General features: G+C 32.8%; 1 protein-coding gene and 3 pseudogenes across 1 annotated transcript; all 4 read left to right on the top strand.

Annotated features, from left to right (window-relative positions):
- The first annotated feature begins 17413 nt into the window (after positions 1 to 17413).
- On the top strand, positions 17414 to 28261 carry LOC149160807 (malate dehydrogenase-like; annotated as a pseudogene).
- A 7107-nt stretch (positions 28262 to 35368) lies between these two features.
- Positions 35369 to 44112, top strand: LOC149160806 (malate dehydrogenase 2, cytoplasmic-like; annotated as a pseudogene).
- A 4977-nt stretch (positions 44113 to 49089) lies between these two features.
- LOC149160805 (uncharacterized) lies at positions 49090 to 49803 on the top strand. Its single transcript, XM_089434711.1, has one exon. It carries the CDS (start codon positions 49090 to 49092, stop codon positions 49801 to 49803), a length of 714 nt encoding a protein of 237 aa, XP_089290837.1.
- Positions 49804 to 59617: 9814 nt separating this feature from the next.
- On the top strand, positions 59618 to 61072 carry LOC149160804 (short-chain dehydrogenase reductase 2a pseudogene; annotated as a pseudogene).
- The last annotated feature ends 11017 nt before the right edge of the window (positions 61073 to 72089 follow it).

Raw genomic sequence — 72089 nt, 5'->3', positions numbered from 1 at the left:
AAAGGAGAGAACTAAATGAGAGAAATCTATGGCGTCAAATATGAAGCATATGACTGATAAATGATGTGGGCCAGGTCAAATTTTTCCAGTAACTACTCACTAACATAAATTCCATCACTGCGAGTGTTCCTAGCTCACATATCCTACCAAAAAGTCAATGGATGTCAATGCTCGGACAGATAACCGTTGAGCATTGCCCTCATGCAAAATTGCCAATCATCTTCACAGCAGCGGTTGCCCGTGACTCTCGACGAAAAAACGTGTGAAATCTGAACGCCCTCTAACTGGTACGTATTTATTTATTTACGTTTTATTTCGCCATTGCCTAACAAAAATGTACGAGCTTATCGGAACCCGCTCATCACTAACATTACGTGTATTACGGCAATGGTCTCTGTTACTTTTGGCGCTGACTAATCGTGTCACAGGTTTTCTTGGTGGTTGGAATGTCGGCATGAATTTGATTTCTGCCGACGTGAGATATGATACACGACGTTGTTTTTCATGGAACTTTTCTGCATACAAATTGTTTTGGACTACACGCATCTTACGTAAGTTGTCCTCATTACTTTTGAAGTTGTATTCGTGTAGCCCATCTTTTGGTAGTTGGAATTTGGTATGAGTTTTGATTTATTTGGAATTTGAATTCGTTTAACTTTAAATTTATGGTTTGATTTTGGATAAATTTGCAGGTGGAATTTGACTTTGTTTTACATAAATTTATATTTAAAAAATTATTTTATTTTTGTTTAGATTTTATATAAATTTAATTGAGAAAAGTAATACAAACATAAGTTTTATTTTGATTTAATTTTCTAGTAAGATATTTTTTTGGTAAATTAATATTTTGTTATTACAAAAAAATAATTAAATTGTTGTAACAATGGTTCATGTAAGGACTTTGACACATTATGGATTTCACAAGTTTAAGGAAGAAATTATTATGGATTTGACAAACCCAAAATAGTCGCTCAATTTGGGGACAGTCTTGAAAGAGACTTTACTTTCCTCTCTTTTTCACAATCTTGGTTCAACCTATAGGAGGCAAACCGACCCAAGTAATTTGCAGAATATTGTTGAGAGTTGATGGAGATTCCCTGTTGGTGTCAAAAGATGTCAATTAATGAGCATGCTTCCAAATATGCAAAGAGACATTTATTTACCAACTACTTGTTTGCATAGGGTAATGGAATTCCTGTTAAATTTTGATAAGTCTGATGAGTAGCAACAGGAGGATATGCTTCCAAATATGCAAAGAGACATTTATTTACCAAATACTTGTTTGCAGAGGGTAACGGAATTCCTGTTAAATTTTGATAAGTCTGATGAGTAGCAACATGAGGATCTGATCCTCCAAAATTATATCATCATCGACATCCTCATCCTCTTGATCAGAAATAGAAGAAGTCTAGCTGTTCATAGGGGGGTGCGTAACAAGGTTTCCAAATTTTAGATTTAGAAGTTCTAATGTGTCGGTTCTTATTGGAATTTGACAAAGGGCATGAATTTTATAAATGACTAATTTGAAGAAAAACGTGGAACCAAAACGTAATATTCTCTTAATCTAGAGAATGGGTCCAATGATAATCACCAATTTTTAAATTTATTTGATACAACCCTTTTCTAATGTCAATTTCCACACATATTCTTCCATAGGTGTACAAGCCATACTTCTCTTGAGATAGATTTGTGGTAAGATAATGACCCAAGGGATTCCCTATGCCATGAAAAAATGAATAGTGTCATAAATGCGCCGGCAAATGAAGAAGTTGAACCCAAATTGGAAGCTTGGTAATGAATGTTGTAGAGGGATAAAATCTAGAAACCAAGGGGTTATGAACAAACCAATTTTACCCCATAACCAAGGCCCACCAGTTAGGGCCTTCTGGTAATCTTCGGGTTCAGTGGACAATACTATAAAAAAAACTATTAGAGTGGAAGATGACCTCACACTTCTTAGTCCAAAAAAAATGAATCCACTTATAAAGATCCACTCACATGGCCATAAGCCATTGAAGCAAGAAATTAGGCCTAATTCAGTGTGTAGACCTGAAGGTAGTCCTCTAAATTTGGGTGTGAAATTTCAATAGAGCGAACATCCTTAAGTTTCCTTCCATTGTAGAGGAGCCTCAATGAACCCACCAGAATTCCTATCAACTCTATAATATTCGCGGCAAGCATGAATACAACATCAACTTCATTAACCATTGTGCAAAGAGATTCTCTAGATAAAAATATGATAAATATTGAGAATTTTTAGAGAGAACTATCCCCAATTCCTTCTTCGTCTGATTAATGAATTTTGACAATTACATTGTATACTTTCTCGCCTCTATCATTCCCAAATATATGTCGTTCATTCTTTTCAATAAACATTTTGCAGCCATTCATCCCTCATGCCACATAGAAATCATAAATGACGTTGTACCCATTAAAGTTCATGCCATATTTGTGGGCGAAAAGAAGAACCCCTTTCCCTTGGGCTTTCGTTCACCAGCTCCATTCTTGAAATCGGGATCCCTAGACTATCTGTTGTTGTTGGATGGATGTCTCCAGAGAGGAGGAGGCAAGAAGACGAGCCTTTCACGCTCGCTCTGTGGTCTGTTGTTGCAACGCACGTATGAAAATATGAGTCCGTAGTTCTCGAATTGAAATACGAATTATTGAGCACTGGAAATATCACGTGCCTTCTCCATTTGAAATGCAATATTTTCTACTTACATATTAAATAATTTAATAGAAAAAGTTATTGAAAAAATTGTCATTTTTCCTTTTGTCGAGACTAATTTATAAGAGATTTTAAATAATAATTTAAGAATTCTTTAACAATGCACATATTCACTACCTAAAAATTAGATTTCATTTTCTTATAAATTTTCATTCAAGTTTTAGATATATTTGTTAATACAATAAATAAAAACTTATAGATTACACTTTTATAAATAAAAAAAATGCAACAGAGTCTCTCCCTCGTACATTTTAATATAAATGTATGCTGAAGGGAGTAGTACTAAATGCATTATCATAAATAGAATAGTAGGATTAAGAATTGTAAGAAGAAATTAAGATGAAATAATGTCAAGTAGTAATAAATTTTGAATCCAATTAAATCTCTATTTATAATTAGATATTTCTAAGTAATAGATTTCTATAAATTTTAGTGAGAGGTAAAAATAAAGTATTGTCACTAATTTTAATTTTTTATTTTATTTAAATTTAAATTTACTTTTACGATTATATAATTTGATTTAAAGTGTTAATATTAAAATGAGAAAATGACAAATAATATATATTATATTATATTTTGAAAAATAGATCTATCTTAAACACGGATTTAAGATACACTAAAAATGATCAAATGTTTTTAGGTTTAGACTTCTTTTAGAGTGAAAAATTTGGAAATGACATTGCATCTCTTTTATCCTTATATATCTCAATAAATATTTAGTGGTTCTCTCTTTATATATATGTAATTATTCATTACTTAAATTGTATTTTTTAATGCTATATAGAGTACATAACTTAAACTTGCAAGTCCAAAAAATCTTTGTTGGAAAACAAATTGACAAAAAAAATATACTTAAAAAAATCAAAATGTAAAATAGTGAGACTATTTCAAACATCTTAACTATAAAACTTATTTTTTTCAATTACTTTATATGATATATACATAATTTTTTTAAACAATATAATGTATAAATAGTTGACATTAAAATATTTTATATAGCATATGCATCGATACATTTTATCTTTTGACTATATTGTTCACATTAGAACGGTTTTTTTTGTTATTGATATATTTCTAAATATATATCAATATTACTTAAATATTAAAATATTTTTTTAATGATTCACATTGATTTTTTTATTATTATTAATATTTTTAAATGTCACATTAATTTTATATTAAGAATTGAAAATATTACACATTTTCCTCTTATTATTCTCATTTTTTAATTTATATTTTTAACTTTCAATTACTTTTTTTCTTTACATAGTGAATATTTTACTATATACAATATTAAAATATTTTCTTTTGGCATTTTTTTTCTAAATATAGATGTATATGAAGTTGATATCAACATAAATTAGTTAACATAAATTTTCAAAGAGGCTAAATTGAAATATTTTTGAAAAGTATAAAGGCATCTTGCTCACACCTTTTTTTACTTCTAATTACTGAAACTCCTTTTAAAATGGATATAATTATATTGCGTCATATGAATATAGAAATATTTTATTTATAACTGAGAGTCACTTAAATATTTTTACCATATTGAATTATAATATCAATATTATCCATGTTTTATAATACTTTTGATTAAAATTAATTAAACATACATAAACAATCTTTGTTTTTTTATTATAACCAACACTATATATATATATATAGTATATGTAGCAACTCCATCTTAAACAAGAACACATTCCCACATAGCTCTGAATTAAAAAATGACACTCTCAACCTAATAAAACTTCTAATTTATTATAATTAAATTTAAAAATATAAAATTTTAATATATGAATATATATGGGGACAATTAAAAATTTAAAATTTTAATATATGAATATATATGGGGACAATTAAATAGTAATATTTGAACATTAAATTAACTGATTAATATTATTTTAGTCTGATAACGATTAATAAAACAAATAAATTTTAAAACTGTGTATCATTATTTTATGATTGTTTTATATCAATTTTTTGGTTTATCATTTTAATTTTCGATGAAGTTTGAGTTATTTGAAAAGTTTAATTGTAAAATCAATTATTAATTTTGTTGATAGGTTTATTGATTATAAGTTTTATATAATAACTTATAATATATGGAATTTACAAATTTAAATCCGGTTATATAAAATTTCAAAATATTTAAATTGAATAAATTTATATTAAATTTATAAATTTTTTATCAAATTAATAAATATTATGAAAAATAGATGTTTATATATTTTTATTTTAAATTTATTTTATTCAAGGAAATTTTTAAAATTGTAATTCTAAATTATGATATTATTAATTCCACAAACTTAGCCACTTACACACATTTTTTCACAATACACCATCCTTGAAAGTTGAAACACTATATTTATAGCAAATTCATATCACCTAGAAGACAAAATTCATATGAAAAGGTTGAAACACTAGTTGTAACACCCTTAACCATAAAACACATCGTTATAAGTAATATAACTAAAATACAAAATTTTAATAAAAATCCTAAACATTGTTACTATACCGCAATACAATAGCACTTGGAATTTACATATCCAAATTTTGTTGTAGTTTGTATTAGCATTTCTTAACTGCTGCGAACATATGGTTATTAAATGTTTATTAAATCTGACCAGATGGTATGTACACCTTTGATTAATGTGAGTGATTCTCTATATCTCACATCATAGCTTGTGTTGACTTTCCTTGGTCCATCCCAGCGGTCCTTGGCCGGATGGTTGGCAGCTACCAAAACTCATCCTAATCACCTGTCATCTATGGTCTGGTGCAAAATGCAGGATTGGCGATGGATTCAAGGTTGTGTCATGCTTCGAGGGTAAACCCTTTCAACCCGGCGTTCGGGTGGTTTCCTTGTTCATTTGCTGGGCATGGCTCTAGGGTTGCGCTTTGGTTCCTTCTGCGACTTTCCTCTGCAGCTCATCGAAATCTACCTACTGTGTAAGGAAGAAGGTTCACCATACATACCTACCTACGGACAAACTTGTATTGAAGTTGTATGCTATTGCTTGAATTAGGTAAGACCCAGTTAACAATTTGAAATTCGAGTTTGAATTTGGTTCACGGTTTCTACATTCAATCCTGTTTTCACTAGGTATTTAATCCTATTATGGTGTCCCGCTAATGATGTTTCAATTCCTGCAGGTGCTGCCTCCAATATGGTGTCTGGAGTCTCTATTGCTCATACGCTATTGATTCACCTTCACGACCCTAGGTAAGTACTGAGGGTTTTGCATGCATTAATGGTGCAGGTCTTATTTACATAGCTTTTAGTGGTTAGATGACTATAAAAGGGTATTAATCCTAAGATTTTTCTATAGGGTTCACCCAAATGGAAAGTGGGTGCGACATCCAGACCTACTCACAGTCATGTTCCAACCAGCATGGGGCCTCCGGGTATGCGGGTTTTGGTTTCCTTGATTGTTGCTGGCTCCTCTTACCTCGAATGAGGGTTTTGCTCTGAATGGGTTTTCCCATTTTGGTTTTTGATTAAATTATGAACTGTGCTATACACAACCTCTATGGTCTGAATGGTGACGGCTCCCTGTTCCTGGGATTACATGGCACATAGATGTAATTTTATCCCTAGGTTCTATTTTGTAAACATTTTAAGTGAACCATTGTTGTTAAAAGTTTTGTAAAGTTTTTATATTAATATAATGAAGAATCATGTTATGCTTGTATTCAAATTCCTTTTATCATTGAGTTTTCTCTCTGAAATTAGTTTGTGGATTGATGAGTCTTTAGTTTATGTTGTCCTCAGAATGTCGTTCTAGGGCGTCCTCTTAGGTTTCCCTCAGAACAAATCTGAAGGACCGAGACCACTAGAACAATGTTATTCTTTTTACAAGGAAACCCTGTTTCCCTGGATCTCCTGTTTCTGTATAAAGCACTATGTTTTTTTTTTTAAATCACTTATCACGTTGGAACAAATTATGGTAATGAATTTTTGCTTACTATTATGATTCCTCAAGAGAGGTCCATCAATTAAATTCCGAAAGTATAACTACTGTAAATACACACTTACCTCTTGCATGGGTATTTGTTAACCTAACTCGTTCTTAAGGTTTTATTACACTAGGTTATCTGTCATGGTTACAATTGTAGTCACATAAACAAGTTTGGTCAGTTCCTGGCCATATCACACAAATCTGAATGTAATTTCGTGTATTCTTTCTTCCATAACATAAGTAGGAATACCCACCTCGATTCGTTTAGTTTTGCTCTTTTTAGTGATGCTTGGCTAACTCTGGGCATTCTGTTATATGTTCAAGTTTGTTTCTCTTTTCTTAGAATCATTCTATGCTCGGGTTTGGTTGCACAGTCTTACCCAGATTGCTAAATTTGGCATATAGATTTAATGCATTCAGGTTTAAGATATAGATCCTGTGCATTCATTCTATTTGTACTATAACATGCATGTTTTCAATAGTTTGTTATTTGCACAATTTTTTAATTAACTTGCATCTAATTTAACTTTCATTTAAGTTAATTTACCCCTAAATCTTAGCACTACTTTTTCAATCTGATACAAGATTAAACAAAACAGTATAAATCCAACTCCAAAATACCTATATCCTAAGCTTTTACACATTATTTAAACAAGATGTACTTATCCAAATTGTACTTATCTTCCATGGCAAGACCACTCTGTAATCAATGAACCTTTTTCCACCCTTCCTATGAGAATCTGACAATCATGTCCAGGTTTCTCCCCCCCAAGCTCCTCTTTCACCCAATCAATCAGTTATTCACATGTAGCAATTTTTGGTGCTTGGCCTCAAGACTCTAGGTCCAACCAACAATCACTCTTACTTCCTCCAGGGAAGTCTTTTTGTTTTCAAAACTTATTCCCACTTAATCCTCTTTCAGCTCATGGAATTTCCTTTTTCTTTTTTCAGAAAGAAAAGCCCCTCCCCTCCTTTTCTCTTCCTTTTTGTAAAGGAAGAGTAGAGGGAGGGTAACTGTTTCTTTAACTAATAACTAATAACTAATAACTGCTGGGTGAAAAAGAGTTACTAAGGTTCATCAATGATTCTTTTAGAATTCCCATAGGATACCATATCTACCATAATTATTTATTTATTTAATAAAACTATTATTATTACTGAATCTATTTAATATACATTTCCAAAAGTAGAAACAAGAATTCATTTCCTTACTGTACAGTAAAAACATACAAGGAAAAGTAGCTTGAAGTTCTGGGATGTCACATCTTTCCCCTCTTAGCAAAACACTGTCCTTGGTGCTGATCTTTCTAGCTAATTCCCAAATAGTTTTGGATATGCCTCTTGCATAAAATTTTTATCTTCCTAAGTGGCTTCCTCCAGGCTGAAGTGATTCCACTGCACTTTAACCTGGATGATAGCTCATTTCTGCAATGCGACTTCTCTCTGATCGAGTATTTGCAAGGGTTCGACCATAAATTCTCCTTCTGGTTCAACTTGCCGCAAATATCATTGTTATATAATTGATGTGTACATAGTCACCACACTCTAAAGTAAGAAATTTTTTAGTTATGCACACCTATATATATATATATATATATATATATATATATATATATATATATATATATATATATATATAGAGCTCACGTATGTACATTCATGTATTTATATATAGTATCTTTTACCTGAAGCTCTTGCCAATTTATGATATGTCTGGGGTCATATACATACTTCTTTAAAAGGGAAACATGGAACACATTATGGACCCTAATGTGGTTGGGCAGGGCTAGTTGGTAGGCCACCGGCCCGATTCTATCCAAAATTTGGAATGGGCCACAGAACCAGGGGGCCAACTTAGCGCACTTCCCCCACTTCAACATACTCCGCTTTGGTTTAATCCACATACACATGATCTCCCACCTGAAATTCTCGGTAAGTTCTCTTTTTGTCAGCATAGATTTTCTGCCGGTCTTGGGCAGGCTTCAAATTTTGCTAAACCCTCTTCACAGTTTTATCCATATCCTCTGGCATATCTGGTCCTAATATCACTTTATCCTCTGGACTATTCCAGTTTGCAGGTATGGTGCATTTCCTTCCATAAAGTACTTGAAAGTGATTCATGATAACCGTTATTGTACACAAATTCTACTAGATGTAGATATTCTTCCCATTTACCTGGTTGTTGCATCACATACATGCGCAACATATCCTCTACCACTTGATTCACCCACTCGGTTTATCCATCAGTCTGGGGGTGGTATGTAGTGTTAAAGTGGACTTGTGTACCTAACCCAGTGAACAATGCTTTCCAAAAGGTAGAAGTGAACTTAACATCCCTATCAGATATTATGACTTTCGGCATACCATGTAGCATGAAAATTTTCCTCATGAATATATCAACTATCTAGGTTGTTTGATATGTGGATTTGACAAGTGTGAAATGAGTTGTCTTTCCCAGCTTATCAACTACTATCATAATTGAGTCATTCTGCCTTTTAGACTATGGAAATCCCATTATAAACTCTAAATTTATAGTATCCCATTTCCATTCTGGAATAGGTAGCGGCTGCAATAATCCAATAGGGTGTTGGTGTTCTGTCTTAACTTGTTGACACTCTAGACATTTAGCTAGGTACTCAGCAATATCTTTCCTCATTCCAAGCCAGTAGTAGGCTTTCCTGACAGCCGTCAAAAGTTTTTGATAGCCCGGGTGAGCAACATAGGGGCTTCTATGAAATTCATCTAACATACTTTGTTTCAGAGACAGTTGGTTAGGTATGTAAATACCATTTCTGAATAACAATAAATTTTCAGAGTTAATACTATACTCCCCTTGATTTGCCAAACCTTGCACATATTTTACTTGCTACCATAGATAACTATATTCAGGTTCCTTTTGAGCTGCCTCCTTTAATTGATCCACAAAATTAAGTTCAGTTTGACTAAAAGAGATTTCGTAGAGGTGGTGCAGCTTTCTACTTAATGCATCTGCCACCCTATTCTCTCTTCCCTTCAAGTGTTTAATTTCAAAGTCAAATTCACTTAAAAATGCAATCCATCGAGCTTGGCGTGCATTTAAGGTAGGCTGTTTAGAGAAACTGGTTAAGCTGCTGTGGTTTATTTTAAGTAGAAATCTTTTCCCCAATAAATAGTGTTGCCATACTTTTAAGGCATGCACTACTGCAGTTAGCTCCAAATCGTAAGCATAATATTTTTGTTCATGCTCCTTGAGTTTACAAGATTCGTAAGCGATGACCATGTCATTCTGCATTAAAATTCCACCCACACCCTCTTTGCATGCGTCTATGCAAACTATAAAATCCTCTTCAAAATCTGCAATTTTTAACACCGAAGCTATTGTGAGCAATTGTTTCAACCTATCAAAAATTTCTTGACAGTATTTTGACCATTTGAAGTTTGTCCCTTTCTTTTGTAAGGAAGTAATTGGATACGCAACCAGCAAGTCCCATAAATGAGCGTACATCTGTCACATTGGCTAGAATAAGCCAATTCGTAATGGTTTCTATTTTCTCTGGATCGACTGCTATACCCTCAAAAGATATGATGTGTCCTAGGTACTAAATCTAATCTTTATAGAAATCACACTTGTTGAATTTAACATAAAGATGATTTTCCCTTAAGGTTTGCAATACTATGCGAAGGTGCTCTCTATGCTCATCGATGCTTCTGGAGTAAATGAGAATGTTGTCCATGAATATAAGAATGAATTTATCCATATAAGAATTTAAAACCCCATTCATCATGCTCATGAAGGTTGTTGGGGCATTGGTAAGACCAAATGGCAAGACTACAAACTCATAGTGGCCACAGCGAGTTCTAAAAGCAATCTTGAAGACATCTTCATCTTTAATCTGAATTTGTTGATATCCATATCTTAAATCAATCTTTGAAAACACTATTGCTCCCTTAACTTGATTGAAGAGGTCATCGATCCAGGGTAAGGGGTACTTATTTTTCGAGGGTCAACTTGTTCAATTGTCTGAAATCTATACACAACTGAAGGGTACCATCCTTCTTTCTTACAAACAGAACTGAAGCTCCCTAAGGAGATACACTAGGTCAGATATATGCTTTATCCAACAGCTCTTGTAGCTAGATTTTTAATTGTTGTAGATCTAACCCAAGAATATTATAGATCTGATATAAAAGTATAAGATAATGCAAAGAAACCCAGAAATAATATGAAATGCTTCTTTATTATGAAACCCTTATGGTAGGGCAACAGCATACATTCACTCCTTAAGGAAGGAGAACACTCCACAAGCCATATGCCTGTTCATACAATAATACTTCTCTTCATCTTCATGTGGAGTCTCTAGCCTTTATATAGGCCTCATACATACAATACCATGCATCATTACCATGGTTTCCTCATACCATCAACTAATACCATGGGCCCATTACATTATTATTAACTACTTGTGGTCCCTTACATGACATGGGTTAACCACCTTATTAATTACTATGGCCCATCCCATTATTACATTATTACCTTGGGTACCACCCTTGGTACCCCATATTATCCCCCCTAGGTATATAACATTCCACCCCCCTAAGCATGTTTCGTCCCCAAAACATGGGAAGAACACAAATAATAAGATCTACTCAAAAGAGTAGTCCACTGATACCATGCACGTGCATCTAGCCATCCAAGAGAAAGGTGAACCCTCGATCTCGCTGGTGCCTCGCTCGCTTGAGATGGAAGTTGACCGTGGCAGCTCTTCTGTGTTGATGTGCCGTGGGTGGATCTTCTCTCCTCATGATCCGTCATGTGACTACTTGGTTTCCATCTTGATGGTTGTCTTGCGGGGTGATGTGGGTGATGATATGTTGAACTTTTAATCCATGATGGCTTTTGCTTGACTTCACCCTGCTGTGGTGCCTGTTGTGGTGTCTTCTTTTTCAATATGACTTCAACCACTGAGCCCTCCTCTGATGTATCATCACCTGTAACATTTTCTTCTGCAGCCTCTGTTTGTGTTTGATTGTCGATCATCAAAGGCTCATCATCTGATATGTCAGTCCCTTGAACATCTTCTGCTTCAGCCTCCTTGGACTCTACCTGCTTATTAATGGAAATATCCTGTAATGTAATTTTCTTCTTTTTATACCAGAGCTTCAGGAATTTCTTTTGCACATTAATATTGGTAGTACCCACTAATTCCATCCAAGGGTATCCCAAAACAACATCCATATTATCCATCTCTGAAGCATAAAAATCACCATGCAACACATATTTATCCATAGAAATCTTCAAATCCTTGTACACTTGAACATCCTCATTATCAACCTGTGTATGTTCAATTTGTTTTGCTGGGACTTGCAATTTTTTTACCAAATTAACACTGATAAAATTATGTTTACAACTAGGATTGATAGAAACAATGATTTTCTCTTTCTGAATCAATCCATGAACCTGCAATAAAGATATACCAGTAGGAAATAACCCTTTACGTGGCTCATTCTCCTTTTTTCTAGCACGAGACCATTTGTCTAAAAGGACTTTTTCAAATTCTGCATCTGAGAATTCGGTCAACTGTTTGTTATCAAGTGAGAAATTCCATTTTTGAGCCTCGCCTCTCATATTAGACAGCATTCGAAACTTCCAAAATATCCCATATGTGGACTTGTATCTTTGTATGCATTCTTCAATAGTAGGACCATCATCTTTTCCTGTAAAATGTAGAGTCGCCATGAAGAAAAAATTCACTTACTTGGAGAAAATTTGCAATTGTCACAGTTTCGTCAATATTGCTCAGAATCTCTATTATAACCTGTTTTTGGAAATGGAGCAACCATTCTGCATCTGCCCATGTGATAGAAATCCTGATTCAGACACTGGAATTACAGATCTGCGCTGCTACTTTCCCGCCGTCACCCAAAATTTCTGCAAAAAGAGCTGATTTTAAATCAGTGATATCTCCCTCATCCGGACTCCGATTCGACTGATTTTTTTTTTGAAATTGGGTATTTTTTCCCAAAGAATCCAGATCTGCAATTATATTTTGCAGATCTTGTACCAAGACGTCTAGATCTGCGCCGCAAAATCGCTGCCCTGAAAATTGTCTGCAACCCCACTGATTTTTAAATCAGTGATATCTCCTCCATCCGGACTCCGATTCGACCGATTTTTTTTTTGAAATCGGGTGTTTTTTACCAAAGAATACAGATCTACAATTAGATTTTGCAGATCTTGTGCCAAAACGTCCAGATCTGATCTGCAAACTCGCCGCCCCAGAAACCCTGCAAAAATGAAAAAAAAATTCTCCACTTTTGTGCCCAAGAAAGAGCTCTGATACCAATTGTTGTAGATCTAACCCAAGAATATTATAGATCTGATATAAAAGTATAAGATAATGCAAAGAAACCCAGAAATAATATGAAATGCTTCTTTATTATGAAACCCTTATGGTAGGGCAACACCATACATTCACTCCTTAAGGAAGGAGAACACTCCACAAGCCATATGCTTGTTCATACAATAATACTTCTCTTCATCTTCATGTGGAGTCTCTAGCCTTTATATAGGCCTCATACATACAATACCATGCATCATTACCATGGTTTCCTCATACCATCAACTAATACCATGGGCCCATTACATTATTATTAACTACTTGTGGTCCCTTACATGACATGGGTTAACCACCTTATTAATTACTATGGCCCATCCCATTATTACATTATTACCTTGGGTACCACCCTTGGTACCCCATATTATCCCCCCTAGGTATATAACAAAACCCCATTCATCATGCTCATGAAGGTTGTTGGGGCATTGGTAAGACCAAATGGCAAGACTACAAACTCATAGTGGCCATAGCGAGTTCTAAAAGCAATCTTGAAGACATCTTCATCTTTAATCTGAATTTGTTGATATCCATATCTTAAATCAATCTTTGAAAACACTGTTGCTCCCTTAACTTGATTGAAGAGGTCATCGATCCAGGGTAAGGGGTACTTATTTTCCAGGGTCAACTTGTTCAATTGTCTGAAATCTATACACAACTGAAGGGTACCATCCTTCTTTCTTACAAACAGAACTGAAGCTCCCTAAGGAGATACACTAGGTCAGATATATCCTTTATCCAACAGCTCTTGTAGCTGGATTTTTAATTCAGTTAGCTCAGGAATACTCATTCTGTATGGTGCCTTGGATACTGGGGCTGCTCCAGGGACCAATTCTATGGTAAAGTCAAGACTTCTCTTGGGTGGTAATCCAGGAATATCTTCTTGAAATACATCCTTAAATTCTTGTACTATAGGAATTTCCTCTAGAGCTGATACCTTGTCTTTGTGGTTTGTAAGTCCCACTTGAACTGCATAGATTTGACTGCCCTTACACATACATCTAGCGAGTTGATGGGCTATAACAGATTGTAGAAATTCCCACTGTATATCACCTGGTAATGCAATGTACTAAAGCAAAACACTTTATCTACTTCTACAAACAATTTAGCTAAAGCTTAATTGAACATGAGCAACATCAAGCATGAACAAATATAACTAAGAATGAGAAGTAATCAACCATAACACATAAGATATATCACTGGGGAAATCACCAGCCTAAAACCCCAACTCTGTGTTATCATAAAAGTGGAAATCTTGTTCAAGTTACAAAAAGAATTAGCTGTCAAGCTATCCTGCTCTCTTTGTAATCAAACAATACAATTCACAGAGTCAATAGACATAGAATATATCTTCCTCAAGCCTTCCAAGCCTCCTATTTCCTTGCACGGTTTTGATTGGGGTCCAATGATATCACATGTGTGAATTGGCCTCATCACACTCACTGTAACCTCACGTCTAGCTGTGCAATCCTTAAGGAATAGTATTCCTTCTGCATGTAAGGAATATTTACCAAGGAATATCCTAGCAACTGATAGTACACTGTCCCTCCATCTGATCTCAACGGGGTCTCTGACTGAACTGACATGCAGGAGTTATCCATGAGTGAATACTCAGTTATCTGAAATACAGTAGTTACATGCATGCAAGCATTAACTAACTGAACTCTCATTAATTTAACAAATTATTAAGTTAATCTAACTGGACTTGACTCAGTTAAACTAAGTCAACTGATTACAACTCAATATTACAACTCATCCTTGTCTCTTTAAATTAAGGTTAAATTCCTCAATTAATGGAGAAATTGTTGCATGTCCTCACATAGACTTCAAGTTTGATTTTCCTTACCTAATTAACTCAAGATGAATTAATTAATTTATTTCCAAACTCCTATTGATATCAAATTCAAATTTTACTTCCTATGTTTAGTCTAAGCACTGACTAAAATAGGAAGGAATCCCAAAATGCTATTTTTAGAAAATATATTTTTAGCACTTTCACTTTTCACCCATTGTTGCTAAGATCACCAATGGCTGAACTGCTATTTATAGCCAGGCTATTTATAGCATTTCTTATTGCTCATTTTTCAACACAGATCACACCTTCACTTTCTCTTAACCCCTTAGACCTCTACCCTAGCATCGTTTTTAGATAGAAAATTAATGGTCTTATCTTTACAGTTTACTGGCCGATTTTCACTCCAGCCAGTCCATGCCTATCAAGACATTCTAGGAGCCTAACGGTAATATATTTAAATCTGTGCTAATTTTTTTTTTTTGCTAATTTTATTTCACAACCTTCTACTTTTGCATAGACTTTTCTCTTTGCATCTGTAGCCAATTGAACCAACCAAGGGTTCTTAAATTTTGAACTTTTTAGATGACATTCATCTACTATTCTAGGACTAACATAGCTCAAACTAGCACCTAGATCTATTAAAATGGAAATAGGATGATCAGATATTTTACCTTCAAGCTCCACCATTGAAGGTTGATAATTTACCTAACAATCTTCTAGCATTGCATTGATTTGAGGTATGTTTCGTGCTACATCACCTGCAATAGAAGCTTCATGAATATTTGCAACGGGTTATGCTCTCCCTCTACGAGGAAAATTCTTGTAGTAATGGGGTTCCCTGCAACCCCAACATTATAATGAAGGTCGAGGCACCTGACTGGTTTCCAATTTACTTGATGCCTCACTTTGTCTTACATCGCTCAGAGGTATGTACTTTTGTTAATTTCGATTAACAACTCCATTTGGTGCTTTACGTCCTGAGAATCTGGTTCCTGGGTTTCTCATATTCTTGTTATTTGTAAAGTTTTTATGTCCCTTCTTACTTGGCCAACTCTTCTGCACTTCACCTTTCTGTCTCATTTGCTGATAGCAGATCCGAGCTTTTCAGACTACTTCATCCATTGTTTTCGGATTGTCAAATTCTAGTCTTTCCTTCATGAAAGCAGGCAGGCTGCTAACAAAACGTTGGACTTTAGCCTTTTCTTCTCGGATATAAGGGACGTATCTTAGTAGTGATGTGAATTTTGTTATAAATTCATCCATCGTTTGCTGCCCTAGTTTTAAATCATGAAACTCTTTTGCTTTGTCATCATAGAATTGCTCCGTCAGATATCTATCCTTAAAATTCTTTTGGAATTGCTCCCAGGTAACCTCTTGTTCATTGATCTCTTTGACTATTTTAATCTCCTCCCACCACAGGGTGGCCTTGCCTTGCAACTGATAAATTGCTAGCCTTGCTCTCAAATTTTCATCATATTCATATATTTGAAAATATTTGTTCATGTTAATAAGCCATGCCTCCGTTGCTTCCTCCATTTCACTGTTATAGTTTGGTGGCTTGATCTTCTTGAATTCTCCCTAAAGTTTTGTTTTCTGTCTTTTTAATCCCTTTTTGCTAGAACCATTATCTGATTCCTCCTCGTTACCAGTTTGTCCCCCTTTTGATTCCTGATGTTGTTCTTGTTGTCTGCATGTTTCTGTTCCATTTTCTTCTCCTTGACTAGGTCTAGATTTCTCTGGTTCTGTCTATCTCATAAATTTTTCATAATTTTCTCTTGTTCCAAATGGAGTCTCTCATTGTCTGCTCACAAGTTCTGCATTTTTGTTCTTAATTGTTGAATTGTTTCGAGTAAGGCAACATTGGTGCCAACATTTGTTTCTCCCAATTGAACCCATACTTCTAGGTTACGTCTGATGCTCCTATGTGCATCAGAATCATTTTGTTATTTTCCAAATCATTCAAACTGTCCTCGGTGTAGTAACCTGAGGCTCTGATACCAATTGTAACACCCTTAACCATAAAACACATTGTTATAAGTAATATAACTAAAATACAAAATTTTAATAAAAATCCTAAACTATTGTTACCCTACCGCAATACAATAACACTTGGAATTTACATATCCAAACTTCGTTGTAGTTTGTATTAGCATTTCTTAATTGCTGCGAACATATGGTTATTAAATGTTTTTTAAATCTGACCCAATGGTATGTACACCTTTGATTAATGCGAGCGATTCTCCGTATCTCACATCATAGCTTGTGTTGAATTTCCCTGGCCCATTTTGGCGGCCCTTGGCTGGATGGCTGCCAACTGCCAGAACTCATCCTAATCACCTGCCATTTGTGGTCCAATGCACAACACGGGATTGGCGATGGATTTGAGGCTGTGACACACTCTGAGGGTAAGCCCTTTCAGCCTGGTGTTCGAGTGGTTTCCTTATTCATTTGTTGGGCATGGCTCTGGGGTTGCGCTCTGGTTCCTTCTGTGACTTTCCTCTACAACTCATCAAAATCTACCTGTTGTGTAAGGAATAAGGTTCACCATACATACCTACCTATGGATAAGCTTGTATTGAAGTTGTATGCTGTCTCTCGAATCAGGTAAGACCCAGTTAACAGTTTGAAATACGAGTTTGAATTTGGTTCACGGTTTCTACATTCAGTCTTGTTTTCACTGGGTATTTAATCCTATTATGGTGTCCCGCTAATGATGTTTTGATTCCTGTAGGTGCTTCTCTAATATGGTTTCTGGAGTCCGTGTTGCTGATACACTCTTGCTTCACCTTCGTGGTCCTGGGTAAGTACTGAGGGTTTTGCATGCATTAATGGTGCAGGTCTTATTTACACAACTTTTGGTGGTTAGATGACTGTAAAAGGGTATTAACCCTGAGATTTTGGTGTAGGGTTCGCCCAAATGGAAAATGGGTGCGGCATCCAGACCTACTCACAGTCATGTGCCAACCAGCACGGGGCCTCCGGGTATGCGGGTTTTGTTTTCCTTGATTGTTGTTGTCTCTTCTTACCTCAAATGAGGGTTTTTCTCTGAATGGGTTTTCCCATTTTGGTTTCTGATTAAATTATGAACTGTGCTATACATGGCCTCTATGGTCTGAATGGTGACGACTCCCTGTTCCTGGGATTACATGGCACATAAATGTAATTTTATCGTTGGGTTCTATTTTGTAAACATTTTAAGCGAACCATTGTTGTTAACAGTTTTGTAAAGTTTTTCTATTAATACAATGAAGAATTATGTTATGCTTCTATTCAGGTTCCTTTTATCTCTGAGTTTGCTCTCTGAAATTAGTTTGTGGATTGGTGAATCTTTAGTTTATGTTGTCCTCAGAATGTCGTTCCAGGGCGTCCTCTTAGGTTTCACGTAGAACAAATCTGAAGGACCGAGACTGCTAGCACAATGTTATTCTTTTTATAAGGAAACCCTATTTCCCTGGATCTCCCATTTCTGTATAAATCACTGTGTTTTCTTTTAAATTGCTTATCACATTGGAACAAATTATGGTAATGAATTTCCACTTACTATTATGATTCCTCGCGAGAGGTCCATCAATTAAATTACAAAAGTATAACTACTATAAATACACACTTACCTCTTGCATGGGTATTTTTTAACGTAACTTGTTCTTAAGGTTCTGTTATGCTAGGTTATCTGCCATGGTTACAATTGTAGTGACATAAACAAGTTTGGTTAGTTCTTGGCCATATCACACAAATCTAAATGTAATTTCGTGTATTCTTTCTTCCATAACATAAGTAGAAATACCCACCTCGATTCGTTTAGTTTTGCTCTTTTTGGTGATGCTTGGCTAACTCTAGGTATTCTATTATATGTTCAAGTTTGTCTCTCTTTTCTTAGAATATCCTCGGGTTTGGTTGCACAGTCTTGCCCAGATTGCTAAATTTGGCATACATATTTAATGCATTTAGGTTTAAGATATAGATCCTGTGCATTCGTTCTATTTGTACTATAACATGCATGTTTTCAATAGTTTGTTATCTGCACATTTTTTTAATTAACTTGCATCTAATTTAACATTCATTTAAGTTAATTTACCCCTAAATCTTAGCACTACTTTTTCAATCTGATACAGGATTAAACAAAACAGTATAAATCCAACTCCAAAATACCTATATCCTAAGCTTTTACACATTATTTAAACAAGATGTACTTATCCAGATTGTACTTATCTGCCATGGCGAGACCAATCTGTAATCAATGAAACTTTTTCCACCCTTCCTATGAGAACCTGGCAATCACGTCTAGGGTTCTCCCCCCAAGCTCCTCTTTCACCTAATCAATCAATTATTTACATGTAGAAATTTTTGTTGCTTGGCCTCAAGACTCCAGGTCTAGCCAACAATCACTCTTACTTCATCTAGGGAAGTCTTCTTGTTTTCAAAACTTATTCCCACTTAATCCTCCTTCAACTCAAGGAATTTTCTTTTTCTTTTTTCAAAAAGAAAATCCTCACCCCCCTCCTCCTTTTCTCTTCCTTTTTGTAAAGGAAGAGTAGAGGGAGGGTAACTATTTCTTTAACTAATAACTGATAACTGCTGGGTGAAAAAGAGTTACTAAGGTTCATCAGTGATTCTTTTAGAATTCCCATAGAATACCATATCTGCCATAATTATTTATTTATTTAATAAAACTATTATTATTACTGAATCTATTTAATGTCCATTTCCAAAAGTAAAAACAAGAGTTCATTTCCTTACTGTAAAGTAAAAACATACAAGTAAAAGTAGCTTGAAGTTTTGGGATGTCACACTAGCACATTCATATCACCTTGAAACCAGCATATCATATGAAAATGATTTTGAAATTTGTTGGATCATATCGAAATTAACGCGACATGTCCCTGAGTCATTTATTAGTCTCCGTCATCTGGCATGAGACTATAATAATCATAATTGATTGTGAAGCAATAGTTCATGTAGCAATTAGGGAAAATATGCTATAATTTTGAGCTATGTAATGTGTTGAGCATATTGCAACCTATTTCATCATTTTATTTGACTTCTCCCTGAGGCAGAGGAACTATAACTATAGATTATATGAGATATGTTTCGTTGTTATTTGGGAACTGTAAAATCTATGGGTTATGTTTCGTTTTTTCTTATTTGACATCTTCTCGAGTCATATGGACTATAACTATAAATTATGTGGGATACGTTTCATTGTTATTTGGGATGTGTAAAATTTGTAAGATATGTTTCATTGTTATTTGGGAACTGTAAAATAATTCTAGCACATAGAAGCACATAGAAGAAGGTCATATCACAACACATAGAAACACACAGAAGAAGGCAATAATGTTGTTGTGGTGTCCACTGGAGAATCATAGCACATAGAAATGCACATAAGGTAGCACATAGAAACACACAGAAGGAGGCCATGGTACAAGAGCTGAGTTTTGAAAAATGGCTTCAGGTAGCATGCTTCAGATCCGTTCGTAAGTGCATCCATGTGAACAATTGATAACTCTCTAACCAGATCTGCTTCTTGAATTGAATCAACTGAAGATTGGACTGGATATGACTCGAACAAGCTACCATACAGGAAGTGATGGCCTAGACTTGAGAATGACTACCTATGTTTCTTTATCTCTAATTTCATCCGCATTTGTATTTGGCAGAATAGTCTTGAACGATTATGGAGAGCGACATGTTAATTAGTAGTCCAAGGATTTCCTCAAATTCAATATCCATCTCAATTTGTGTTTGGAAATGAGCGAGGTGCTATATTTGATGCTTAAACGACTACTGGTGGTGCTTATACATTTTCTGAAGCCCTTCCACCCTTGATCATTGCATTAGAGTCTACCAATGACATCAAGCTCCACTGGGAAAGGAGGTATCCAGGTAGGGTAGGCTATTGAAACTACAATAATGATTTGGACACATAACCACTAGTAGAGCATTATAGACAGGAAAAGATAGGTTTCAGAGCCAAGTGAATTGAAACGTTGAGCAGTGGAGCAAACATCATTTTCTAGATCTAGATACAGCTCTAGGACTAGTAGTTTATTAAAAAGGAGCATAGCCAGGTAAGTAGTTAATGCAACATTGGGAGTAAGCAGCAACTTTCACATATTTCCCTAAAGTCATGCGCAGGTATAATTAACCAGGAAAAAGAACCACCTGTAAGGGCATATAAAGTGGTTGATCTTGAACCAGAGGCATATGAAGCAACAATGGCATATATTCTCATGTTTACGCATGGATGTTCTTTTTCACTTCTAGTAGGATTAATAGAAAATTAATTTTGTCAATTTTTATTGCATGCCTGGTTATTTTTGGTCTCCAAAAGAAAGAACCTCATTCACCTAATAACCTACAAGCTACCCTATTTAGGGTTCAGCTTTGCAAGAAATCCTCGAGGAGACTCAAGCTGAAATTGATTGGATTGAATCTTAACCTACCTCTTCTCCTTAAATATTGAAAGGTTTATTCATCCTAGTAATAAAATGAACTCCTTGGGCTTTGCGGCGAAAACACAATAGGTAAAGTGGGGTTTAAATTCGTTGGAGTCTAAGGCTACTTATTGAGTCTGTGCAGTGTAATCTTGGGTCCAGTCAAGATGGGTAAGAGTCTTAAGAAGGCTTGCTCTTAACAATATAAGGAGCAGGGTCCTCTAATTGGATACATAACTATATTAGTTGTTGTATTAAGTGATGCTGCTTCAGTAAATAATCCTAGATTAGTTGTGTAGAGTGATAAGTAACTTGATAACTAGGCATAAGTAGTTGCAACCATTTCAATAGGAAACACCTCATCAAATCAGTCTAAAGAGATTCCGAGGGTATGTTAAAAATCAACCATAGCACCCAGCAACAAATTGAGGCAAAAAACTCGATGTTCTGTATGCAAAAGCATAAATAGGGATCCTTTTGAACCAAATGAACCTGAGAGTGGTCAAGTGGTTGGGCTTCTATCATCTTGCTTCACTCAGGGATATGATACCTTCTTAATTTTTCTAGTCTGACTCATTTGTGGAAATACATTATACCCTGTAAACATACACTGTATTGATACATTTGGTGACTAATTTCAAGGAAATCCTGTCCATGCATGATCTACCTTTCTTAGCTCCTAAAACTACTCCTTTTCTTGCTTGGTTTAGAGCTAGATCCTGAGAGTCAGATGAAGAGTCTCATCACACCTAGATTCCAGAGGGGGCACTTGGTTGTATGCAAGCCCCACTTGGCAGTTGGGGAAGTTCAATTTATTTATTTATTTTTATTTTAATGCAACCTTATTTAGTACATAATGTATTTAGTTTTTTTATTTTTAATATACTAAATAAATTAAACACAAACAATGTTAAAACTTAATAAGTACTCTGAAGATTATTGCACAACCTGTTCTTTGTCTCCCTTCAATCTAGGTTCCTGTCTGTAATATTTGCAAATGAATCTTTGCTAGAGGGTATGACAACATCAGCAAGAGAATTGGATTAACTACCCATTCTCTCTGCTTGTTACAAACAGGGTATGTGTATGGACAACATTCTTATTAACCTTGATGACCATTATAGAGGCATGTTCAATTATCAACAGATTTACTAGAATAGATGGAGAACTATTTGGGATGCTCATTTCTATATTGTTCATGTAATAGTATATTAGGGTATGATTTTGTGAAAATGTTCACTTTCCATAAAAATGGCATTGATAAACTCATTTTTTCTTTTATAAGAATTCTCCTTTCCTTTTCCTAAATGTGAGAAATCCATAACCACATCTCAAATACATGTCATGAATAACTACATGTTTTCAAATCTTAGTGGTTACTAAATGTGATAAATCCATAACCACATCTGAAATAAATGTCGTGAATAACTGCATTTTTTCAAATCCTAATGAGGACAAGATGTCGGTAGATTGTTACAAAACTTCATAATAAGTAGGAAAACAATATTAGAAACATATATCAATACTATAGCCCCAAGTGCTTTTAACTATTAAGCTCTTATGGAGTTTAATGCATTGATTCTTTTAATGCATTAATTCTTGTAAGATTATCAGCCAAGAATTATTATTTGATGTATGACTATTGTTGGTTACCTTATTTACAAACACTCTTACTCAGATGGTAGTTCTTGTTTGTTGAGATAGTTCCACTTTAGGTTTGACGAACATGCCTTTTCTGTTGGTATATTCTTTAGAACCACACTTAAACAATCACCATATCTCATATGGAGGCGATTTAATGTGTTCTCTGCATAACAATGACTGCTAAGATCTCACCTACTACTCTTGGAATGAAATCAGTGTTTATGGTGCCTCTAATAGTGAGGTGTGCGTGGTATGTTTAAGAAGAAGCAGAGTAACTCAAGCTTCCATGGGTCATGGGGGCCTAGGTTCTCTTTGGTTGCATGTGTCTACTTCTATATTGGTGCCTTTTCCTTTGCGGTACAGATGTATATGACAAAACAAATATTTTTGCATTCTTAGCAATCATTGGCAACTTCTTCTGCAAACTTTCCAGACCAAACTCTCTTTGTGGAATGATGTCTCTAGCATTAGAGTTCTTTGCATGACAATTATGATGGTTGTCCGAGTAGTACTAATAAGCTTATAAAATCATTAGATTCTATTTGAAATTGAAATATATATAGTATGATTTTTTATTCCTTTTAAAACACATTCTTCTATTCATATTTTAGACCCATTTTGGTATTTACAACAGTGGGCAAATTCTAATTTTTAGTATATTAAAACAGTTTCTTTTAATGATAGATCTATTCTGAAACATGGTTTTACAGAGTGCAAGTAGATGATATTTTAATTCGATCCCATGACTTTCATGATCCTCATTTCCATTTTTCACTGATCCAGTATATGAAATTACCTAGTGCCAATGTCATCTTCTTTCCTCGTATGTTTTCTAGGCATGGCTCTAACAACAGGGCCTATTATGTAGGACAAATCGGTTATGCATTGGTGCCTATGGTTGCTAGAGGCATAATGCTCAGCCCAGACCAGCCTGTTATATTGCACATGCTTGATATTCCTCTAACAGTAGAGGCTCTGAATGGGGTGAAAATGGACTTGATAGATGTTTCTTTCCCTCTTTTGAAAGGTTTTAATTATTTTTGAGATATTCTACATAAACTTGAAAAATCTTTCGTTATTTGAATAAATAGTGAGAGTACGAATGAGAGTGGCTTTCCCCCCTTTATTGTTGTATAAAACCATCTAGCATGCATGATGGAATGAACCTTAATAAAAATTAACATGTGTTGAAAACAGGTATTGTTTCCACCATGGATCATGTTGAAGCATGTAGTGGTGTGAACATAACTGTCATGGTTGGTGGATTCCCTAGGAAGGAGGGTATGCAAAAGAAGGGCGTTATGTCTAAAAATCATGGAAAATTTTAGGGGCGAATTTTCACCCTTGGGTGAAATTAAGGGGTTTTATATTTTTATTGGGCGAATATTTTGTATCACAGTACATTATTACAAATCGCCTCAAATTTATTTTAAATAAAAAAATTAGGTATGGAGGTTAGCCCACCTTATTTTAAGGGAGAGAGTAACAAAAAGTAAATTTAGCCCTTGAAATTAGGAGTTACAACCTTCCATTCACCCTAATTTTCAAGAATAGGTATTTATGTTAGTTCTTTCATTTTACCGTATTTCATGGTTTTGGGGATAATTTCGAGAAAATGACCTTATTTTTTGGAACAAATGGTCACAAAAGAATAATTCATTTTATTGAAAAATTCAAGTCTCTTATTTTCATGTTTATTTAAAGATTGAATAATGTTCTTGCCATATTCCAAGTTTGCATTTGTTTAGTCATAATCATATAAAGAATAATGGAAACCATTTTTTTATATTTACTCAATAAGTCACCTTATATTTACGTGTAAATAAATAAAAATATAAATAAAGTGGAGTATGGTAAATATTTAAAACCTCTTTTTATACTTACTCCAAAGGTATGGTAAATAAATATAAATATAAATAAACTAGAGATATGGTAAATAAATAAAACCTCTTTTTATATTTAGTCCATAACCCTCTTTCTATTTAAGAAGGCTCAAAAAAGAGGTTTTATTTAAGTGAATCTTATAGGCCAAATACCATATTTATAAAAGAGGTATGGTAAATTAATAAAAATATAAATAAACGAGAGAGGTACGGTAAATAAATAAAACATTTTTTTTATATTTACTCCAGAAGTCGCATTATATTTAAGAACACTCAAAAAATGTGTTATATTTAGGTGAAGCCTATGGGCCAAATACCATGGGCCAAATTATTATTAATACCATGCAAAAAACATTATTAACCCATTATTAACCCTAATATTATTATTAATAATAAAAAAATGGCACATGGTATTGAACCATGGTATTCACGCGGAATGTAGGCTATTTAAAGGGGGGAATTAAACCCGCATAGATCCGTCTTTATTCTGGATATACTAAGCCCGAGGAGGGATCAAATACCGTGATATGCAAACTAGCATAGAGTGAAAAAATATTTGATCCTCAGGCTTGGTAGATATAGGGTAAAAATGGATCTTGTAATTTAGTGTCACTTAAACATTTAAATTTGGTTAAAATAAAAAAAAAAAAAAAAATCAATTATTCATTTTATTAATTTTTATAAATTACTAATCATATTTTTTAAGCTCCAGGTTTATGATAACCCATGGTATTGACCCATGGTAATATCATGGTATTCATGTGAGCATAGACTATTTAAAGGAGAAATTCTATCAACTTAGATCCATCTTAATTTTGGGTCTACCAAGTGCTGAGAGGGATAAATAGATTTCATCCCTCCAAGAGTGGTAGAAGTGGAGTTAAGATGGATATACGTTGGTTTTTATGATAATGAAGATATTAAATAGACTTAGAAAATTATATTATAAAAAAACATCTTAAGGTGAATGGTTAAAGCTACATTTAGTCTCTTCACAAAATTTAGTAAAAAATACCAATATCTCCATTAATATTGGTTTTTTTTATTTAACAAAAATAAATTCAAAACAGTGAAATCTTATCACTCTTTCCATGTCACCCTCGCAAAAGAGAGATAGTCAATGCCCAGATTTCCCACCATTTTTCAAACATTCTCATTATGATATCTTCATGAAAAGGTTAAGGTACTGATGTTGGATTGGTTGTTTGAAAAATATGTTCATTTGTACAACCTTTCATCTTCTCTGTTATTCTTAATTTGTCGTAATGATTTGTAGGGGTTGGGCCAATGCTTGAAAAATATGCTGGTTTGTACAACCTTTCATCTTCTTTGTTTTTCTTAATTTGTTGTAATGATCTGTAAGGCTTGGGCCAGTGCACCATATGGGGTTGGGCCAATGCACCATATTGTCCTAAATTGCAGAGATTGTGCACCAAAAAGGAAATTAATACACATGTTACAACGCTGTTAAAAAATGCAAGATGTATGAAAGTAGTGAATTATGCTAATAAGCAATTTAGATTGGAAGAGACGTAATTAAATTTTATTATTTAATTGAATATTTCAAGTTAAAATAATGATAAATCTATATGTATATATTAATATATTGATTGGAAGGCTTATGACAACAGTCACTTCTTTCCATTAGATCCCCTTCAGGCTTTTGGGATACCTACTACTTTCTTATATTATATAGTTGGGGCTTGTTACTTGTTGGCATGTTGGGGTAAACAAAATGTGTTTTTTTTTTTTTTTTTTATCTCGCAGTTGGAGTCTATGGAATAAGAAAAAAATTTGATAGCTTCACAAAAGTGGTACAAAATATGTGGTTTTTTTTTTTTTTTTTTTTTTTTTTTTTTTTTTTTTTATCTCGTAGTTGGACTCTATGGAATAAGAAAGAAATTTGATAGCTTGAAAAAAGTGGTAGAGAAAAGATTAATCTCTCCTACCTTAACAGAACTGGTGGCCAAGATCAACACCTACAAGAACTTTGTTGTGGAATATTGTAAAAAATAATAGAAGAATATGAAAGAGTGTACAATGAGAACCTGGACAAACATGGCCAGTGAAACTTGCAACATTGATTGTAAGAAGAGAAAATTACATTTCTTTTTTCCAAATATGTATGTTAGTATATTAAAATTTAATGAATATGTTTTCCTATTATCATATATGGTTTCATACTTTAACAAAACATTTGCCAAGACTTCACTTTTTATTATTCAGTGAAAGATTTTGCCAAGAACTTACAAGATTTTATAATTCAGTGATAGATTCACCATGACTTTACAAGATAATATAATCCAGTGATAGATTCACCAAAAAAATTATATATACATATTATATTATTGATAAAATCGCCTCCCAGTTTTCCAATGTATCATGGGGATTCGCCCATTTATTATACATATAAATTTAGGGTGGTTCTTAAAATTTTCCCTACTAAAACTGTATCTATCTACGAGTCACATGCCTCAACATTAGAGAAACATGTTTCTCCAAGTTGCAAGGTGAATTCAGTTTTTCATTATTTAAGCAAAGGAAAAATGCTTATTTTTCATTGTAAAATCTATCACGAATAGATAGAACTTCATCAAATATCCCTTCTTTTGGGAGTTTGTAGTGCCCTTCTGCAGCTAAGTATTTCAATGTTTTAAAGACTTTTATGGGACTAATATTGCGTGAATGTGTGTTTTCAAGGATATTTTCTGGGTCCTATTTGCATTTCCCTCTTATGGGTGATTATCAAGTGACACAATGAAAAAAACAAGTTGTAAGATTTTCTCACTAGTCATAGTCTTAATACAAATTAATTCAAATTATTGACTTTTTTTTTGTGAGGTCTCTGTGGTTGCTAACACAGAAAATACTAGTGCGCTAATTTTAGAAGAGTTTGCTCCATCTATTGAATTTTTTTTTGTCAGGTCTTGGTGGTTGCTAACACAGAAAATACTAATGCGCTAATTTTGAAAGAGTTTGCTCCATCTATTCACGTTCCAGTTAGTAATGTAAAGAATGTTATAATTTGGGGCAACCACTCTTCAAGCCAATATCCCGATGTTTACCATGCCACAGTTGTAACTGGAGCGAGAGAGAAACCATTGTGAGAGCTTGTTGCAGATGATGCTTGGTAATTATTATTATGATAAATTATAAACATTGTGTAATTTATCAACAATTTTTTTTAAGTATCAGTGTGGCACTTTGTAGTCACTATGACTACCATTTTTCTTTTATGTGGTTCTGGAGGCAATGATGGATAACATACCTGTGACAGAGAACATGTATATGTTGATATATTTCAGGTTGGATGGGGAATTTATCACCATTATACAGTAATGTTGTGCGACAATTATCAAGGCATCGAAGCTGTCTAGTGCACTATCTACTGCTAGTTCTGCATGTGATCATCATATCTGCGTTGAGTGCTTAGTACACCTAAGGTAACATTATATAAATAAAATGATTCCTAAGTGTGCTTGGGCTCATGTCACAAATTGCTTACCTTGATGCTTATATTTGCACAAGATCCTACCTAATATGTTATATAAGTATATGGTAGTTGGTAATTTATTATGTTATATAAGTAGATGGTAGTTATAATTTATTACAAGGTACATGGGTTTCAATTGGTGTACAATTGGTGTATATTTTGATGGATCATATGACTTCTTTAAATATTTTATATTATATAAGATTATCATACCCAACAATTATTATTGGTAATTATTATTATTATTATTATTTTAATTTTAATTTTAACTATTTACATGTAATTTGACAAAGCCAAATATTTATTTAACAAAATATTACAAAATCTAAAAAGTAGTCAAAAATTATAAATATATATATATAAAATAATTTATAAAATATTTTTATATGTAATCAAAAAATTTTAATTGTTCAAAAATTATATATATATATATATATATATATATATATATATATAAATGATATTTTGATAGCTTGATATAGCATCATCCTGTGTGATGATTTTTTGTTTCTTGACACAGACATGTTCAGGAAGGATTTATAGACTCTAAAGCCATGGAGGAAATCCATTTTTCACCATATAATGAAAAATTACGATTTTTCTGATGGAAAAATATATATATATATATATATATATAATTAATAATTTATAAAATATTTTTATATATAATCAAAAGATTTTAATTACAATGATTTAATTACTGAAAAATTATAAATATCTATAAAACAATTTATAAAATATTTTTATATGTAATCGAAAGATTTAATTACAGTGATTTAGTGAGCAGTTTGTTTCTTCATCTACTAAATTCAAATATCTAAAAACATATATTATAATATTCTAGTGTGTAAAAAATAGTACATACGCATTTTATATATTTTTGCAAGGAGTCCATGAGAGCATATTAAAATTCTTTGTTTTTATGTCATTTTTTATTAAATCCAAAAATAGACACAACCGGACATACTAACCGTTTTGCAAGGCGTTCATGTGACTTCCATATCAAATTTTATTCAATCCAAAAGAATCATACAGCAAATAAAATTATATTGTCTCTTATATACGTTGGAATTCCATCTATTATCAATATGCATAACCTAATTAACATGAATAATTAGATGAAAGTCATCAGAATCTAAAAAGGGTACGACTTTAAAATGCCAAATAATAGCTAGTCAAGGAAGACTATCTTTCTCATCTTTCCAAAATAAAATATAAAAAATATATTTTTATTTATAAAAAAATATTACTAAAATAAAATCAAATTCCATTAAGCTTGATCGTGAAACTAATCTGTGAACAAGGTCTACAACAACTTCATATCAATGAAAATATAAAATATATAAAACTAATAAAAATGTAAAGTAAGAAAATTACTTTCTTTGAATTCCCTAAAACTTTCTATATCTGCCATTGCCAAAGGGGTGTTATGTACACTTGTGAGATCTGCAACAACTTCATATCAATGAAATTATAAAATATATAAAACTATTCCCTAACACTTTCTATATCTGCCATTGCCAAAGGGGTGTTATGTACCCTTGTGAGATCTGCAACAACTTCATATCAATGAAATTATAAAGTATATAAAACTAATAAAAATGTAAAGTAATAAAATTACTCTCTTTGAATTCCTTAACACTTTCTATCTCTGCCATGAAGTGTTTCTAGATTTTGTTGCCAAAGGGGTGCTATGTAACATTGTGAGATCTGCAACAATTTCATATCAAAGAAATTATAAAATATATAAAACTAATAAAAATGTAAAGTAAGAAAATTACTCTCTTTGAATTCCCTGACGCTTTCTATCTCTGCCATGAAGTTTTTCTAGATTTTGTTGCCAAAGGGGTGTTATGTACCCTTGTGAGATGTAATCACTGCAAGATTTTTTTTATTTTTATTTTCGGGTAGATTTTGGTTCATTGTTAATATCAATAATAATAATTTTTTTTTTTAAATTAGAACTCTGGATCCTTTTCCAATTTTTGACTCAACAAGACTCACGAAAACACCTTTAATAATATTATGTTCATATCATTGTGTTGATTTCTAATAAATTTGACTTTCCCTTGAAAAAAAATTACAAAACATGCTAAATATAAAATTTAATTTTAATGATTATTATTATAATGATTAAGATTTCAAATAATGTTTTATACAACTTTTTCAGAAATGTTCTTTCAATGAAGTTAAATTATAACCTTTCAAAAGGGTTAATTATATCCCTACTGTCCTCACTATTTTATTTTTAAAATACATATTTTACATCTTTAAACTTTGTTAAAACATTTATAAACATTCTAGAGAAGATTAAAATGTGCGGTATCTTTTGATGTATTTCCAGGTTTTTTTTGAGTATCGTCGTGGACCAATTTATATATATTATTTGTAGCCACGGTACACAATGAAACACAGATTCAGAGAAAATAAAATCCACTCTAGAAGTGTTTGGTTTCTTTATCTCTGGTCACCAAAATGATTGCGCTTCGGCGTTTCCGCTGGTTCGTTCCATCCATTTATATATATGCCTATCCATCATCTTGCCTTTATCTACCATCTAAAATTGGAAATAATTTCAACTATTCCATTTAATATTTATAACTGCGCCGACAAATCCTATTACAGTTTTCCTTTAAAATGAAGTTACATGAAATATGTGTTTTTTTAAATGTCTTGTTTGTTATTTCTTTAAAATAATTTTTTAAAGAAACTATACATTTGCGTTTACGGTTGAACTATGCAGCTCTCTGAAATGAACATGAAAACTGAGCAGTTATAGGGTTGATTGTGTTAGCCTATTATATATATATAGGAGTTGTCTATAATGCGACTTTTTGGAGATTCCGGTGACGGAATCCGGTGGAAGAAATTGAGGTTAAATCTTGATTTGTTGCAGCGAAAATGGTTTTTTAACTGCATATTTGGATTCAGCACCTTCGAGAAAACCCCTGGGACGCTTTCATTGTGCAGAGACTAGCTATCAAACTTGCGATTCCAATAAATTCCTGCCGAATTTCGACCAGAAAAACCCGCCGGAAAGACTTTCAAAAAGTCGCGTTATAGACTATTTCTATGTGAAAGTATGAGAGTATGTAAATATTAGGCACAACCACATTTTTTATCAATATGATTGATATATGCAGATATATCAAATATATATACAATCATATTTTAATATAGTTGATATATGTCAATAGACTTATATCAACCACATTAATAATTGATGTGTATTTTTTAAAAAACCAATTATTTATAATTACTAATAACTATATAAATAATAATAACCATATTCTTATATATTTATATATTAATGATTATTATATTAATATTATAATAATAATATTATTAATATTAATTCATAATAATAATAAATGATAATAATATTAAAAAAAAATTACATTATTATATTATTATTATAATATAATAATAATAATTATATTATATTATTATAATAATCATAAATATAAATATAATATAATTATTTAAACAAAGTCTTTTAGTGGAAATTACATGAGAGAATTTTATAGCTAACGCGTTTCCAACTAGCAAGTGTGGTTCATACCAGCATACCATGGCAAAGGCTTAAATAGAGAGCAGAGACATAATTTCAACTAATAGCTATATTTTAACAATGTTTAAATTATAATATTAATTTATTAATATATTAAAAACAAATATTATTAAGTAACGACTATATTAAAGGCAGTTTTTGAAAAAAAAATTAAATAATAATATTATTTCATTAATTATTAAAAATATTAATAGGTAACGATATATTAAATGGCTAGTTCTTCAAAAATAATATTTAAATTAATTTATTAAAACCAAATATTACTAGTTCTTGAAAAATAATATTTAAATAATGATATTAATTTATTAATTTATTAAAATATTAATATGTAACGGCTATATTAAACAGCTAGTTTTTGAAAAAATATTTAAATAATAATATTATTTCATTAATTTATTAAAAATATTAATAGGTAATGGCTATATTAAACGGCTAGTTTTTGAAAAATAATATTTAAATTAATTTATTAAAACCAAATATTACGGGTTACTAAAAAATAATATTTAAATAATGATATTAGTTTATTAATTTATTAAAATATTAATATGTAACCACTATATTAAATGGTTCGTTTTTGAAAAATAATATTTAAATTATTTTATTAAAACCAAATATTACACCTTTAATATTTGGCCTTTAAATACCATACGGAGCTCCCTTAGATCTGTAAAAGACGCAGTGGAACCCAAGAATATGAAGGGATTTTACGTTATCCCATGCTCATGTGGGACTCCCTACATTGGTGAGATTGGTCGCTCGATTAATCAAAGGATTTGTGAGCATGCTATTGACATCAAGCATGGCGGGACCCGCTCCTCTGCTTTGGCGGAGCATGCACATAAATGTAATCATCACATCTACATTGGGAAGGCCCAAGTCGTCGCTAAGGTTAGCCATTTTCATCATCGTAAATTGAGGGAGGCCCTAGAAATTAAAAAAAAAATCCAATAATTCGAATAGAGATGATGGTTGGAATATTAGTAGAAGTTGGGTCCCTGTCTTGTTCTCCTAGTTTTGTTTTCGTTTTTGTTTTCTTGATGCTCCGTGTTTTTTATGTATTTCATCATCCTATTCGTTCTTAACTCCGTTTAGTATTTTGTTATTTGTTTAATGGGCCTCAACCCCATATTTTATTGTTGACCTGTTTTGTATATTGATTATTTTTCTTTGGATATATATATACATATATATATGTTTTTATTTATTTATTTCTATTTATTTATTTTTATTTTATTTTTATTTATTTATTTTTACTTGTGTATATTTTTGTTTTATTTTATTTATTTTTCCACTAATTATTTTTTATTTATTTTTTTTTATTTTCATTAGTTAATTTATTTATCAAATGATCTTGTCTCGATTAGGGTCTTCACTCATTTTTATAATTTTTTACTCCCTTCCTTTAAAGTTTGACTTTGACTATTTATTTATTTATTTTAAAAACTAGTTGTTTAATATAACAGTTACTTATTAATATTTGTTTTTAATATATCAATTTTGATCATATCAAAACTAAAGCGGCATGTCGCCAAGTCATTTATTAGTCCCTGCTGTCTAGCATGGGACTATAGTAATCATAATTGATTGTGAAGAAATAGTTCATGTAGCAATTAGGGAAACTAGGCTATAGTTGTTACCTATGCGGTGTATTGAGCATATTGCACCCTATTTCATCATTTTATTTGGCCTCTTCCCAAGGTGGAGGCACTATAACTATATATTATGTGGGATATGTTTCATTGTTATTTGGGAACTGTAAAATAATGCTAGCATTAGTGTAGCAGTGTTAAATGTTATGTTTCTATTATAAGATATCATAAAAAAGACTAAAGCGAGAAGTGTCAAGTAGTAAGTGCATGCTGCTATTGTTGTGTCTACGAGAGGATCACAACACAAAAACACATAGAAAAAGGCCATAGTGCTGCTCCGACCAAGTGGTGAGTGCATGTTGTTGACGTGGTGTCTACGGCAAGATCACAACACATAGAAACACATGGAATAAGGTCATATCACAACACATAGAAACATACAGAAAAAGAAGGCCATAATGTTGTTGTGGTGCCTACGGAGGATCATAACACATAGAAACACACAAAAGGTAGTGTTAAAATAAGCTAATTAGTCTTGCATGAAGAATTCACTAAACATAGAGAGTCAGTTAACTGAGTGATTGATTGTTGATTCAAGTCAAGTTAACTGATACATGACTTTTAGTGTGTGGTTGCATGTCAAGATATTTTAGGCAAGTCGCTAGTTGAAAAAGGATAAATACTCTTCACCGGGTTCATTGTATGTATCATGTTTATGTGATCAATAGAAGAACCACAACTCGTGTTTTATCTGTAAATTATTTATGCTTTGTCTTTTCCGCCTTTTCAACAAAATGGAATCAGAGAGTGAAGAAACAGATTAGCAACAATCCATGTGAGAAGAGAAATCTATTTTTATTTCTCATTGTTTGAGCATTAACGCATCCTATAATTATATACATCGTGTTATAACGTTGGAAGGCGTAACATAGAGTTGCCTTAATCGTCTTGGACTTACGTTTGCACGCGGGTTCTATGTATTCCTTAAGCGTTAAAGCATTAACACGCTACTCCCTATCATGCACGATATTTAACATATACCATTCTAATGATACAAAGCATTTGCGTAGCGTGGAAGCATTAGCATAGTACCAAAGTTTGAATTCTTAAAACAATGTGACATGAAACAACAAAGTGTTGGGGAAAGGTCTTTTCATAAAGCCGTTTAAAAGATCATTGGAGTATGAAGAGCGTATGATTACGATTTCTTTTATAAAGCCTTTTAATAAGGTTTTTTTTTTTTTTTTAAAGAAAGAGGAGAGATTTTTATTTATCAAATGGGTCTTCAAAATAAAAAAGGATTTTTTTTAAGTGTTTTTTTTAACAAAAACAAAAGATAAAAAATTTAGGGTTTTATTGAAATGAGATTTTTTTTTTGGAAAAAGAAGTTTCGCAAAAAGGTTTATAAAGAGAAAGTTTTGGAGAAAGAAGGCTTTCTCAAATTTCCAGCCCTAGTTCTCACCGTTTACAAGGAAAAAATATGATGTGTGGGCCATTAAAATGACAACCACGTTGCAGGCACATGTTTGGTATTATGTCTAGTTTGGGTTTTCAGAACCTAAGAATGAAGCAGAAGAACAATCTCTCAGTAACACAGCGAAGGAACAAAAGAATAAATACAAGAAGAATATTGCACAAGCGTTGCCTCTTATCCAGTGGGAGTTGGCTGAGCAGTGCTCTAGAAGATTATGATCATGTCTTCATGAAAAGTAGCATGGGATACTTTGGTGACAAACTATATAGGTATGGCCAAAGAAAATATTGTTAAGTTGCAGAATACTGGGAGAGAGTTTGAAAGTCTGCAGATGAAGGAGACAAAGAACATCGATTCTTTCATGAATCAGGTCATAACTGTCATAAATCAGTTAAAAATCTATGGTGAGGAAATTAAAGATCAAACAATGGTTGAGAAGGTCCTCATATCTTTGTCTACCAATTTTGATGTTGTGGTAGAAGCCATAGAAGAAGCCAAACATTTCGCATCATTGGCAGTTAATGAGTTGATGGGATCACTTCTATCACATGAGGCAGGGATAGATAGAAATAATGGTTCCACTTTAGAGACCGCTTTCAAAAGCGAGGTTTCTGTTTCAAGAGACAGAGGTCGAGGCAGAAGTAGAACGAAAGGCAGAGGACGAAGTGGAAGATATGATGGTCAGAGAGATGGCCGAGAAGAGCATGAACATGAAAATGGAAGAAACTACATAAGCTTCAACAATAATTAAAGAGTTGACAAATCAAAGTTGAAATGTTATTATTGCAATAAAATTGGTCACTATGCTCGTGATTACACGAAGAAAATATCTGATCAAGGGAACCAAAGAGATAATGTCACTACAAAGAGTACTAACTCCATGTTCCTAGCTTGTCATACCATGCATGAACCTTCTTCTAGTGTGTGGTTGTTAGACAGTGGTTGTAGTAACCACATGACAGGCAACAAGGATTTGGTTGCAAATTTTGATCAATCTGTGAAAACAGAGGTAAAGTTGGGGATTGATAAGACTGTGGAAGTAGATGGAAAAGGAGTGGTCAACATTCTGACCAAGCAAGGGGAGCCGAAGACAATCTCATAGGTATATTATGTTCCTAGTCTCAAACATAATTTGATAAGTGTTGGTCAATTGACACAAAAAGGATACAGAGTTATCTTTCAAGGTCAAGAATGTGTTATATATGACAAGCCCCCAAGCAAGAAGTTGATAGAAAAGGTGCAGATGGCAAGGAACACACTCTTTCCTCTAATTATGAATTACAATGATCAAGTCAGTTCTTTTGTAGTTGCATGTTCTGATGATTATTGGTTATGGCACTTTCGGTTTGGATACTTGCACTTTGTTGGTTTAAAATTGTTGCATTAGAAACAGATGGTCAGAGGATTACCTCCCATCAAAGAACCTGCTAGTACTTTTTAGTGTTGCATCTTAGGAAAGAAACATTGTGAAAGTTTTCCAAAGGGAGTTGCATACATAGCAAAGAAAGCTCTTGAGCTAGTGCATACATACTTGTGTGTACCTATGAGGACACAACTGATTGGTAGAAGTTGTTACTTCCTCACCTTCATTGATGACTACAACAGAAAGACTTGGGTTTACTTCTTAAAGAAGAAGTCTAAAACTTTTGCAAAGTTCAAAGAATTCAAAGCCTTAGCAGAGAACCAGAGTGATCGATAGATTGGGGTATTGAAGCCATACTTTGGTAGAGAATACGACTCAAAGGCATTCCATGATTACTGCAAACAACATGGAATCATAAGACAGTTTACGACTAGGTACACATCGCAGTAGAATGGTGTAGCAGAGAGAAAGAACATGACAATTATGAACATGATAAGAAGCATGTTGAAAGGAAGAAACTTGTCTAATGAGTATTGGGAAGAAGCAGTTGCATGTGCTATTTATGTGACCAACAAATCTCCTATAAAGAGTGTGATGAACATAGTAGTAGAAAAAACATGGTTAGCTATGTATTGCAACATATCTCATTTCAGAGTATTTGGATGTGTAGCTTATGCACACGTGTCAAAGGAGCGAAGAGGAAAATTGGATGATAAAAGTGAAAAATTCATATTTACTTGTTTTAGTGAGCAATCAAAAGCTTACAAGTTGTATAAACCTATCACAAAGAAGACCATAATTAGAAGATATGTTGTGTTTAAAGAACAAGAGTCGTGGAATGGAACTGTATACAAAACAGTTGATGCACAAGTGCCACTGATGGAAGAAAATGGCGTAGCAAAAAAGGAGCAACAAGAATCACAGGTGAAGACACCAAATAGAGACACACCAACAAGGTATCCAACATTTTGAGAGTAGCATGGATCTTCAAGTAGATCAAAAAATCGAGATTCTACCACCAATCAATTAGGTGATGAATCAAGAAATGGTAAGAGAAAGATGAGAAGTTTGAAAGATATTTATGATGATTTGGATGTTAGTTCAAATTTTGCAATGTTGTCATTCCAATCTTCTTTGTTTGAAAAAGAAATTAGAGATGAAAATTGGGTTCAAGCCATGGATGAAGAAATTGAAGCTATTGAAAAGAATGATACATGGGATTTGTTTGATTTACAAAAGGACTAAAAACTCATTGGTGTAAAGTGGGTGTACAAGACAAAGTTGAATGAAAAAGTTGAAATTGACAAATTTAAAGCTAGACTTGTAGCAAAAGGATTCTCACAGCAATCGGGAATAGATTTTGGAGAAACATTTGCTCCAGTAGTCAGATTGGATACTGTAAGAGTAGTTCTAGCCACCACAGCTCAGAGAAAGTGGAAAGTATATCATATGGATGCGAAATCAACCTTCTTGAATGGAATTCTAGAATGATAAATTTATGTGCAGCAGCCTCTAGGATATGAGGTTGAGAATAATGAAGAGAAAGTTTACAGGTTGAAGAAAGTGCTCTATGGACTGAAGCAAGAACCTAGAGCTCGGTATAGAAGAATTGACAGCTACATGATTAATAATGGATTTTGCAAAAGCAACATTGAGCCTACGTTATACACAAAGGTAAATGAGCATGGACAAATTTTTATTGCTTGCCTATATGTTGATGACATTATTTTTACAAGTGATTTTGAGATAGATGAATTTAAAGCATCCAGGATGAAAGAATTTGAGATGACAGATCTTTTTCTCATGAAATATTTTCTTGGCATAGAAGTTGAGAAGTCTGAAAAAGGATTTTTTATTTGTCAAAATAAATATGCCAAATATTTGTTGAAAAGATTTAGGATGGAAAATTGCAAATGTGTCCCTACACCAGTTGCAACAGGTACAAAGTTAAGTAAGGATGATGAAGGATCATATGTGAATCCAACTCTATTCAAAATATTGGTTGGCAGCCTCATGTATCTCACAGCTACAAGACCAGATATCATGCAAGGAGTGATTTTTATTTCTAGATTTATGGAGACTCCAAAAGACACACATTGGAGTGCAGGAAAAATAATTCTGAGATAGATAACAGGAAGTAGAGATTGTGGCATAATGTATGCAAGAACAAAAAAGAGATATTTGATTGGATACACAAATAGTGATTTTGTAGGAAGTTTGGATGACAGGAAGAGCACCTCTGGTTTTGTGTTCCACCTTGGTTTAGCTATGATTTCATGGGCATCTAAGAAGCATCTCATTGTGACACTTTCATCACCAGAAGAAAAAATTGTAACAACAACATCAACAACATGTCAAGCAGTGTGGTTAAGAAGAGTATTTGATGGAATCAGGCAGAAACAACAATGATCAACAAAAATATATTGTGCCAACACCTTAGTGATTGCAGTATCCAAGAATAGTGTGTTTCATCAAAAGAACGAGCATATTGATACTAGATATCACTTTATTAGAGAACTTGTGAGCAATGGAGAAGTTCACTTGAAGCCTTGTAAATCTAGCGATCAATTGGCTAATATATTTACTAAGTCATTTGCAAAAGATGTGTTTGAGTTTCATAGAAGAAGCTTGGGTGTTGTAAGCATACATGAGACATAGACCAGCAGGCATGTTTGAGTTCTCATGAGTCATGTTTTAGTTTAGCGGTCGTAATTAAGGGGAGTGTTAAAATAAGCTAATTACTCCTGCATGAGGAGTTGGCTAAACATAGAGAGTCAGTTAACTGAGTGATTGAGTGATTGAGTGTTTGAGTGTTGAGTCAAGTCAAGTTAAGTGATAGACGACTTTTAGTGTGTGGTTGCATGTCAATATATTTTAGGCAAGTCGCTAGTTGGAAAAGGATAAATACCCTTCATCGGGTTCATTATATGTATCATGCTTTGTGTGATCAATAGAAGAGCCACAACTCATGTTTTATGTGTGAATTATTTATGATTTGTCTCCTCCGCCTTTCCAACAGGTACCACATAGAAACACACAGAAGGAGGCCATAGTACAAGGGTCAATTTACAGAAAGTGGCCTCAGGTAGCGTGCTTCATATCCGTTCATAAGCGCATCCATGTGAACAATTGATAACTCTCCAACTAGATCTGCTTCTTGAATTGAATCAACTTAAGCTTTGAGTGGATATGACTCGAACAAGATATGAAACAAGAAGAGATGCCATGGACTCGAGAAAGACTGCCTCTAGTTCTTTATCTCTAACTTCATCCACATATGTATCTCACAACACAGTCTTGAATGATTATGGAGAGCGACATGTTAATCAGTAGTCCAAGGCTTGCCTCAAATTCAATATCCATCTCAATCTGTGTCTGGAAATGAGGGAGGTGCTATATTTGATGCTTAAATGACTGATAGTGGTGCTTAAACATTTTCCAAATCCCTTGCAACCTTTACCATTTCATTAGAGTCTGCCAAAGACAACAAGCTCCACTGGGAAAGGAGGTATCTAGGCAGGGTAGGCTATTGAAACTACACTAATGATTTGGATGCATAACTACCAACAATGCATTATAGACATATTCAAAGATAAGTTTCAGGTCCTAGTGAATTGAAACATCGAGCAGTAGATCAAACATCCTTTTCTAGTTCTAGATACAGCTCCAGAGCTAGTAGTTTAATAAAAAGGAGCATAGCTAGGTAAGTAGTTAAAGCAACATTGGGAGTAAGAAACAACTTTCACATATTTCCCTAAAGTCCATGCGTGGGTACATTTAACCAGGTAAAAGCACTACCCGTAAGGGCATATAAAGCGTTGATTTTGAACTAGAGGAATATGAAGAAACAATGGCATATATTCCTGTGTTTATGCATGGACATGCTTTTTCACTTCTATTAGGCTTAATATCAAATTAATATTATCAAATTTTATTGCTTTCCTGGTTATTTTTGGTCTCCAAAAGAGAGAACCTCATTCACCTAATAATCTACAAGCTGCCCTATTTTGGGTTCAGATTTGCAAGGAATCCCCGAGGAGACTGAGGTTGAAATGGATTGGATTGAAGCTTAACCTACCTCTTTTCCTTAAATATTAAAATATTTATTCATCCCAATAATAAGATGAACTCCTTGGGCTTCATCGTGAAAACACAATAGGTAAAGTGGGGTTTAAAGTTGTTAGAGTCTAAGGCTACTTATTGAGTCTATGCAGGATAATATTGGGTCTAGTCAAGATGGGTAAGAGTCTTAAGAAGGATTTATCTTAACATGATAAGGAGCGAGGTCCTCTAATTGAATAAATAATTATGTTGGTTGTTGTATTAAGTGATGTTCCTTCGGTAAATAATCTCAGATTAGTTGTCTAGAGCGATAGGTAACTTAATAACTAGGCATAAGTTGTTGCAACCATTTCGATAGGAAACACCTCATCAAATAATTCTAAATAGAAGTGTATGTCAAAAATCAACCATAGCACCTAACAAAAAATCAAGGGAAAAAAACTCGATGTTCTATGTGCAAAAGCATAAATAGGGAGATTTTTGAACCAAACGAACCTAAGAGTGGTCAAGTGGTTGGGCTTCTTGTGTCTTGATTCATTGAGGGATATGATACCTTCTTAATTTTTCCAGTCTGACGCATTTGTGGCAATACATTATACCCTGTAAGCATACACTATATTGATACATTGGGTGACTGATTTCAAGGCACTGACATTGTATTGATATGTTGGGTGAGTGATTTCAAGGAAATCCCATCCATGCATGATCTACCTTTCTTAGCTCCTGAACCTACTCCTTTTCTTTCTTGGTTGCGAGCTAGATACCCAGAGTTGGATGAAGAGTCTCATCACGTGAAGATTCTAGAGGGGGGCACTTTGTTGCATGCAAGCCCCACTTGGCAGTTGGAGAAGTTCACTTTATTTATTTATTTTTATTTTAATGTAACCTTATTTATTACTTATTGTATTTAATTTTTTTATTTTTAATATATTAAATAAAGTAAACACCAACAATGTTAAAACTTAATAAGTACTCTGAAGATGATTCCACAACCTATTGTCTGTCTCCCTTCCATCCAGGTTCTTGTCTGTAATATTTGCGTATGAATCTTTGCTAGAGGGTACCACAACATCAACAAAAGAATTGGATTAACTACCCATTCTATCTACTTGTTACAAATAGGGTATTCATATGGATGACATTCTTGTTAATATTGATGACCATTCTGGAGGCATGTTCAATTATCAACAGATTTAGCAGGATAGATGGAGAACTATTTGGGATTCTCATTGTTATATTGTTCATACAACAAGATATTTGGGTATGATTTAATGTCCACTTTCCATAAAAATGGCAATGATAAGCTCATTTTGTCCTTTATAAGAATTCTCCTTTCCTTTTCCTAAATGTGAGATATCCATAACTATGTATCTAAAATGAATATCGGGAATAACTTCATGTTTTCAAAACCTAATGAGGACAAGATGTTGTTAGATTGTTACAAAACTTCATAATAAGTAGGACAAAAATATTAGAAATAGATATCAATACTATAGCCCGAAGTGCTTTTCACTATTGAGCTCTTATGGGGTTTAATGGATTAATTCTTGTAATATTATCATCGAAGAATCATTATTTGTTGTACGACTATTGTTGGTTACATTATGTACAAACACTCTTACTCAGATGGTAGTTCTTGTTTGTTGAGATAATGCCACTTTAGGTTTGACGAACAAGCCTTTTCTGTTGGTATATTCTTTAGAACCAGACTTAAACAATCACCACGTATCACATGGAGGTGATTTAGTGTGTTCTCTACAGAACAATGACTGCTAAGATCTCACCTACTACTAATGGAATGAAATCAGTGTTTATGGTGCCTCTAATAGTGAGGTGTGCGTGGTATGTCTAAGAAGAAGCAAAGTAACTCAAGCTTCCACGCGTCATGGGGGCCTAGTTTCTTTTTGGTTGCATGTGTCTACTTCTATATTGATGACTTTTCCTTGGTTGTATGGATGTATATTACAAAACAATGATTTTGGCATTCTTAGAAATCATTGGAAACTTCTTCTTTAAGCATTCCAGACCAAATTCTCTTTTTGGAATGATGTCTTTAGCATTAGAGTTCTTTGCATGACAGTTATGATGGTTGTCTGAGTAGTACTAATAAGCTTATAAAATCATTAGTATTCTATTTGAAATTGAAATGAATAGCATGTTTTTTTATTCCTTTTAAAACACATTCTTATTTTTACATTTTAGACCCATTTTGGTATTTACAACAGTGGACAAATTCTAATTTTCAGTATATTAAAGTAGTTTCTTTTAATGACAAATCTATTCTGAAACACAGTTTTAGAGAGTGCAAGGAGATGATATTTTAATTTGATCCCATGACTTTCATGATCCTCATTTCCATTTTTCACTAATCCATTATATGAAATTTCCTAGTGCCAATGTCATCTTCTTTCCTCATATGTTTTCTAGGCATGGCTCTAACATTAGGGCCTATTATGTAGGAAAAATCAGTTATGCAGTGGTGCCTATGGTTGCTAGAGACATAATGCTCAGCCTAGACCAACCTGATATATTGCAGATGCTTGATATTCCTCTGACAATAGGGGCTCTGAATGGGGTGAAAATGGACTTGATAGATGTTGATTTCCCTCTTTTGAAAGGTTTTAATTTTTTTTTAGATATTCTACATAAACTTGAGGAACCTGTCGTTATTTGCATAAATAGTGAGAGTACGAATGAGAGTACCTTTCCCCCTTTATTTTTGTATTAAACCATCTTGCATGCATGATTGAATGAACCTTAATAAAAATTAACCTGTGTTGAAAAAAGGTATTGTTGTCACCACAGATCATGTTGAAGCATGTAGTGGTGTGAACATAACTGTCATGGTTAGTGGATTCCTCTGGAAGGAGGGTATGGAAAGGAAGGACATTATGTCTAAAAATGTATCTATCTACCGGTCACAGGCCTCAACATTAGAGCAACATGTTGCTCCAAGTTGCAAGGTGAATTCAGTTTTTAATTATTTAAGTTAACAAAAAATGCTTATTTTTCATTGTAAAATTTATCATGAATAGATAGAGCTTCATCAAATATCCCTTGTTTTGGGAGTTTGCAGTGCCCTTCTGTAGCTAAGTATCTCAATGTTTTAAAGATTTTTATGGGACTAATATTGCGTGAATGTGTGTTGTCAAAGATATTTTCTCACTAGTCATAGTCTTAATACAAAATAATTCAAGGTATTGATTTCTTTTTTGTCAGGTCTTGGTGGTTGCTAACCCAGAAACTAATTATGCTCTAATTTTGAAAGAGCTCGCTCCATCTATTCTCGTTCCAGTCAGTAATGTAAAGAATGTTATAATTTGGGGCAACCACTCTTCAATCCAATTTCCCGATGTTTACCACATCACAGTTGTAATTGAAGAAAGAGAGAAACCATTGTGAGAGATTGTTGTAGATGATTCTTGGTAATTATTATCATGATAAGTTACAAATATTGTGTAATTTATCAACAATTTGTTTTTTTAAGAATCATTGTGGCACTTTGCATCACTATGACTACCTTATTTTATATGGTTCTGGAAGCAATGATGGATAACATACTCGTGAGAAAGAACATGTATATGATGGTATATTTCAGGTTGAATGGGGAATTTATCACCACTATATAGTAATGTGGTGCAACAATTATCAAGGCATGGAAGTTGTTTAGTGCACTATCTGCTGCTAGTTCTCCATGTTCTTCATGTGATCATATCCGTGTTGGGTGCTTGATACACTTACGGTAACACTATATACATAAAATGATTTCTAATTGTGCTATTGTTTGGGTTCGTGTCACAAATTTCTTACCTTCATGCTTATATTTGCATAAGATCCTACCTATTATGTTATCTAAGCGGATGATAGTTGGTAATTTATTACAACGTACATAAGTTTCAATGGGTGTTTATTCCGATCGTATGAAGTCTTTAAATATTCTATATTATGTAAGAATACCATACCTAAAATATAAGTTGTTAAAAAATGGAGTCCAAAAACTATCATTGATAATTATTGTAATTTTTTATGTCTATTTTAATTATTTTTATGTAATTTAACTGACCCAAAATATTTACTTAACAAAGTATTACAACATCTATATAAAAAAATAGTCAAAATTATCTATATATATAAATGTAATTATAATATTTTTATAAATAATCAAAAAATTTTAGTTATATATATATAAAATTTATAAAATATTTTTATATGTAATCAAAAAATTTTAGTTACAGTGGTTTAGTGAGCAATTTGTTTCTTCAACTACTAAATTCAAATATCTAAAAACATATATTATAATATTCTATTGTGTAAAAAATAATACATACCCAATTTTTTAATATATAAAAAATCTAAAAATTCGCCTGCTCTTTTCCTTTTTACAACCACAAATACACATTTTATATATTTTTGCGAGGAGTCCATGATAGAATATTAAAATTCTTGTTTCTTATATCAATTTTTACTAAATCCAAAAATAGACGCAACCGGACATACTAATCGTTTTGCAAGGCGTTCAGGCGACTTTGATATTAAATTTTATTCAATACAAAAGCATCATACAGCAAATAAAATTGTAATGTCTCTTATATACGTTGGAACTCCATTTATTATCAATATGCATAACCTAATTAACATGAAAAATAGATGAAAGTCATTAGAATCTAATAAAGGGTACGACTTTAAAATGCCAAATAAGAGCTAGTCAATGAAGGCTATCTTTCTCATCTTTCCCAATAAAATATAAAAAATATATTTTTTATTTATAAAAAAATATTACTAAAATAAAATCAAATTCCCTTAAGCTTCATCGTGAAACTAATCTTTGAACAAGGTCTACAACAACTTCATATCAATGAAACCATAAAATATATGAAACTCTCTTTGAATTCCCCAACACTTTCTATCTCTGTCATGAAGTTTTTCCAGATTTTGTTGCCAAAGGGATGTTATGTACCCTTGTGAGATGTGCCATGAAGTTTTTCTAGGTTTTGTTGCCAAAGGGGTGTTTTGTACCCTTGTGAGATGTAATCACTGCAAGAATTTTTTTTTTTTAGATTTTGGTTCATTATTAATATTAATAATAGCACATTTTGTTTTGAAATTAGAACTCGTGGTCCGTTTTCAATTTTTGACTCAACAAGACTCACGAAATCAGCTTTTATAATATTATATTCATATCATTGTGTTGATTTCTAATAAAATTTGACTTTCCTTGAAAGAAATTACAAAACATGTTAAATTTAAAATTTAATTTTAATGATTATTATTGTAATGATTAAGATTTCAAATAATGTTTTATACAACTTTTTCAGAAATGTTCTTTCAATGAAGTTAAATTATAACCTTTCAAAAGGGTTAATTATACCCCTACTGTTCTCACTATTTTATTTTTAAAATACATATTTTACATCTTTAAACTTTGTTAAAACATTTATAAACATTTTAGAGAAGATTAAAATATGCGGTATCTTTTGATGTATTTCCAGGTTTTTTGAGTATGGTCATTGACCAATTTATATATATTATTTGTAGCCACGGAACATAATGAAACACAGATTTGGAGAAAGTAAAATCCACTCCAGACGTGTTTGGTGTCTTTATCTCTGGTCACCAAAATGATTGAGCTTCGGTGTTTTCGCTGGTTCGTTCCATCCATTTATATATATATATATATATATATATATGTCTTTCTATCCATCATTTTGCGTTTATCTACTATTAAAAATTGGAAATAATTTCAACTATTCCATTGAGAAGGATCTGTCACAGTTCTCAGTGGATGAGCTCCATGCATCACTCATTTCTCATGAGAATAAGTTGTGCAGGCCAACAAACACTTTATTGAATCATGCTTCATGAGTCTCAGTTGGCCATGGTAGAGGTAGAGAAAGATAAAATCCTATAAGTAGAGGGAGAAGTTGGGAGAGGCAACACTCAAAATCGAAGTCAATATCCAAACCAAAATCAGAAGTCAAAGGTATGACAAGTCTCAAGTTCAAGTCTCAAGTTCATTGCCATTATTGCAAGAAGTATGGGAATTATTCAATTGGATGCGGAAAGAAATAATATGATCATAGTAAACCAAATGCAATTTTTACAAAGGAAAATGAAAACCAAGACAATATGTTCTTAGCTTGCAATGTAACATAAGAGAATCAAAAGGATGTATGGTTTATAAACTCAGGTTGCAATAATCACATGATAGAAAACACGTAATTTTTTTTTTCAATTTGAATGAAAGTGTAAAATTAGGACTGACAACAAAGTGCCAACGATGGGTAAAGGAAACACGACCAATATTCTAACCAAAAAGGGGCGAAAGAAAGAGTATATTTCAAATGTGTATTTTGTTCTAGGTTTAAAACACAATCTAGTAACTATTGAACAACTTATGCAAAATGCCTATAATGTCTTTTCCAAAAATGGAGAATGCACAATCCTAGATAAGTTTCCAAGAAAATAACTCATTGCAAAACTCCAAATGACAAGAAATAAATGTGTCCCCTAAGGATACAACCATATCTGAAGGTAGAGATTACTCAAGCACAACTCTTAATGAACCCACAGGAGGATAAAGGAAAAATCGTAGCAATCACAGTTGGAAACCTTTCAAGTAGAAATCAAAGATGAAAATTAGATAGGACATCTAATATTTGGAAATATCAAATTTGGAGGTCTAAACTTACTACATAGGAAATGCATGGTAAAGGGTTTTCCACTTATAGAAAAACTAGAAAGATTATGTGAAGGATGCATTTTGGGAAAAAAACATAGGGAATCATTTCAAATAGGAAAATTAATAAGGGAAAAGAAACCTTCGAATATTGTCCATTTAGATTTGTGTGGACCAATGCATACACCCTGAATTGGTGGAATATATTATTTTTTGACATTCATAGATGACTACACAAGAAAAACATGGGTCTATTTTCTAAGACATAAAAATGAAGTGTTTGAGCACTTTTGCCAATTCAAGGCTCTTGTTGAAAAACAAAGTGGGCATCATACCAAAGCATTGAGAACTGATAGATGTGGCGTATATATTTCAAATGACTTCCTACATTTTTGCGAGGAGCATAGAATTCACAAACAATTCCCAACAACACACCTCAACAAAATGTTTTCTTTGAAAGAAGAAATAGAACAATTATGGAAATGGCAAGGAGTATGTTAAAATCAAAGAATTCGTAAAATGAATATTGGGTTGAAGTTATAGCATGTGAAACTTACATTATCAATAGATGTCCAACCGAAATTACAAAGAACATGATTCAAGCATGGAGTGAAAGGAAAAATAGTGTTTCTCACATGAGAGTGTTTGGATGTGTGGCATATTCCCATGTCCTAGATGAATTAAGAAAGAGACTGGACAAAAAAAGAGAGAAATGCATATTTGTGAGCTATAGTGATGAATCCAAGTCATATAAGATATACAATCCAATAACAAAAAAATCAATAAATATGTACAATTTATTGAGAGGAAGCATGGGATGGAAGTTTGGAGAAAAAAAATAATTAAAAACAAATTTACCACAAGAAGACAAAGAGGAATTAATAGAAACATTTACTTTTTCAATTGTGACTCCATCCACACCTATTAAAACTCACCAAAGTAGTCATAAAGCGACACCTTCAAGAGTCAATAGGAGAGCCTCACATATTCAATAAATTACACCTCAAAGTGGACAACAAGGATCACCAGGACCAAGAATTATCGATGGAAGGACAACTCCACATTCTAGAAGTTCAACTTCAAGTGACACATCAAATCTGTTAGAGTTCCAATAAATATTGAAACTTGTAAGCTTACATAACGATCTTATTAGTTGCATTGTCAGTCTTATCCTTATCTATTGAGTCATAAATCTTATCTTCTATCTATCGCTAGAAGCCTCTATTGTTCCTATAAATTAGGCTCATGTATAGCTCATTTTCTCAAGCAATGAAGTATGTTTCTGTTCATTCTTCATCTTGTGATCTCTTGGTAGAAGGATTGCTTAGCTTTGCAGTTTGATGCTTGGATATTTTAATACACTTTCATGGTATCAGAGCAATACTACGAGCTCGCTTCTCATCCTTTTTGAGATCTATTTTAATTTTTTTAAGATCTCATTTTGGATCTAGATCTATTGGGGTTTGTAGTTTGTTGTTCAATCCTTAAAGTTGTTGGAGGAGAGAGTGGAAGTTGTTGAGGCTTCAATGGCCATAAGTTCTCAAAGCTCCATTCATATTTGACATAATTTTTCCATAATTAATTTGCCCATTTTTTATTTTTTCCCATGATTTTTTTTAAAAAGGAGAAAGGGTATTTAGAAAGTTTGCCTGCAAATTTTAAAGGAGGAGGAAAGCATATGAGTAAAAGGTTAATTTTCTTGGGCCCTCATTAAAAATTCTTTGGATTTTTCCCTCATTAAAATTATTTTGAAATTCTTTCTTTTTTTTGGGCAAATCTTTCTGAGTTAAAAAAAACTTCAAAAATTATTGGATTTTTTTTCCCTAGGTAAAAGAAGAATTGGGAAAAAATTATTGACTGAGGTAAAAAGGAGAATCTGGGAAAAAATTATTGGCATTTCTTGGCATTTTGTTACTGGGTAAAAAGAAGTTTGGGAATTTTTTTTAGCATTCTGCAGTAGTTGTAAATTTTGAGTTTTAATATTATGGCAGAGTTAAGGATAATAGAGTTACTTACTCTGTACAATTATCATACCTAGAAAAGAAAAATGCAACAATTGTTGCAAGCTAAGGGGTTGTGGCAAACCTTAAGTGAAAACCAACTGAATTTTACAAAAGAAGTTGAAAATTTTTCCTATAAGAACAAATTGGATGAAGCAATGGGGTTGATTGGGTTGCATGTTTCAAACAACCTTTTATTTCATCTTGAAGAATGTGAGACTCCCAAAGAAAGTTGGGAAAAACTAGCTTCTGTATTTGGAGGTATCAATGAGTTCCATGCATTAGAATTGGAAACTAAATTATCAGCCCTAGTACCTGATGAGCATGCCTCTATTGAAGAGTATCTTGCTCAATTCAGGTCCTTGTTGTCTCAATTAAAAGCATGTGGCAAGGAGAAAAAAGATGTTGAATGCATTTTCTTAATTTTGTCAAAATTAAAGGGTCCTTTTCAGGTTTTTGCATCTACCTTCTATGCATCAAGGGATGCCCTTGGTGACAAATTTCAAATGCCCAACTTTGAGATATTTTGTGATCATCTCATACAAGAAAAATCTAAGCTCAAGCAACTAGATGTTCTCTCTAGCTCTTCAAATCAAGCTTTGGTGGCTCATAACTCCAAAGGTAAGCAAAAAGCTTGGTTTCAACCAAAGAAAAATTATGCACAAACCCGTGAGTCTCCCTCCAAGCCTAAGAAGAATACTAAGTCTTCTCCTCCAGTTTCTAAGAATGAAGAATCCTCCTCAAAGACAAACAAAAAATAGGAAAAGAAGAAGACCAAAACAGATGAAATTTGTACTTTTTGTGGCAAACAGGGACATATTGAAGCAAGATGTTGGATAAAGTTGAATGCCTTAGAAGAGGCCATGAAGAAGCACAATATTTCAATAGGCAAGGGACATGCTCTATCAGCCCAAGCCATACGTAAATGTACAAACAATTGGATACTTGATTTAGGAGCTTCACACCATATGACTCCTTGTCAAGACTTCCTTCCCTCTACAACTCATAGCAACATCTCACAAATTATAGTTGGTGACTCTACACAACTTGAAGTCTTGGGATCAGGCACTGTACAAATGACACATGGGTGCATTAAAAATGTGCTCCTAGTCCCTGAAATTTCTGCAAATTTATTGTCCATTTATCAGATTTGTCATTCTGGTAATGGGAAAACTGTAGAGTTTTCTCCAAATGAGGTAGTCATTAGAGAGCTACATAATCCTACAGTTTTTGTTGTTATTAGACAAGCTGATCATGCTTCTAGCTGATATAAGTTTGTCTACTTTGAACCTTCCTCTGCTTCTTCTTTTATAGCTCATGTTGATTCATTGAGTAAGTTTTGGCATGAAAGATTTGGTCATCTCAATTATAGATATTTGCAGAAAATGTACACTCAAAATTTGGTTTTGGGTCTAATTAAGGTTTCATTTATTGATGGACTATGTGCAGGTTGTGTCCTCGACAAACAACACCAATATCCCTTTCCTAAAGGGAAAGCCTCAAGGGAAGAAGCACCTCTTGAATTGGTGTATAATGATCTTATGACATTTTCAACTCCTTCTTTTTCAAGGGCCAAATATGCATTAACTTTTATTGACGATTTTTCACAGTACTCTTGGGTGTATTTTCTCAAGTACAAAAGTGAAATCTTTTCAACATTGAAGACATTTAAAGCTTTTGTTGAGAAACAATATTCATGCTCCATTAAAAAGATGCGCACAGATAATGGGGGGGAATATGTCATCAAGGCATTTCAATTCTTTTGCAAAGAACATAGATTTTTTCATCCATACTATGTTCCCTACACCCATCCGCAAAATGGTGTAGCTAAATGAAAGAATAGAACACTTAAGGAGATGCCTAATTACATGATTCATTCCAAGAACTTGGCACCTACTTTTTGGGCTAAAGTAGTTAATTTTGCTAATTACACTAAAAATAGGATGCCTCACAAGGCACTTCAAAATATGACTCCAATGGAAGCGTGGACACATGAGAAGCCTAATGTGTCTTCTTTCAAGGAATTATTTCCAGATAAAAAATGCAAATCCATGAAAAGGAAAAGTAAAAAATTAATAGTTGTTGGTTACTGTGAGGACATGAAATCTTATCGTCTCTTTGATCCTAACTCTAAGGAAGTTTTATTCTGAAGAGATGTTCATTTTGATGAAAATATCAGTCTAGGATCATCTTCTTCCCCCACTACCTCATCTCAAATTGTTGAATATGGTTATAATCATTGTGATAATTTTATAGATTTGGTAGAAGAAGAAAGATTTATTGAAGTTTCTCAGCCAAAAGAAATTCTTCCATTAGTAACAACCAAACCCATACATGAGAAACCTATTCTGGATAATTCCTTAAGGAGGAGTCATTGTAAGAGAAAACATCCTGATAGATTTGGCTTTGATGAAGATGATTTTATTTATCTAGCCTCAAATCAACCAAAACTTGAAGGAATCTCTCTTTTGAGTCATTCCATTTCAGAGGCTCCGCACCAATTTTCTGATGTTTCTGGAAAACTTGAGTGGGAAGCTACCATGACAGAAGAGTATTCTTCTTTGATGAAGAATCATACTTGGGATCTTGTTCCTATTCCAAAGGGACGTAAGTTGGGCCGTTGCAAGTGGGTCTATAGAACAAAATATGCAGTAGATGGATTTGTAGACAAACATAACGCACGTCTTGTGGCTAAGGGATTTTCATAGGTTGAAGGAATTGAATATTCTGAAACTTTTGCTCCTGTTGCCAAGATGGATTCTATTCGTCTTATGCTTTCTCTTGCAACCTCCGAAGGTTGGTCAGTTTACCAGATGGATATTAAGAGTGCTTTTCTACATGGTGATCTACATGAGGAAATTTATATGGAGCAACCTCCTGGTTTTGTCTAGGATCATTCACTTGTCTACAAGCTTAGGTGATCTATGTACGGCCTCAAATAAGCTCCTAGAGCTTGGTATGAGAAGATGAATAGTTTTCTTCTTTCCTCAGGGTTCAATCATTGTCACTCTGATCCAACAATCTACACTAAGAGACAGGGCTCTGATTTATTGATTCTAGTTTTGTACATGGATGATCTGATCCTCACAGGAAGTTCTTCATCTATGATTCAGAATGTTAAGGAAGCATTGAGGAGACAATTTTCTATGACAAATCTTGGTCTTCTACACTACTTTCTTGGCTTACAAGTTCACCAATCTTCACATGGAATCACCATCTTCTAGCAGAAATATGCTCTTCATTTACTCTAGTGTTTTGGCATAGCTAATTTTAAGCCTTCACCTACTCCTTTTTAGTCAGATGTTATTCTTATTGCTAGTTGCAGCACTTCAAGGGTGGTCCCTACACTTTATCGCAAACTTGTTGGAAGCCTACTTTATTTGAGACACACCCTATTTGACATCACCTATGTAGTTGGGCTCGTATCTAGATTTTCTTAGGATCCTCATCAGAGTCATTGGAAAGTTGCAAAGCATATTCTCAGATATATTTAAGGAACTTCTAATTTTTCCATTCAGTATATTGTTGGTTCTCCTAAGCTTGTACGTTTCACTGATTCTAACTGGGCTGGATCAGTGGATGATTAGAAATCCACTTCGGAATTTGTTTTCTATCTTGGATCTGCACCAATTTATTGGTCTTGTAATAAACAATCAACAATTGCATTATCTACGGTAGACGCTGAGTAAAGAGTTGCAGTTCTTGCATGTCAAGAAGTTCTTTGGTTACGACAATTATTTCTTGAGTTTGGCATTCGGCAGGATCAACCTACTCTCTTATGGGGTGATAATCAAAGTGCAATACAAATTTCTAGAAATCACGTGGAGCATAAAAGGACAAAACACATTGAGATTCATATGCACTTCATTCTCCAACTTATTCAAGGTGGTATTCTCAGCCTGTAATATGTACCCACTAAAGAACAAATAACAAATATTTTTACAAAGTCCTTGGCATCACCAAAGTTTCTTCAGTTACGACATATGCTTGGAGCAAAGGAAGTTGTACTTGGGGGGTCGTCTTGAGTCCTCCTTCCTTTATCTCTTCATTTTCTTTCCTTCTTATGAAATGGTGTACATGGGGACCTAAAAAGGCCTACTTGTCGGGACCCATTCTTTGTGTTGTTTTTTCTTTATTCTCCTCCCTATGTTTTTCTTATGGGTGGGTGTTAGAGTTCCAATAAATATTGAAACTAGTAAGCTTATGTAGCAATCTTATTAGTTGCATTGTTAGTCTTATCCTTATCTATTGAGTCATCAATCTTATCTACTAGCTATTGCTAGAAGCCTCTATTGTTCCTATAAATTAGGCTCATGTATAGATCATTTTCTCAAGCAATGAAGTATGTTTCTCTTTGTTCTACATCTTGTGATCTCTTGGTAGAAGTATTGTTTAGCTTTGCAGTTTGATCCTTGGGTATTTTAATACTCTTTCAAAATCTAACTTTGGAAAGCTTGAGAAGAGAAAAATTTACAAATTTGAGAGATATTTATGAGGAAAAGGAAGGTGAAATTTGTGCAGGTATGAACTCTTTCTTTGTTTTATATTCACATGTAACTGATCCACTTAGTTTTGAAGATGCAATTAAGGAATAAAAATGGATAGCAACAATGGATGAAGAAATTAATGCTATAGAAAAGAATGATACATGCGAATTAGTGAGTCTTCCACTTGGAAAAGAAGTCATAGGTGTAAAGTGGACATATAATACCAAAATGAATGCGGAATTAAGGATAAAAAGAAATAAAGAAAGACTAGTTGTTAAGGGATACAAACATGATCCTGGAAGAGAATATGCCGAAACATTTTCTCCAGTTACAAGAATGGAAACTATGGGGACAATCTTAGCAATAACAATCCAATATAAATGGAATGTATATCAAATGGATGTAAAATCAACCTTCTTGAATGGAGTATTCAAAGAAGAATTGTAAGTGGAGTAGCCACTTGGTTATGAGGTTCAAGACAAAGAAGGAAAATTGTATAGACTAAAGAAATATCTTTATCAGTTGAAGCAAGCACCATAAACATGATATAGCATAATACACTCATATTTGTTGAACATTGCCTTTAGCAAAAGTGACAGTGACCCTCCTTTTAAATGAAATAAAGTGATAGTAAGATTTTAAACATGGTTTTATATGTAGATGATATAATTTTCACAGGGTGATGATCTTCTCATTGTTGATTTCAAATAGGTCATGAAAAATGAGTTTGAAATGACAAATTTGGGATTGTTAAAGCATTTTCTAGGCATAGAAGTAAAGCTAATGAAATATGTCATTTTTATTTCTCAAACAAAGTATGCAACAAGAATCTTGAAGAGGTTTAAAATATAAAACAACAAGTCTACTCCAACAGCAACATCCATGGATTTGAAATGGAGTAAAGAAGTTTATAGCAATAATGTAGATCCAACACTATACAAAAACATGGTTGGAAGTTTGATGTATTTGACTGCAAGTAGACTTGATCTAATGTATGGAGTGAATTTGGTCTCTAGATTCATGGAGACTCCAAAGGAGACACATTGTTTACCGGCTAAAATGATTCTAAGGTATGTTAATAGAACCAAGGGATGTGACATTTCATATATCGGAACAAATGAATTTAACTTGGTTAGATATACGAAGTGTATATGATACAAATAGCACATTGGGTTATGTTCTCCATTTGGGTTTGGGAGTCATTTTATGGGCTTCCAAGAAACAACCAATTGTTTCTCTTGCCACAATTGAAGTTGAATATGTAGCAACAACAAAGACATCTTGCTAAAAAATTTGAAAGAAAAAAATGTTGAAACACTTAAGGAGGCATGAACATGAAAAAAAAAGAAGAAAAAATCTAGTGTGACAACAACTTTGCAATTGCTTTATCCAAAAACTCAATACTTCACAAGAGACACATATTGACACAAAGTATCATTTCATTAACAAAATTATCAACCATGGAAAAATTATTTTGAAACATTGTAAATCTCGTGAACAATATACAAACATATTCACCAAACCTTTGAGAAAAAAAAATTATTATATTAATAATTAAGGAATATTGGATAGAATTCAAACTACCCTACCCATTTAATATTCATAATTGCGCCATTCTTAAAGTACACAACAAATCCAATTCCAAATTCTCCTTTAATTAACATAAAATTAATTGTATTTTGAACAATGTATTGTTTTCTTGATGTTTACAAGATATCTCTATTGGAATTAATGGAGAAAGCTAAACTTAGATTACTGTTATGATGATGATAGGATTAAGACTCTAATCTTAGATCTCAGATCCTACTATCTAGGGAGTGGTTGAAACCACCCTGATTGTGAGAAAGCCTATATGTACTAGGTTGTTCTCTTGATTGAATATGTAGTGTGTATGAGTGCTTGGGCACTCTCTAGGTATCTCACCTGGAGAGTCATTTAATTAATAGAACATCGATTTTTATCATGGTATCAGAGCTTTAGGGTTGTCGATCCCGTAAGCCGAGTGGAGAGTGCGACTGAGGCGAAAGCGTCACATGTTTTCTTATTTTGTCACTCATCGCAAATTTCAAGTGTACAGTCGCGAAGATCTTTGCGAGACCGTGGTGTATAAGTGCAACGACAGTGTGTTTGGAAAAATTCTTGCTGGCGGTCACTGTCTCCGTGATTGACGAGATTTGGCTTACAATCCTGTGTTTCATAAAAACACTAAGCACATAGACACTCAATTTCATTTTGTTAGGGAAAAGGTGCAGTCCAAAGAGATTTGTGTTGAATATTGTAATTCTTGTGATAATATGGTTGATATATTTACTAAGCCTCTGGGAAGACTAAAGTTTGAGTTGTTTAGGGACATATTAGGTGTGTTTAAGAACCCTTTCTCCATTAAGGGGGAGTGTTAGAATTAATGGAGAATAGGTTATTCTTGTTACGTAGTTATGCATTCTACTTTTCTTAGTCATTCAGTTTCTATTATTCAGGGATATGATTTGTTGTCCCTAACAAATTGTATCTATTTATTATTGGAGATTAATGTGAAGCCCGTGTGGCGTTTTGCTTGTAGGAGCTCCTGGTGATCTGCACCTGTGAGCTCCTCTTGTGTTGGTTTGTCATTTCACGTCTTCCATGTGCAACTCTTGACATGGTATCATAGCACTATATGAATCCGTCAACTAAAAAACCCATGAAAAATATCAATGGGCATATATGAAATGCCCAGTTTTGTTGTATGCTTGAACCACCCAACTCGTTGAATTAGCATAGTGCGCAATGAATATGAAAGCTGCGTAGTTATATGTATTATTAAAGGGTAGATTTTGTTCCTTTATATATGTCGCAGAGTTTATGTAAATAATATTAGCAACATAATCTAAAAACTCAATATAAAGAATGAAATTTTAGATATCAAAAATAGGCTTCAACTAATCTCTACCTATTCAAAAATTTATGTCTTAAACATCCAAAAATTTATATGCTAAACATTAGAGAGATCCATATAAACCTAAATAATATTAAACCAGATCCATGTAAGCATAGATAGATAATAATAAAGCCATTTATCAACATTAAAACTAGATCCATATAAGCATATAGATAATATTAAAGTCATTTACCAACATTGAGAGCATATAATTATCTGATCTAAATTTTATTCAACAATAATATAAATAAATAGGAATTAACAAACTAGCTTTTCAGCCGGCTAAACTTTTTTTATTGGTGAACCACCGAAAATGGATTCTAACCACCATCAGTGCTCAAGGTTTGACAGTGGACAGACGCTTAGCAATCGCTATCCTCCAAATTAAAAAACACATATTGAATAAGCAGTAAATGAGTTTAGTTACCCATTAAATGAGTTTAGTTACCCATAATATTTGGTACTAAATTAGCGTATTAATCAACATATCGAACCGAATTAATGAATTTCCGTATTTCTTAGGCAGATTCTGCCGAATTTGGTAGCTATGATGTAAATAATATAATATAGATATAGTTTTTACGGTGAGTGATAAACGGAAGTTTTTACTGTCTGGTGTCCATGAACAGAGTTCGAAATTTTTTTTTTTACCTGGATTAAAAGGCAGCAATAATTATCGTTTTTATTTTTTAAAATAATTTGTTGTTTTAAATTAAAATTAAAATAAAAATATATATGTTTATGGGTTTTAGATAAATAGTGATCTAGTATTCTGTTCAAATATTTTTTAATATAAAATTATTGATTTAATTTCTCTTTCCAAACTAATTTATTAAATATAATAAAAATGTAATCCCATTAAAGTTACTAAAAAAACTAATATTATCTGAAAATATTAAAATTTGTGAGAAAAATTGAGATGCCCTTCCAAATGCTCCCACCTTTGACCATTTTCTCATTAAAAAAATCTAACATTAATTTTTTATTACAAAAAATGAGAAGTCCCGAAAAATACAAGTAATTAACTTTTTGTATTTGTTCGATAAAAGCGTTGAGCTCGGTGTATTCCAAAGGTGGTTTTGTTTCGCCGAATTTCAAATAAGAGTATTTTCTTCCACATGTTAGGTATCTCTTTAAATTAATGTTGAAGTCAATTAATAAAGCTAATTGCATTCCACGATAGAAAGTATACCTCATCTTTTCTGTACAGGCACTAATAAATATGAATGATGAGCTGCCGCAAATTGAGAAGTGCCAATTTTGATTTCATCGAATCTTAAAGATTATTAAAATAGTTTTGCTCACAGCTATGGACTGTTTATTTTATAAGAGTTCTACAATTTGGCCTTAATATTTTATTTAAAAACAAAACTCACTGTTAGGTTATAGTTTTGCTCACAGCTATGAACGGTTTATTTTGTAAGAGAGTTGTACAATTTGGCCTTAATATTTTACTTAAAAACAGAACCCACTGTTAAGTTATACTTTTGCTCACACTATGAACGGTTTATTCTGTAAGAAAGTTGTACAATTTTGCCTTAATATTTTGTTTAAAAACAAAGCTCATTGTTAAGTTATAGTTTTTCTCACAGCTATGAACGGTTTATTTTGTAATAGAGATACAATTTCGCCTTCATATTATATGTAAAAATAAAATTCGTTGTTACTTGTTTTATCAAAAAAAATAAAGTTTATGGATATAATGACTTAGTTGATATGATATTAGTATAGATTTATTGTAAATATAAATTTAATATGAGTCTAGAAAGATTTAATTTGTTCATGTGCAAATTTTTTATGAGCTGACATTATTTAAATGTTTTGTATAGTTATTTTTTTAATTTTAGATTTTTTTTGCGTCGATATAAGTAAAATTTCAACTTTAATGACAGAAGGAAATACAAAATAAGACGCACGAACAAAGAGAAAGAAAAAAATTATATAATTATATGGTTTTTATGTTATATTTAGTGTTTGACTAATTAATACAACCACATTTAAAATATTAATATGGTTGATATAGCCAAAGGCTTCATAAATATAATAAAAAAACTATTGCAATATAAAGAATGCTTTATTAATGATTTATCAATATTTTATGAGATGGACCATTTTGCTAAATAAAATTTGCTTATATATTAATTTCCCAATCTAATTAAAATAAAAACTTATTAGAATTTTAATAATCTCAAATCCTTAAAAAATTGAAGGGCAAAAATCGAGTGACATAAATCTAATTTAACTTAACAAAAAAATTATAAATCTTATTATAAAATACACCATTTTACTCAATATTATATTCCTAGCATTCATCTCTAAATAACTTCATTATTCATCTCTAAATAATTTCCTGTCTCGAATCACAAATATAAGCTACTCCACCAAAAACAGAAATAAGGATTTTTCTGCGTTCCACCCATGAATGTTTTCTATTGAGATTACTGAAACAACAGAAATAAGGTTGTTTCTGCGTTCCACCGCATGACTGTTTTTTATTGGCTAAACATGATAAAATTAGAAGTTTCATATGAAATGCTAGATGCCCCGTTATTAAGACAATAGGTTTTGAGAGCAGTCGTTTTCTTCCGGAAAAGAAGTTCAATATTTATATTTATATATAGCAAGTGGCCGATGCTGGCAATAATCTAGAGGGCATCTGGGTGAGTTTGTTTTCGAAGTCTTCATGCAAGCTGGTTAGAGATACTTTTGCGACATTAAACCATAAACCTTTATGTATTTAAATTTCTGAGCCTTCCTTTTGGTTTGGCCTTTTATATTCATGTCATCTTTTAGCAACAAAATGGGAAAGGAATATCACTGGGAACAAAGTTCAATTAATAAATTTGACAAAGCTGTCATTTAGACAATAATGCCAGGATTCTGTCTCATTGGTCCATACCCCTCAGCCAACCAGTGCTTAAATTAAATCATAATTATTTACTAATACTATCGCCCAACTTAATTAGGTCCTAAAGAAGTATCTAGTTCAGTTCTCATCTTTCATATTCTGTTATAACTGGTAACTACCGATAAGGTCATCACAAATTGATAATTGGAGAGTATGATCTGGGTGCGCTGCTAGCTAGGAAACGTTACTAGCAAAACGTAGTACAAAAGTCTGTGTGTTCTGTCGCTTTGCCCGTTCGTTCTTTCCCTTTAGGTATCACAATCATGTCAGGACAGGTCGCAGCCAAGAGCACTGAGATTAGCCATTCAAAAATGCCAAATATTGTACCAGAGACCAAAGACAATGGCCATCCCATAGTCCTCACAAATATCATTACAGGGAGCAACGGGAATGGGTATTCGCTGATACCGAAGGTTGCAGAGGTTGATGGGAATGGGTATTCGCTGATACCAAATGTTGTTGCCGAGGTTGGTGGGAATGGGTATTCGCTGATACCCAATATAGTTGCAGATGTTGATGGAAATAGGCATTTCAGTGTCCCTGTCATTTCGGAAAGCGGTGAAGATGAACAAAGATCGTTTGGAAGGTAAGACAGACCAGTAATATCCTTTTCTCTGTCTATTACAACTATATAGACAAGTAGTGAGATGCATTGTACAACCCGGGTGATAAGTGGGGTGATCCATTAACTTTTCACGTATGAGAACTTCCAAATTGGGTATATAACATTAGATTGAATCAATACTCTGTACTGGGTCTATTGGTTATATTGATTACTATCTCGTTAGCATTGTCAATTTGATCATTCATATAGATCCATTGGTTTGACTTGGGTTAGTTTTTAACCTGAAAAAACCTAAATCAGTAATGTGTTTGACGATTGCTTGCTTTGATATAGGTTAGAAGGAAAAGTGGCTATTATCACAGGGGGTGCGCGAGGAATCGGCGCAGCTACAGTTCGACTTTTTGCAAAACATGGTGCAAAAGTTATAATAGCCGACATCGATGACACTGTAGGCGAGAATCTCTCCGCCTCCTTGGCTCCTGCTGCAGCATACGTGCATTGCGATGTGAGCAGAGAAGAGGATGTGGCGGAGCTCGTCAACATAACGGTTGCCAAATATGGGAGACTAGATATCATGTACAACAACGCAGGAATCCTCGGAGAGCAGGCCAGGCGCAAGAGCATAATGGATTTTGATGCAACAGAGTTCGATAGAATAATGAGTGTTAATGTGAAAGGAGTGGGGCTTGGAATGAAACATGCAGCGAGAGTAATGGTTCCCAGAAGAAATGGGTGCATTATTTCTACTGCAAGCGTTGCAGGCGTTCTCGGAGGACTTGGGCCTCATGCATACACGGCATCGAAGCATGCCATCATTGGATTAACCAAGAATGCTGCATGTGAACTAGGAAAGTATGGGATTCGGGTGAATTCCATCTCTCCTTTTGGAGTTGCAACTTCAATGTTGATAAATGCTTGGAGGGAATCTGATCCAGAAAATGGAGATATGTTGGAGGAGGATCCCGAACAGCAAAAGCAGAAAATAGAAGAGCTTGTTATAGGCTTTGCAAATTTAAAGGGCCCAACTCTTCGAGCCAAAAACATAGCTGAAGCAGCGCTGTATCTTGCCAGCGATGAATCTCATTATGTAAGCGGCCATAATTTGGTAGTGGATGGAGGCATCACCACTGTCAATAACTGTATTGGATTGTGAGATTTTTGCATACAATTTGTATACTTAATCTCTGCTGTTTCACTCGTATTACATTCAAGTTTCACCAAGGAATCGCTGATTCCTAATTGTCGAGTGCTGAATGCAATTTTTCATTGTTTGAATTTGTTGCACAATGATTACCATTTTACATTTTTGGAGGTTTTGCAATCCTAGGAGCTTTCTTTCATCTTAATATACGTGCACATTACTTTATTTTAATGCAAAGGAGGAGATAAAGCAAACTTTCGGTACGTGTACAAATTTTAAAATTACGGACTGCCGCAGGGATTGTTATAAAATCCACTTAATTGGATTAAACAACTCAAAATACCTGAGGTACCACTAGAAGCTACCTTCATACTTTTTGACTTAGGGCCTTTGGAATACAAACCTCGAAACAGTTTTGGTGAAAATGGACGCAGTTTTAATTGTTGATCCTACAGGGTAATTTCAATGTCCACTTTCAGTAGAAAAATATTTAAATCGTTAAGCAAACAATTTGGTTAAGAGTTTGATTGGGTGATGAAGTTCACAGTTAAGTTAGAACATGGTTATCGCCAATGGAGTTACCCCATGGAAGCAACGAATACTTTACATTATTGAATATTTAAAGTAAAATTAAAATATATTAATATATTAAATTAGTTGAATGAGAAAAAAATATGTATTTTTTATTAAAATTATAAATTGAAATGATATATATATATTTTTATAAATTTTAATTTAAAAAATAATAATAATATTTTAATATATTAAAGTAGTTGAATGATAAAAATATGTGTTTTTATTAAAATTATAAATTAAAATTGAAATTAAATTATATATATTTTTATAAATTTTAATTAAAAATAAAAATTTGAAAAAAACTTAATTACTAATTAAAAAATAATATATTGAATAATTAAATATTTATCTAATGTAAAACATTATTAAAACAAATAATCATTCCATTTAGAAATAAAAAATAGAAATGAAAAACTGACACATTTATTTATAAAAGACCACTTCAAAATTGGGTAAAATATTTGATAAGACGCAAGTTATTGGGATATCAAAGCAAAGCTTATTTGATTACTATATTTCTTAGTAATCATTATAAAATAAATTATTATTAGGATTCTAGTTGAAGCTTCCTTGGCTCATCAGAGCACATGATGATGGTGCTTCTCATCAATTTTGGATAATTTTTGAGCAAATTTTGTCATTTGCAAATTTTGGATTTCAATACCCAAGAAAACTGCCTATAAATGCAGTGCCACTAGGGCCGTGCTTTTCCTAGGGGAACCCATTGAAGAAATGGTTTGCATTTTTGGATTCAGAGTGATGAGGACATGCACCCTAGCAATTTTCAAAGTTTTTGGGGCAAAGCTGGTCCACCAAAAGGTAAAAAAAAACACCCTAAAAATGACCTTTCTGCCACTTTTGGACACACAGAAGTAGTCTTCGGTGAATCAAGTTTTGAGGGGTCAAATGAACTTCAAATTCAAAAAATCTAGGTGTTTTGGAAATTAGAATTGATTTATTTTAATTATTTAAAATAATTAAAAATTTTAGAATACTATTTTTGTGTGAGTGCAAAATTTGAGGAATAGTTTGTACTTCAAAAAATTTAATTTTTTTTTTTAGATATTGGAAGATATAAAGTTAAAATGGATTTATATTTATTTTGAGCAATATACTAACTTGTTTTATTTAATATACATATAATTAATGTTAGAGTGTTTTATTTATGATTCACATTATCTACATTAAAATGTTAATGCATTTCCTTTTTATATTTTAAAATAAAAAACATCTCTGTATATATTATATTATATTAATGTTTCTTAAAATAGTACATATCAACTCCATATTAAACATTGATTAATGTTAGAGTGTTTTATTTATGATTCACATTATCTACATTAAAATGTTAATGCATTCCCTTTTTATATTCTAAAATAAAAAACATATCTGTATATATTATATTATATTAATGTTTCTTAAAATAGTACATATCAACTCCATATTAAACATGGAAGGAATTACAAATCTCTGTCATTATTTTTCTTCTTCTTATTATTACTTTTTAAATATTATACGTCACCTTTATATATTAAGAACAAATAAATTATACATTTCCTTTCCAATGAAGAGTGAAAATATAACGTTGTTTTTACTTACTATCTATCATATTCCATATTAAGTAGTGAATGAATTATATATGTTTTTCTGATTAAAAAAGTTTGTTTTCTTTCAATTATAATTATTTTTTTAGTAGGTAAGAACCCACAGAAATTTGAACCAATGACCTATCGCAAGGAGCCTTAACAGTGCACCCATTCACCGTCAATCCAAAACCTTGTGGGCCTTTTTTCTTTTTTCAATTATATTATTTCTCCATATAAAATTGATATAAAGTTAAAGTGGAAATTAAAGCATTTTAGATAGATAACATTGATTTGTTTTGTGATTACTATTTCTTTATTGAGATTACATTATGTTTTATTATTATTATATTTTTTATTTAATGTTACATACCATACATCTCTCCTAAATTCAATAACATTTAAATGTATATTCTTACCACATCTCCCCATATATTTAGTCAAAACTAAAGTTAACAAATGAAATAAAAATAGAGATAATTTGTTTTCCAAATAAATAATTCAATCACTGCAATAATAATAGACACCCTTAAAAAAACATATTGTAATGTGATTGGAGTTCTATAAAATTTAGGATGATGGACATGGGTGCCTCTATGGTATGGAGTTTTTAATTTTATGTTGAATTTGAAATTTAGCTTGCAATTTATAAAGTTAAGCAAATGAATGTAATAAAGGAATTGGATTTAAATGATAGAGAATAATTATATTTTTCTAAACTATTTTAGATAAATCTAATTAACAAAATCCAAATGATATTTATATTAAAATTTTCATATTTAATTATAATTATTATATAGAAATATATAATTTGAAATTTAGATTCTGTATATCTATCACATCATATTTTATAGACATGGTTTTATTAGACATCTCATTTATATTTGTATTTACATTTATAATTATATTTACAAAAATTAATGATATATATATATATATATATATAGATATTTTTTTAATGGATACTTGGAATTCAATATGATAATGTGATATAGTGTAATTTAAATTTAAGTTAACCTTTCTTATCCATTAAACAACTTTTTATGATTGCTTAATATATTTTTTAAGAAAGTGGGAAACCCATCCTAACTTAGTTATCAAATAGGTAAATATACAATATTAACGCATGAATAATGATATAATTTGAAATTACAAAGAACTCGATAACTTCTCTACGACGATGACGTTACTGACCCCAAGATCTACTATATGAAGGTGACCCTACTCGCCATACTCGTTATTCAAAACTCTGTAAGCCCAGTACTGAGACACATATTAATTGGAAAACGATAAAAATGCGAATTGGAATTTTCAATTACAAATAAAATATACACGGGAATTTTCATATTTGTTTTTGTACTCCTTTTCCTTGAAAGGAGAGCCATGCCAGTGCATGCCTCTGATTTTAGTAAGAATTTTCAAATATGAATATATTCATTCCAACTCAGAGGATTACTAAGTATCAGAGAGCAGAGAGACACAACTCATAAACACAGCATTGAACTGAGAACTCCACAACTTGCTTCCATTTGTTGATTAAACAGGTATTTATACAGGATGGAGAAGGTTTTGGAGATTAATTGGGGCAGTGGCTTCTTCAGGAAGCTTGCTCATTTGTCAAAGATTTCTAGAACCTGTATTTAAAGCTCAGTTGAATTCTGAATGTGGGTAGTTGGAATTAACTCCTTCCAACACTCCCCCTTAATTCCAACTATATAACGAACATACTCTTAATTGATATGCCTGCTGGTCTAAGTCTCAGCTAGGCTTACAACATAATTTGGATTTTCTACAATGTAGAACTTACTTCTACACATTTCAAATTTAGCCTTTCCAAGAGGCTTGGTGAATATGTCAGCGACATTTTCATTTGTATTACAATATGATAAGTTAATTTCTTTTGATTGCAATTTTTCTCTTACAAAATGATGTTGTGTGTCAATGTGTTTTGTCTTTGCATGATATATAGGATTGTTTGCCAATTTGATAGTGCTTTGATTGTCACATCTGATTAATGTAGGTGCTTGTTGTGTTTTTCCAACATCTTCAAGTATCCTCCTAAGCCATATTCCTTCACAGGTAGCACTGCATAATGCTTTATACTCAGCTTCAGTGGATGACAATGAAACAGTTGGTTGTTTCTAACTGCTCCATGATATTGGTCCTGAACCAATATTGAACACGTATCCAGTAGTAGATTTCCTATCATCTAGATTTCCAACCCAGTTAGAATCAGAATAACTTGCCAATTCAACATCAAATTCATAAGTATACATAATACCAAAATTAAGTGTTCATTTTAGATATCAAAGGACTTTCTTTGCTGCTTTCCAATGGCTTTCACAAGGCTTAGCCATGAACTGACTAAGTACACTGACAAAATATGCTATATCTGTCCTGGTAGTGGTGAGATAGTTCAAACTTCTCACCAGTTGACGGTACATAGTCCCATTCATCTCTTTGGTTCCATCATCACTGCACAATTTGACATTCTGTTCTAAAGGAGTAGATGTTGCCTTGCGTTCAATCATATTGAATCTTTTAAGGATTTCCCTTGTATATTTGCTTTGTGTGATTAGTGTCTTACCAGATTCCCTCCAAACTTCGAGACCTAAACAATAATGCAATTCACCAAGATCCTTCATCTCAAATACATGTGACAACTGATTTTTAATTTCTTCAATCAACTTGCATGCATTTCCTATTATGATAAGATCATCAACATATACAGATATTAAAGCAACATTCTTGCCTTCATCTTCCTTGATGTACAAGTTAGGATCATTTTTTCTTCTCATAAAACCTTTCTCATAAAAGAAAGAATCAATTTTCACATACCATGATCTTGGTGCTTGATTCAAGTCATATAAAGCTTTCTTTAACCTGCAAACCAGATGCTCATGTCCCTGTTTTACAAACCCTTCAGGCTGTACTAAATAAACTTCTTTTTTTAACTCACCATTCAAAAATGTAGATTTGACATCTAACTGATGCATTTTCCAATTATATTTTGTAGCTAATGCAATCATGATTCTAATTGTGTTCAACTTAGCTACAGGTGCAAAAGTATCTTCATAATCAATTCCCTCCTTTTGTGAATATCCTTTTGCAACCAATCTAGCTTTATGTTTATCAATACTTCCATCAGCATTAAATTTACATTTATAAAGCCATTTGTATTCTATGGGAACTTTGTTTTTAGGCAATTCTGTTAATTCCCATGTGTCATTCTTCATTATAGAGTTATATTCTTCATTCATTGCATTTCTCCATTCTTCATATTCTTTAGCTTCCTCATAGCTTGAAGGTTCTACAGCATTCATAACAAGAGACATTAATGCATAATCTTTATATCTTACATGTACTTGACTTTGACTTGATGACCTTTTTGGAGTTTTACTACTTTCATCTTTCTTTCGGCTTTGCAGAGTCTCCTCTCCTCTCTTTGGAGTGTCATGACTGCTTGATGCTATTTGCTCTTGAGCTTGTACCTGTTCCTGTGCTTGTTCCTGTTCTTTTTCAACACTTGGATCTATTTTGACATAATCATCAATATCATGTCATACACTAGTATTATTTATTTTATCACCTTCATTTGCATTCTCATGAAACACCACATCCCTACTTGCAAGCAGTCTATGAGTACTGGGATCAAACAACCTGTATGCTTTCTGATTACCACAATAACCAATAAATATGCATTTAATTTTTTTGCATCAAGTTTTCTTCTTTCATCTTTTGGAATATGAGCAAATGCCTTGCAACCAAAAAATCTTAAATGACTCACTTTTGGTTTGTACCCATAAAATGCTTCAAAAGGTGTTTTAAGCTCTAAACTTTTGGTTGGACTCCTATTTTTCAAATAAATAGTAGTATTAATGGCTTCAGCCCAAAAAACATTAGAGATATTTTTACCTTGAAGCATACTACGTGCACATTCAACTAGTGTTCTGTTTTTCCTCTCAGCAACTCCATTTTGCTGAGGTGTATGTGGCACTGTAAATTGTTGCAGAATCCCATTGCTTTTACAATATTGATTAAATTCTCTTGATTTGAATTCTCCCCCCTGATCAGATCTCAAAATTTTGATGTAATTACCAGTTTGTTTTTCCACCATACTCTTAAATTCTTTAAAGTACTCAAAAACATCACTCTTCTTTCTTATGAAATAAACCCATGTATACCTAGATCTATCATCCACAAAAATAAGAAAATACCATGCTCCACCAATAGATCTAGTTTGCATAGGTCCACATACATCAGCATGAATTAATTCAAGTATTTCCCTTTGCCTTTTTTATTTATGTATAGGAAATTCCTCCCTATGTTGCTTGCCAAGTACACTTTTTTCACATTCAACAAGATCATTCTTCAAGACAGGAAGACCTTCAACCATTGTGTTCTTTTGAAGTAGCATTAAATCTTTGTGATTTATATGTCCATACCTTTGATGCCATAAATCTATTGTTGATATTGTTGTAGATGCCAACGCTTGATGGCTTTTTTCTGGTCACATCCAGCTTATACAAGCCTCCAACTCTGGTCCCTGTGGCAATAACCTTGTACTGATCTTCAATGTCTTTCGCTACACATTGTGATTTAACAAATTCCACCTTCAAATCTTGGTCAGTAATAGTAGAAACAGAAATTAAATTCTTTTTGATATCAGGAACATACATCACATTATGGATCTGTTTCTCTTGTCCATTAGGCAAAATCACACCTATTACTCCATAGCCTTGAACTTTAAGTGATCTGTTATCTCCTAGAAAAACATATGTTCCGTCAATGTTTTCATAATATTCATCAAACCACTCCTTATTACAAGACATATGGGGTGATGCACCAGAATCAATGAACCAAGCATTCACATCATCATTTTCCACAGACAATGCAGCATTAGAAACAAATAATATAAGAATTTTAAATCCATCATTGATTGAGGTATCTTTGTCCACAAAATTTCCATTATGCCTTCTGTTTCTTTGCCTAGACTCATTATATTTCCTTTTATAACAATCTTTAGAATGATGCCCAGGTTTGCCACAATAATAACAATCATCATTTCTCTTATGGATTGGAAATTTAGACTATGTCATACCTTTTTGTTTTGCTTGAAACTTGCCTCCTTTGTTCTTGTCCCATGGCTTGCCTCTGTATGGATATTTTCCCTTAGCCACCAATGCCAAATCTGAACTACTAGAGCCCAAATTAAAGCTCTTCATCCTCTCCTCCTCTTGTAGAAGAATTCCTGTCAATTCATCAAATGTAGGGGGTTTCTCTCTAGCTAAAAGACTTGAAACAAAAATTTGATAATCTTGCACTAAGCCATTTAATGTGATGGTGACTAAGTCAGTACTAGACACCTTTTCACCAATATCTCCTAACTTATCACTTAAATCTTTGACACGAGATATGAAATTTCTTATATTTTCATTTGATTCTATTTTTAGAGATAAAAGCTTAGTCTTCAAAAACAAGATCTAGTTTGTATTTGTTGTTCCATACAAACCCTTCAACGTATCCCATGTTTCTTTTGATGTCTTGCAATCTCTGCTGTGAGGAATAATGTTGTCCTTTGCAGACATACGCAACAACACCTTTTCTTTCATCTCACTTCTCTCCCAATCTAGAATAGAACCTGCAACAGTGGGTTTGGGCTCATCCCCACTCACAATGGACCACAAATTATTACCTTCTAAAATAGTCATTAACTTGAATTTCCAATTTACATAATTTCCTCCATCAAGTTTGGTGGATTCATTCATATAAGTATCAGGCAAAAAATTTGCCATGATGAGAAAAAAACTTTCTCCAATCACCAAAATGCCACCAAATCTAAATCTCAGAAAACTCACACATGCACCATAAAAATCTTTACTAACTCCTTTTTACTATTACAAATTTCCAATTTTTTTTTTGTTGCCACTAAATCATAAAAAACATGTACTCATTCAATCATATCATATTACGTTAAGACAATAAAACATCGACCAAAACCACCAGCCAAACCACATTTTATAGGTAGCATATTTCATAATGCAAGATTTTTTAGTAATCTGGATCATCCATACGGTCTAGTGTCAAATACATTCACCTCTTACATCTAGAGACACATCCACAACTTCTGCTCAAATAAAAAGTAGGCAACTCGAAAATTTGAGCCCAATCAGCGAACTCGTGGCTTACAAATTAAAACTTCCTATCAACTTAATAGTGACTAAACAGAAAATCATGCATCATCATTCCATGCATGTGGAACTAAAAATTCAGAAGACCTCCAACTTAGGATGTAAAGTGAAAAAAACTATTGTACTTCAAAGTTCCAACCTAACTTAAACCCACTTCATCAAAATAAGAAAACTAGCAACAGGGATCATGAATACAATTTTTTTAGTCTATGCAAAGCACCTTAAGACCAGCACGGAGGAATGAAGAAACATAGCAAATATAAACTGCATTCAGCCAATTTGCGCTTCACTAGAGCTTTTAACCACACATAGATTTGGTAATGCTAAACCGCATGTAAATCTTCAGCAACTATGGCAGTGACAAGTCGAACCAAACTTTAGCTAATAAAATAGCTCACCTTCAACACAATGCTCCTAAGCAAACCTCAACGCCTAGACAGGCAGCACGAAACCTTCAACTGCGTTCCCAACTATGGTCACCACTAAACAATGATTAAACACTGATTATCAGCTGAACAGATTTGCTCTGGACGGTGGCAAACTACACAGACAATGACAACTCCACGACACTGCTCTGCTCACACCGGGCCGAAAAACACAACAACACAAAGCAGACTCGAACACAATAATGACTCGCACAGCCTCACGCCTGCTCTGATACCATATCAGAGAGCAAAGAGACACAACTCATAAACACAACGCTGAACTGAGAACTCCACAACTTGCTTCCATTCGTTGATTAAACAGGTATTTATACAAGATGGAGAAAGTTCTGGAGATTAATTGGGGTGGTGGCTTCTTCAGAAAGCTTATTCATTTGTCAAAAATCTCTAGAACCTGTATTTAAAGCTCAGTTGAATTTTGAATGTGGGTAGTTGGAATTAACTCCTTCCAACACTAAGATCTACTATCATTATCGAATAGGTTGTCGTTCCCTGTGGGCTTTAAAACGTTCGATCGATTTATTGCCTACAGCTAGTAATGGATTTTATATCGACAAGACTCTCTAATTTTATTAAGGTAATTTTATATTTGATCCTCAAGTAGAGTAACATCCTTGTTAACAGGATTCTCAACATATATTCATGCAAATGTTGCTGGAATGTCTTGTTTTCAATGTCTAGCTTTAATATAATTTTAAAAACGTGAACCAGGGATTCTTTGCCAGAGTCAAGAACATTGCTTTATCTCTGCATTAATCCTGAACCTTATTAAAATACAAACGCAAACTCCAAGAAGACAGATGAGAGAATATATACACATTACAAATATTATAACATGGGTTTGAGCTTTTGATTTGAAGTTTTTATTATCATCAAGCTCTGGATATAATGTCTTATGTTCTTTTTTATGTGCTTCACTATATTCTCTTGTCATGAGATTCTAGGAATGATAAACTATAGCAATTTTATATATGTGGATTGCACAGAATCATATAAGACTATCATTTGCAATGTAGCGAGAGATTGCAATTTCTGCCAACAAATCCGCAGAGATTGCATTATTAATGCTTTAAAGACCACTTATATTCCTTGAGATCGGTATTCCTCGAAGCTTTCATGGGAATGAGAATGGCACATTCACTTTGTGAAGTTGTAAGTTGCAACGAGAAAAGTGAATGCATTTTAAAGGGGAAAAAATTATCATAATTTTGATGATTTATATACATGATTTTGAAGTGTCTGTTTTCGACTTCAAAGTGAAATGATGTAGGAGGCGCACTCTCAACTTGAGATTGAAATGATCTTTGGAGCTATAATCTTTGCTTTTAAAGTAAGTTGGCATAATAACTAGTGATAACATGCTTTTAATTTATTGTTAGTTTAGATTTATTTTATTTTGGAATTTATTAATTATTGATGTTAATTGTTTTGTGTTGTAAATATTTTCAGAGTGAAATATTTTTAAATATTATTTAGTTATTTGTTATTAAAATTTAAATAATATTTAGATTATTTTTGTTTAAGAAAATAATTTATATATTTTTTTATTATGTAAATAAGTATGTTTATTTTACAATATGGTTTATATAATTTTAATTTAATTATTAATAATTTTTAAGACATATATTTAATCATTATAGAATATTTTTAATAGTATACATACATTAAAGCATAATATTTATTTCCAAAGTAGTTAGGTGTGTTTTTATCTTTCATTAAATTTATTAATTAAAAAATTGTCATATGAATGAGTGTCATATGAAATGATTATGGTTTTTTGGATATTTACTATTGATAAGCCATGGGATAGGCACATGGTGGAAGAAAACTTATTTCTGGATTAATAATATCCATGATCAAGTCAAGGTGAATTTCCATGGTTAAGAATCTTGTTAGATGTTTTTCAAAAATGTATATTTGCTTAATATTTTTTGTTTGCTAGGTTAGTGAGTCTTTAGATGATTGACATGTCTATTCTGTGACTTTAGCCATGACGCAGGGGCATCTAAGGCATCAAAATCACCCAAGATCACACTTGGCCACACAACCTTTAACTTGGTTGGATTTTTCCCACTGAGTTTTGAACTTGTGACCTTAATAGAACGCCCTATCACTGCCCAGTGGATAATATATTAATTATTTTTTAATTAACAATAATAATTTTAAAATTTAATTTTTTTATGATTTTTTAAATTTTAGCTACTTAGATGTATGATTAAGTGTGTGTTTTGATGAT

Source organism: Pinus tabuliformis, chromosome 5_2, assembly GCF_031772625.1.
Source record: "Pinus tabuliformis cultivar Carrire ecotype Pingquan chromosome 5_2, CPIR1, whole genome shotgun sequence".
Taxonomy (NCBI): Eukaryota; Viridiplantae; Streptophyta; class Pinopsida; order Pinales; family Pinaceae; genus Pinus; species Pinus tabuliformis.
This window is presented reverse-complemented; position numbering and strand designations above follow the sequence as displayed.

Excerpts from the sequence above, each read along its gene's own strand:
- LOC149160805 (XM_089434711.1), top strand. The coding sequence starts at position 49,090 with ATGCAACAATTGTTGCAAGCTAAGGGGTTGTGGCAAACCTTAAGTGAA.